The 72,089-nt window shown below is 39.2% G+C and overlaps 1 protein-coding gene and 2 long non-coding RNA genes across 3 annotated transcripts; 2 read left to right on the forward strand and 1 right to left on the reverse strand.

The window, feature by feature from the left end:
- Positions 1-4,075: 4,075 nt before the first annotated feature.
- On the forward strand, positions 4,076-6,259 carry LOC114477160 (uncharacterized). The gene is made up of 3 exons (XR_003675673.1): positions 4,076-4,470; positions 5,200-5,510; positions 5,640-6,259. It is a non-coding gene; the product is annotated as an uncharacterized LOC114477160 (long non-coding RNA).
- A 537-nt stretch (positions 6,260-6,796) lies between these two features.
- On the forward strand, positions 6,797-10,127 carry LOC114477163 (uncharacterized). Its single transcript, XR_003675674.1, has 4 exons — positions 6,797-6,857; positions 9,317-9,453; positions 9,578-9,667; positions 9,777-10,127. It is a non-coding gene; the product is annotated as an uncharacterized LOC114477163 (long non-coding RNA).
- A 45,330-nt stretch (positions 10,128-55,457) lies between these two features.
- LOC114477035 (E3 ubiquitin-protein ligase TRIM21-like) lies at positions 55,458-59,524 on the reverse strand. The gene is made up of 2 exons (XM_028469082.1): positions 59,344-59,524; positions 55,458-57,656 (listed from the first exon to the last, which is right to left on the reverse strand). Exons 1-2 carry the CDS (start codon positions 59,518-59,520, stop codon positions 56,193-56,195), a joined length of 1,641 nt encoding a protein of 546 aa, XP_028324883.1. The 5' UTR covers positions 59,521-59,524; the 3' UTR covers positions 55,458-56,192.
- Between the last annotated feature and the right edge of the window lie 12,565 nt (positions 59,525-72,089).

Raw genomic sequence — 72,089 nt, forward strand, 5'->3', positions numbered from 1 at the left:
AGAGCGACTCCGTAGAGGTGTGCAAGATGAAATGGGAAAGACTATCTCTGTAGAAAATGTTAAGAAATTCCTATCAACGCAAGATGCATATACTCTACACAAACCCGCCAGAATACATTTTCCTAGAAATTGGGTTTTTGTGTCTCGCCCGCTAAATCAATTTCAGGCTGACCTGTGCGATATGCAGGCCCTGTCTGAGCACAATGATGGGTACAATTATTTATTAACGGTCATAGATGTATTTTCCAAGAAAGCTTACGTGAGGGCTCTGAAAAGAAAAACCGCAAAGGAAGTGGTGAATGCCTTTGAATCCATTTTTGCCGAAAGTCAGGCGCCCAAAAAAATTCAAACCGACGTGGGGAAAGAATTTTTTAATAAAAGTTTTGAGGTTTTGATGAAAAAATACGGAATCGTTCATTTTTCCACAGCCAGCAATCTCAAAGCTTCTGTGGTGGAAAGATTCAATCGTACTTTAAAGGGTAGAATGTGGAGATATTTTACAGCAAACAACACTTTGTGATACCTCAATGTCCTACAAGACTTGGTGAAAGGTTATAATCACAGCTATCACACCAGTATTAAAATGAGGCCTGTGCAGGTGACCTCGGACAACACCGATCAAGTGTTTCAAAACTTGTACGGTACACCTCAAACACATCTTCCAAAGATGAATTTTAAGAAGGGTGACATAGTCAGGATCTCAAAGTTGAGGGGAGTGTTTGATAAAAAATATGAACAGAGTTTTACGGATGAAATGTTTACAATATCACACTGTATACCCCGCAGACCACCTGTGTACAAACTAACAGATTATGACGGAGAAGCCATCCAAGGTTTATTTTACGAGGCAGAGTTGCAAAAAGTAACGATGGACAAAGACAAAGTCTATCATGTAGAGAAGATTCTGAATCGACGCACCTTGAAGGGTGAAAAACAGGTTTTTGTACAGTGGAAAAATTGGCCTGAGAAATTTAACAGTTGGATCAAGGAATCTGATTTGAAAAATGTATAAAAGATCTACACAAGATGGCAAAAATCATCATTTCGCCATGTACGGCCCAAAGGATGAAGGGTTTTTCATCACTCTTCCCTCCAACGCCAGCCTCAACGTTTTTAAAGACAACAAGAGTTCCAGTTACCGGGTGGATTTACCTCAACATATAAATTTAGACGGACGCTGGGAGGTAGCCATGACGCAAATTTCATATCCGCACACCTTCTTTACCATAGCGCAGAGTGACGCCTATTTTTATTGGAGGGAAAAACCCAAAGAACCAGCGAAAGAAAGCGTCGTACATCAGCAGAGATTTAGAGGAGGCTATTACAATACCATAGGAACCTTTATGAATGAGCTGAATAGTTTTTTTAGAAAAATCAATTCCGATATTTATCTCGTCTATAGCGGTATTCAAAAAAAGATGGAATTCCAAGCCGGAGGTCGAACTCACGTACTCTTTGACGCACCAGCGGCTTACCTGCTGGGACTAAAACCGGGGGAATGGTTTGTGTTTGACCAAAAGTTTGCACACTACCCAGCCGATATACGCGCAGGGTTTTACCACATGTATTGTTACTGCGACATTGTAAGTCCGCAGATGGTTGGTGATGTATATGCACCGCTTTTGAGAACGTTCGATATTAAAGGAACGTACAGTGACATTATCACGCAATATTTCAATCCCTCTTATTACTTACCGGTAGCCAAACATCACATTGAAAACATTAAAATTGGGATCAAATCAGATCAAAACAAACCGGTAGATTTTACCTACGGTAAGACTATCGTAACGCTTCACTTTAGACCCAAAGCATGAAGCCGTCAGCTTATATAAACCATCCGTCTAAGACAATGTCATTCAGTGTCGAGACGTTGAGCTAAGGTAACTACCCGTGAGTCTAAGGGGGTTTCCTTTCGCGAACATCGTACGATAAGGTACATTGTTTTTTTTGGTACATCCAAAAGAACAAAAAAAAAAAATTAAAAATGGTTAGGGCCATCAACTTATAAACTTGTGATTCAAAGCCTTTTGTTTTTTAAAGACTTTTTTTAAACATTGACCACGAACTCATTAACTTAAAGTGAGCCTTGAGATCATTCCAGACTTTAACACCATAAACAGAAACATACCTTTATCATTTGTTCTAAATTCACTTTGTATTAAGTACTTTAACTGATTGCTTTTGAATTTCTTCAAATCAAACATGCAAATAAAGACAAGTTACATGTAACCAACACATTTTCACGTTAACAGTTACGCTACATTAAAGGAAATGTTTTAGTTTATGACATAGATCATGGATCACCAACCTTTCTAAACCGCGAGCTACTTCAAAGGGCTACCAGTTTAATACACGCTGCTTCAATTTTCCAGTTTTACTTTAATTAGAGGGAAAGATAATTAAGGAAGACTTTGTTTCATTTTTGAAAATAAACAGGGAGTCATCGTGTTCCCACTATAACAGCCATCAACTGCTCTTTACCATGTTTTTGGATTGTAACAATTATGTAAGATTTATAAACTCCACCTTCTTATTTAATTTTATTGCCTTAAACACCAAATCTGCAGCATCTTTAATGAAATCCTATCTGTGGTCTGTCTCAGCAGTGTTTCAGTGAAAATAAACCTTGAAAAGTGGTTTATTTGTTTATGTAATGCTTATCGTGTCCGATTTAACTCTAACTTAAATTAAATGTAGATCAAATGCAATTATTGTGCAACCTGCAGCTATCTGGCTGAAATATTTATAATTTCACTAAACCATGATTCGTTTTTATCTAAGCGAGTTTTTACCAGAACAAGTGGATGTTGTCATTATTTCTGTTCACATCTATTGTTTTTACGCAAATTATGTTCAGGCATCGCTGCGGGCTGCTAAAGGGTCTTGACAGTGGACCAAACGGGTAACGGAACATTTTTGTACACCCTGTAGTATTTGGTGACTGATGTAAAGTTTAATAGGTAATGCGTTGATGAAGAAGAAGTGAGTTTGGCTCAATGCGAACATGTTTAACTAGTTGTTTGTCTGTAATAAACCTCACGGGTAAAGCATCATTTATCTGTTTAATAGATGTTTATCACCAGAACTGACGCTGACGTGTCACTTTCGATTAGTCTCAATATTAACTTAAGTTTTCTGCATTATTATTAACACTATCATAATTTACCATTCTAATGCTTAAAATACTCCAAGAACACGCAAATATAAAATTAATTTTGCTTAAGTAAATACCGCTCGATCTGTACACGTCACACTGGTCCGGTCCGGGATTAGTAGCAGAATCTAAACACACGGACCTCCGCGCGGGCACATGGCTATTAGAAAATGAACAGACTTAACCGAAAGGCCATCATCAAACCCCCTGAATGTTTGTTGTGTGTTGTTGTAATATACGTAAACCGGATAAAGCAAAACAATCCAGCGCTCCCACACACACATTGCATTTACACACACATACCGTCCCCCTTGGAACCTCAGCAGCTGCAAAGGATGAGAAAATAACAGCGGCAGCCACAAGGCAAAACTGTGGTCGGCGGTACAAAACCGGGTCCGTCTTAAAAACAATGTTATTCGTGAATAAATCATGATATTATCAAAACATATTTATCATCATATTAGGTACGTATTCTTCGTAAAAGTATACTCTAAAAAGCTCATTCTTCTTACAAACATCCCTTGAATTCTCTTATGTTTTGGACATGCAAGTGCCTGGAGCATTATTGGCTATCTGTTCTGGACATCATCACAAATGTAGTGGGGAAGCAGACCCCAACCAACCCCAGATTGATATAGCTGGGGGACTGCTAAGTTTTGTCACATAACCTATACTCATTTTGTCAGACTAGCCCTTATAGCGGCTAATAAATGCATAGGCATTTGCTGGAAAAGTGTGTGTGTGTGTGTGTGTGTGTGTGTGTGTGTGTGTGTGTGTGTGTGTGTGTGTGTGTGTGTGCGTGCGTGCGTGCGTGTGTGAGAGAATTTTTTTTTTTTTTTTTTTTTTTGGCGGGTGCTATAAGGCGGGACTTCCGGTTTGGGAAGGCGGGACTTCTGGTTAGGGGCGGGACAAAGGGCGTGACGTCACACCTGTCAAAAGTTTGACGAGTTGTGGTTCCTTTCTCTCTCTCCCGTTACTGTACTACCGGTACTTGCCGTTCGTGCCCCTCCTCCCCCCAGGGTGTAGCTCTTCCCTGAGCCGGTCTGTCCGTAGCAGAGCACCGTAGCGTTGAACCCGTCCACCACGGACTGAACCAGTGGCTTAACGCAAGCGCAGTACACGTCGCGGTGCGTCGCCATTGGACCAAACACGTTGTCGAAGTTGAAAAGTCGATTAATACCGAGCAGCACCTGCTGGGTCCCCAGGACCACGCGCACACACTCAGGAGCTCCGCGGGAAGCAGGGGCTGCTCCGAGCAAAGTGTTGCAGCCAGTTATCGACTGGGCACATCAACTGTGTCTGCAATAGTTTCAGAGGTGAGTCATGGAAAAATCTTTCACTCATTTGTCGGTTTCCCCTATATCCTACTGAATGAAATGATTGATCACAACAAAGTGATTATGAATAACCTGTTATTTGTCCCCCTATACTTATAAATATGTGAGAAATAATCAGCAACTATTTTCTTTATGGCAATTGTATAAATAAAGGTCAAACCGACCATGACAAAAGTGAATCACTTGAACAATAAATCATAACATGTTGACATATGACAATCTGAGGCACATGAGAAGAAACTTAAGTAATTCTTGAATATGTTTTATTTCCCTTGATTTATTCAATTCAGTATTGCTTTATTTATCAAATGTTGGGGAAATTTTAAAATAAGCTTTTGTTGCATGTAATTTGTTTATATTAGTTTCTATATTTCTGTTTGCTGAATTTGTTAGTTTGTTTATTGTCAATTGTTAACACTTATATACATATGTGGATGTATATGTGTTCTAAGTGAAATCATGAATATTATTTTTATAAAACCTTTCCTAATTTCCTAAAGTATTTCCTACCACAGGTGTGCCAAGCAATATGGAGCCTGTATTTGTGGCTCTCCCCTCTGTACATCAGTCATTGCTCGTGACTTTGGGATTATCCTAACCTTTTAGGATTGTTATTTGTTTAGTTATAACTATGTATACATATCTTGCATTAACCAAGATTTTTTTTTCATCCATCACTTGCTAACAATTTGATCTAATATCTACCAGGTTCCTTGGATGGGAAACATCCAAATACGTTGCCCTCCAGGATGTGGGAGTGATTTCTTCAACTATAAGGGGTATCACTCCCTAGTCCTCATGTGAGAGCCTATGGACGCCAGAGTGATGGTGGTGTCTTTGGTTGCAAACTCATGAATGGCACACTGGACGAACCACCACCTCAGGATCTGCTTGGAACAAACACCACCAGTTCACATGTGTTTGTAGGGGATGGTGCCTAACCCACACCGATCACCATCGGCGGTACATCCCAACAAACTACGCTGATACCATTTCGCCATCAGGAGTAATCATGCCAGGTCAGCACACACACACAAAGTAAAATTAGTATATGGCCTAAGTTCTACGGTATAATTGGTTAAAGAATTATAAGATTCTAAATAGAATTCCTGTTCTCGTTTCCTATCCCTGCATGTGAATGGAGACAGACAGCTGGAGCAGACGTCCTCTTTGTCCCTGCGACCAGGAGATCCGGAGTTACCAGGGGTGCTGGCAGAAGAGCATATGCTGTTCAGAACAATCTGCGAAACTTCTTTTCTTTCCCTGAGGGTCTTGTGCTGTGGCAAACTGCCATCATTATGCATACCTGTCAAGTATCCCGTTTTACCCGGGAAACTCCCGTATTTTACCTCTCTTTCCCGCCATAGTCCCGTATTAGTCTTTTCCCGTAAATATCCCGTATTTTAATATAATAAAAAAATAAAAGATGCCTTATTAAACTTAACGCTGTCGCTATCCTCACGAGAACTGCCACCTGAAATGGCCTGGGTGGCAGCTCTCGTGAGATTAGTGCTGACAGCGGCAACAAACCCGGGATACAACTCAGAAGAGAGATGATGAATGAAGACGTGCCGGTGAAAAAAACAAAGTACTAGTGTAAATATGTTGTGAAATGTGAAATAGAGTTTACCTTCTTAAAGAGCAGCAAGATGGGACACAGTTACACATTCTGTAAGATTTGTAACTGAGATTTTAGCGTCTACCACGGGGGAAGGAACCACGTAAGTCACTATGAAAAATCAGCCAATCACACGCGCCACAAATATACACTGCTTTAAAAAAGTGTTAAAGGATGTAAAGTCTGTAATAAATGTGTATAAAAAGTCATTAGTGAATACCAGATAACCACGAGTGAGTATGAGAAATTATAAGAAAACATGTAATAAAATAAAATGTTAATTTATTAACAAAACTTGTCTATCTTAAGGACAAGCAACGTGAAATTGACAGTAAATATATAATTTGTTGACATGTATATGAACTGTAAGTATATTAAATAAACACGTGCTTCATATACACATTTATGTTTTCATTTAGGCGGTTTTATAATTTAGGAATTAGGGCTGGGCGATATTTCGAGATTCAAGATGTATGCTGCTTTTACTTCTCAGAACAGCATGTAAAGCTCAGTTAGATGGATTATTGAATGCACATATTGTGCAGCTGTTTGTTAATAAATGAGCCTCCATCCATCCATTTTCTTCCGCAGAGGCAGCAGTCTCAGCAGAGATGCCCAGACCTCCTGATCCACGCACACCTCCTATCAAGATTTATATCGTATATCACCATTTTGAGATGATATGGAGTTTTGGTTCATATCACCCAGCCCTAGTAGGAATGTTCACAGCATTTCAATGTTAATAAAGGTCAGTCTACCAGATTCTAATCACATAATTGTATTTAGTAAGTGGTTGACAAGTGTCTATTTTAGATTTCTTGTACACATATTAAAATATAAGGGATACTGGAGCTTGGTTGGGCGAGTGGGACGGCACGTAGTGGGCGCCAGAAAATGTCCCTTATTTTCAAATCCAAAACTTGACGTACAAAAAATCTAAAATACCCACTTGTCAACCACTTACTAAATATAATGATGTGATAAGAATTTGGTGTGTGTTTGTGTGGGTGCTTGTGTGTGTGTGTGACTGTTCGTTACCTCACACACACATGCACTAACGGGCATCAGCCACGCTTATGATTGTTGGGAGACCTGGAAGTAGCACAAAAAATAAACTTTTTGCAACACCAAAGTTGCAACTCCATCTCTAAACGGCCCTGTGTGCGTTCAGCATGTACATCCTGGCACTCTCACATGCACGCGCATCAGCCGTACGTGTGTGTGTTTACATTGTAGCTGCTAGCTACAAAACATAAGAAGAAACATCACCCTTGTGCAGAACAGACAATAATCATAGTGGAGCCGTGTTGTGGACCCATCTGCTCACACATCTGTGTGCGTGCGCGTGCGTGCATGTGTGTGAATCTCCTCCGTGGGTTATCTCTCACACACACATGCACGCGCGTCAGCTGGGCGCATGCACATAATCCGTCACAGGTTGTTGAGAAATAAAAGGTGGTCATGGTCTGAGTTCACATCGTACTTAGATTGTATATGCATGTGTGTGCAGAGGCGCACTACTGAAAATTGAATTTTTGCTAATAAAAATAATTCATTTTTGTTTATTTTGTTTTCAATGTGTGTGTTTCACCACAGCCTCCGCTCCGGAGAAAGTATTGCGGAGAAAGGAAGTGAACTCTGTGACCGCCGATTTAAAGGATGTTTGGATCACGGGAATAATTTTAAATAACCATGAATAATTAAATAACCATGAATCATTAACTGAAATAACTTTTAGCAGTACAGAAAAGTTTTTAATATTTAAACCCAAACAAACTGCGACACAGTGACGTCATGACTCGGTGACCGAGAACTTAAAGTTGTGCGCTTCATACCGCGCTCATTACCGAGAGTGCCGTATACTTAAAATGAACATTTTGCAACACCAAATCTATCTCTGCAAAAGAAGGTCTGTGGTATTTGGAAGTTTCAGGTCGAACTCATACCACGTTGGGGAGATATTCGCTCCACACACACACCCACACACACTCACGCACGCAGACCTTCTTTACATTATAGATAGATGTTACACATATTCTGACTGGAGGAGGGACCAGGGACTTCCGCTGATGCCACTTTCGGCCACGATCCTTGCACTTTTAAAAACCAATGGAAGCAGCTCAGCAGCAGTTTGGAAGCAAGTGCAGTCCCCTCGCTTTCACACAGGTGAACCCTGGTGCACGAAAACTCCGACTACCTCCAGAGGGCAGAATTCAGACTCTACTTGGGAATGATGCACTTTTATAAAACCGATGAGAGAGGCAGTATCAAAGTGACAGACTGTCTTTGCTTTAAACTTGCGATTGTTATGTATTTTTTCTGTATTTACCTTTATTATTGTCAGTCTATTATTTTTTTTGTGTAATTGTTTGAACAACTGTAAAGTGTCTGAGTTTTTCAAAAGCGCTTATAAATAAAATGTATCATTATTATTGATGGGACAAGCAGGATTTCCCAGTGTAAAAAGGACATTTTGATAAAGGAAAATCATTAAATATATATTTTATTGTCTTATTACATTAATAGCTGTTGTAGTATTATTAGGGTGGCTTGTTAAACATTTCACATGATTTACAGAGGGGAGTAAACAACCAAGACAGTGAAGTAATACATTTAATTGTTTAAATGAGTTTTGCACTGCTCTCGATCCTCAGCCCTTTGGCTCAGCAGACGGACTCTATTGAAGAAAACGGTTGTGTAGTATGTGCTCTATGTTACAGTGAGTGTCTTTCTAACTTCATTGACGACAGCATCCGTCTTTTTACAGTACGCACACTAATGTGTATATTATCTGTAATAGTAAGGCATAATGCTATTTCAGTGTCAGACCTTCATTGAAAAGAAACCTATGCGGTGATCTATTTGCTCCTGCTCCTCTGACATTGTTACACTGACTGATGTTTCCTGCAATGATTTATTTTACTACACTATTGTTTTGTTTATTATCCCCTTATCTCAGCAAAACAAATTAAATTAACTCATTATCATGGGAAACAGAGGTATAAAATGTATGAAAGCATGGCCCATTAGGGCTTCCGTACTGCTGCTATGCTGCTCATACAGCACAGAACCCCCCACCCATCCCTTACTAACATGGGACATTAAGTGAGCTACTGCAAGTGCAACCTTTGATTTCCATGATTTTCAAAATCCCAAAAATGGCCCTAAAGAAAATCTCACCCTTGTGTTTTGCATTTCTGCCAATAGCTGCACTTCATGTGGTCGGATTCATTGTTACTGGGCAAAACCACCACAGATCAACTTCATCCTGCGTGGAGAGAACCCTTTTCAATGCTTTAGCTGAACTTTATTTGTTGTATAAAGAATCTTGGATGCAAAGGCAGGTAAAAATAATGTTTAATCAACTTTTGTTTTGAGTGTCAATGCTCTAACGTATTGCAACGCGTCCTCGTGATTAGAGTATCAACACTCTTTAACCTTGACTTATTTTGTCATCTCCTGATACAGCAGATCTTTGCTCCTGTTTGGACTCTAAATAAAACAGGATGAAGGCAGTGACAAGCCAACAGCCACAGTGTCAGCACTCTCAAACAGTGAGTAAGTGTTACAAGGACAAACTAGTTATTTTGATCTAAATCTTTCAACAACACACACTGGACGACTTACTGTATACATATATATGTGTGTGTGTGTGTGTGTGTACCAGCTGACTGCAACATCAGGAAGGAGGAACATGAGGAAGAGGAAAAGTATCAAGGGCTCAAATAACAACTGGGGCAGATGTGAAAGGTCAAAGGTCCTCGTGGTAGTAAGAGCTAGTAGCTAGTGGGAGCTGGCAGTGACCCCCAAACTGGGATTACTGGTGGCTCTAACAGATTCCAGGAACAACATCTGAAGCCTCAGTCCAGAAGTGTGCAATAGGAACAGCTCAGCTACTACACTCACTTTTCTTGTATACCGTATTTTTCGGACTATAAGGCGCACCGGACTATAAGGCGCACCGGTTTGTTATTATTAATTTTATTATTATTAAGACGCATTAAGCGAAATAAAATAGTCAGATAAGTCAAAGTTTATTCAATTCATTAACAATAACTCTCAACATTGTTCAGGTTTAACGCATAAAATACAGAACAATACACTCACTTTTTCAGTTCAGTACATTGAAGCACAGTAGTTAATTTCATACATAACGCGCACCTGATTATAAGGCGCACTGTCGATTTTTGAGAAAATTAAAGGATTTTAAGTGCACCTTATAGTCCAAAAAATACGGTACACATTTTCCACGGTAATTCCACGGTAATTCTCTCGAGTCGATACCATATGTTCACTTGTTATTTTGTTGTTGTTTTGGTAGGATTCAAACTTAATAGTATAGTAACTTTGTAGTAGTGGAAATTTGCAAAACAAATGCAATGTGGCAATACAAACAATTAGATGTTGTTTTGATTTGTTAAAATGCATATAATGAGAAATAAAATATGTTAAATTGAAATGTTTTGTTATTTCATCATTAAACAAATTACTATTTATCATCACATAAGTACTGATATGGATTCCCATGTACTGTATTGGTTCAAATGTGAAAGGTACTGATCCATAACTGAAACACATGGAACATATAGGGAACATGCAGAACTCTGCTGAACATCAAACCAAACATATGTGCAGGGAACCTCATGGTACAATATTATCATTGTTTTAATTGTGTCAGGCCTGCTTTATTAGTTTGTTGTTTAAAACGTTGAGAACACAGCAACAACATCCAAAAGACAGGATGAGAAAACATGAAATAAATAAATAAATATATACTTATAAATGTATACTTGTTTATTTAAGAAACCAATAAAACAGTGAAAATATATTATAGAATGTTGTCTTGTATTAGAGCTAGGCAATATATCGTGATTCAAGATATATTGAGTTTTCTATTTTGGCAATATAGAAAATGACAATATCACCTACATCTATTTTTTTATACAATCACACAGTACAAATCACATCATACAATAATGTATTATTATTCATACAGTCAAAAAGATTTGTTCTTCTTTGACAATTTTAACATATTTCTGAGATATATATTTTTATAACATAATTTGTATAAAAATACTCGTTTTAGGAGTTGCTGCTTTTGTTACTTCTCAGAACAGCATGAAAAGCACAGTTAGATGGATCACTGTGTGCATCCTAACCCAGACCTTCCCCTAAACAAGCCACAGCCCAGAACTCACTCACACGTGCTGTCCCTTAGAGGAGAAAATGACTAAAGTGGCACATGTTGTGTTGCTGTTTGTTAACAAATGTGCTTGTGTGGCATTTTTAATCAGCAAATTTAACCCAGAATGGCCTTTCTGGTCAGACTTTATTGAGAGATAAGTGTATCGCCATTTTGAGACAAAAATATCGAGATATGCGTTTTGGTCCATATCGCCCAGCTCTATCTTGTATGCGGAAACGTATAAGCAAGGTGAGCCGGACGCTCTGTCCTCAGATCAATGCATAAAGTTACACAGAGTTCGCAAGAGAGCACCAGAAGTGGAATCCTCGTTTTCAAAATAAGAGCATCAAACTGTACATAAGTATCGCGCAAATGCCGACAGCTAATGTGTATTGTTAATTTCCCCCAAAAGCATGTGTTGCATTGAAAGGATTTTTCGTCCCCGTGTGTTTTTAGACAGTTTAAGCATTGTAGATGAAACACATGGAGAATGAACGAAAACGCTTGTAAAGGGTTAGTTTAGGGCGCGTCATGGTGGTCAGTGAAAGGGGACGGACTCTGTCCACTTTTCCTCCTACAAAAACCTCCAGAGGTGACGGGACTCAGGCTCCACTGGGACCGACTGCGTTTAGCTCGTCTGAGGTAAAAGGTATGACATTCTTACAATTCCTTAACTTACGGAGTGTTTGTCGGCTCCGGTGCCGCAGTAGGACCGACCGGTGTCCGGTGACCGGCACTGACCGAAGCCCGTGAGAGTGACCCACAGCCGACCTCTGTGTGTCAGTCCCAGGACAGCTGTGTGTGTGTGTGTGTGTGTGTGTGTGTGTGTGTGTGTGTGTGTGTGTGTGTGTGTAACTACAGTAACTACATTCTGTCTGTTCCTGCTGTTGTTAACCAGGTTCACTTATTCAAAGCTGGACACATTTAGCACCAAACATCATTGAGAAATCAGCGCGTTATCATGTTATATAACATTCAGGACTCATGTCCACCCTATTCCATAAACACATTAAACTACATTTCATCTTTTTTTTTTTTTTTATTTTAAATGCGGCATTCGTCTGACATCGAAATAACGTGTAACTATATCGTAAAACAACTTTAGAAATCACTTCTCTTGGTTTCCGCGCTGCTCACATCTGCAACAGAAGACTTCAGAGCTTTAAGGCCTGTCAAGTGAAAAAAGGAAATATTTTACTGCTTTGGGAGTTTCTTTCTAATTTATCTACTTTCCGAATTCTCAAGAAAAGTTATGAAGATGGTTCTTATAGTCCCATAGTATGGAAGCCCGTTTCCGCCACTAAAAAAAAAAAAAAATCACCAAGGAAAGTCATAATTATGAGATAGAAAGTCATAATTATGAGACAGAAAGTCATAATTATGAGAAAAAAGTCATAATTATGAGAAATAAAGTCATAATTATGAGATAGAAAGTCATAATTATGAGTTAGTAAAGTCATAATTATGAGATAGTAAAGTCATAATTATGAGATAGAAAGTCATAATTATGAGAAAAAAAGTCATATTTATGAGTAACTTAAACACATTTACAGCAGCTTGTTCATGTGGTGAGCTGACACTAAGAGATGGCTGATAAGACTATGGAAGACTACTTTAGACGGGGCTTTACAAATGATGAAATGCTTTGTTTGCAAATTCACATAGAAATATGCATAATTATGACTTTCTTTCTCATAATTATGACTTTCCTTGGTGATTTTTTATTTTTTTTAGTGGCTGAAACAGGCTTCCATACCACCTTAGTGTACAACTTATAAATATAATTAAAACTGTCTTTAGGCGGACGTTTTAAATGGAGTTCCTAATGAGTTTATTTTGACAGGTGTGTGGTTTTTTTCTCTCTACAACGGTTGTCGTAGGTTAACACTATAAAAAGTAATATTTGTTTGATGTCCGTTTTGTTCTAGCAAAAAACAAACAATAATATGTTCATTATTTTTGCTGTGCAGTTGGGTTTGTACAAGTGTTTCTACTAAGGGTGTGAGGAACAAAATCGATTCGACGATATATTGCAATATTCCACCTTGCGCTTATTGTATGTGTTGATCCAAAAACTGTCTGAATCGATTTCTTTAATGATGTTTTGTCATTAAAAAACAAAGAAACATTTAAATGCGGTAACAAACGCCAGGTCACTAGGTGTCAGTGAACCAAATCAGACCTTGTTAAACTACTTCACTCCTCAATGCATTTTAGTTGGAACTTAATTGCACTTTATTTTCATAAAACACATTGGTCACTTTTATAGATGTATGTGGTTACTTAGAAAATAATAATAATAGTAATAATAAGAAATTAACAGAATATGTTGTAGAAGCAAAAGTTAAACTTTTTAGAAAAATGTAATTTGACATTTGGATAAACATACAACTTGTTTTTTGTATCTGTACTTGAATTTCAGTTAGTTATCATTTATTTGTTCTTTTTTTAATAAATAAATTGTTTTAAAGTATTGATATTGTGGTGTATATCGTATTGGTTAGTATCGAAATATATTGTATCGTAACAAACATTGTATTGTATTGTCAGATTCATGGCAATGCACACCCCTAGTTAATACTATAACCAGTTTACTAAGAGGTGATACAGAAAATAGGCACATATGCCCTTCAATGGAGGGTTTTCACCTATGTCACGTTCTGGGCAGCAATCCGGATGAACGGCCATATTGGAGGCACTCTGAGATAAAATCACTGCGAAGGATAAATGTCTGAAACCACAGAAAAGCTCCTCAAAATGAGTTATGGATGGAAAGGCATACAGGGAAGGACTTGGTCTGGAAGAAAGGGCACAATATTTGGAAAAGTTACAGTTTATTGGTGGTGCAGATCTATACGAGTCGGTTTCCTCATCTTGGATCAATGATGACCTGGTGAGTCTTCCATCTATTGCGTATCCTGATCTCGTCAACTACCTGGTTTTAACCCTATCCCAATCGTTTTGATAAAGTTCAGACCTTTTACCTGGAATACAATGAGAATACAGCATATTATAGCTCTACATTTTAACAACGAGGTTGCTACTGTAGCAGGCTATTGAATTATAGTAGGTCAATAATGCCAGATGCAGTAGCTTGATATGAATTATATTATCATAATCACACTAGAAAATCAACTATTCACTTACCTGACAAGAAATGGGCTGAACAAATTTTGCCTCGTAGATCCTGGTTTAACTTTGCTAACCACAAGCGCCTACTTTCCTCTGATAACTTTTGACATTGTTCTCCCTGATTTGTTATAACTTTTGGCAGTTTATAAAACTTTAAATGTTTTTCACGGTCTGATTGATTCTAACAGCCAAAAACACGGCAAAAATTCACCATTTCCTTTCGTTCAACGTTCGGGATCTGCGCTATGTTTACCTGCTGAGTACCTCCAATATGGTGATTTCTGGTTTGATTACGCGCCATGAAAACCCACTATAGAATCTTAATAATCTAAATGATAAATTTTCCTGGTTAACGCTTGGGTTTTTCATGCATAAATTCCCTGCTGACACTTTTACTATAGCTTAAAACTAACTTGATCACATTCATTTGATGTAATAATTGAGTTTTACTCCATGTTTACCTTGTCTTCTGTGTTGTGCTGTCAGATCTTACATTCAGCAGTCAGATCAAATCTATCACAAAAACATCTTCTACCACCTAAAGAACATCTCCAGAGTGAAAGGTTTAATGGCTCAGAAAGATCAGGAGAAACTGGTCCATGCTTTTATCTCCAGCAGACTGGACTATTGTAATGGTCTTCATCAAACAGCTACAGCTGGTTCAGAACGCTGCAGCTCGGGTCTTAACCAGAACAAAGAGGTCAGAGCACATTACTCCAGTTTTAAAGTCTTTACACTGGCTCCCAGTCAGCCTCAGAATAGACTGTAAAGTTCTGCTGCTGGTGTATAAATCTGTGAATGGGTTTGGTCCAGAATACATCAGTGACATGATAGTCAGGTATGAACCCAGCAGGTCTCTCAGATCTATGGACACAGGTCAGATAGTGGAGCCCAGAGCTCACAGTAAACATGGTGATGCTGCTTTTAGTTGTTATGCTGCAAAGAAGTGGAACAAACTGCCAGCAGAGCTGAAGTCAGCATCACATGTGAACATTTTTAAATCAAAGTTAAAGGCACTTTTTTTCTCTACTGCATATGATTGAGAGAGAGATTTTTTTGTCATATTGTTGATGTAATGATGATTTTACTGATGATTTTAATTGATTTTACTGATGATTTTAATTGATTTTACTGATGATTTTAAATGTTCTTATTGGATTTAAACAATTGAATGTTTTATCATGTAAAGCACATTGAGTTGCCTTGAGTATGAAATGCGCTATACAAATAAATTTGCCTTGCCTTGCCTTGTATGGACTACAATAAGCATTTGCAGTTGTTATTTTGAGTAGGGATTACATTGAAGCCCCCCAGCCTCACAGTCTCCTATCTAACCTCCCATGAGGATTGCAGAGCTTTGGTTCCCAAAAGAAAGTGCCCGAGGAAAATCATATACTGTTAAGCCTCGCTGCATATAGGCTAATAAAATCCATCAGTGTTTGTTAGTGGGAGACTCTCTGACAATATGATAACTTAATCTCTAATCTTTAATTGATCTGAATGCAGTTTGTGTTGTGGAGTTTTGTGTGTAAGAAAGTTGAGTTGTTTGTGTTGATCCAGGCCTCTCTGCTCTTTGTGTTTGAGGAGGGGTCTCCGGCCTCATTAGGGCTGACCTCAAGGTTGTCATGGAGATAGTCGGAGCCACTTCCTGAATTCCCTGTGTGTCCGGCAATACATTAGCGCACAGGAGATCCAGAGTCTAATTCACAGAGAAGAGTTAAACAATAACAGTTTTTCATTATTACTGTGTAAAGAATGGACAGTATCTATAGGTTAAACAAGTAAATACAATGAGTGTTAGATAATAGGATAAGGTGTGTCTTATTTACTCATTGCATTGTTCCATATGATTTAGTGGAATATTGTATTTTGAACTGTAGTTCAAATATATTTGCTATCTTTTAGGTAAAGCTAAAGTTAAAGCAATATTGTTTTAATCAGATAAGAAGTGTAAAAATAAATCCAAGATTATTTGCGCAAAAAAAATGTGTGAAAGGTTCCGTGTGCCACTCGAGAGTTCATTTTGATCTCCACTTTAAACAGTCTTGTTGACAGCACAAAGTTTTGTGCATTGCATTGCGGGATGTGGAGTCACTGAGATGGATGCATAAAACTGTTTTTAAGCCATTCTTCATTTGGCGTTATATCGATAAAGTTTAATTCTTACCGTGATTCATTGTGCTTGCCAAATTGACTTCCAAACACATTTCTGGTGTTTTCACTGAAACTTGCAGAAAAACAATGGAGGATGTTTATTTTGGATTTTACATGGAAAGTCGAAAGCGAATGTCTTAACGAGTGAGGTGATAACACTGGGAACAAACTAGAACAAAAATGGTGCCAAGCCAATCACTGTCCTCTTCAGTCTGGTGAAGAAACACAAGAAATCACAAAAAGAATGAAAGAAAAATACGCTTATTTTAATCCGTCTACAGGACTCCACATCCCACAATGCAATGCACAAAACTCTCTCCGACAATGTTAATCAACCAAGTGTTAACAATAGAGATCAAAATATAGTTTAGAGCGGTAATTTCAACCTTTTACATATTTTTTCCCATCAGTAAGGCCTACACTGATAATATGTGCAGATGAAATGAGACAAATTAAGTTCTGAAACAAAAAAGTAAGCCGTATGATGAGAGGAGATATATTTGTGTGTGATGAGATAACTAAGATAACTTGGACTTACTTAAATCATAATTAAGGGGAAATTCAGATATCCATACAGTGCCTATCATAAGTATTCACCCCCTTGGATGATTTACGCAATTAATGCTTTATTAAATAAATCAAGGTCAAATAAAAATAAAAAAATCACACAAAAATGTATTGCTGTAACTGTTTATTTTCAAAACAGGAACATGCTTCTACAAATTAATGTTAAAGCTATATGGAACAGTGGTAATGAGAAAGCCACTGTTGAAGAAAACTCTTATTAGATCTCGACTAGAGTTGACCAAAAGGCCTGTAGAAGACTCCATGGCCAAATGGAAGAAGGTTCTTTGGTCTGATGAGACCAAGATTTAGCTTTTTGGCCATCAGACAAGACGTTATGTTTGGCGGAAACCAAATGCTGCACATCACCAAAGACACACCACCCTCATTGTGAAGCATGGCGGTGGCAGCATCATGCTGTAGGGATGTTTCTTAGCCGCTGGCCTTGGAAGGCTCATAAAGGTAGATGAAAAAATTAATGAGCCAAAATACACTGAAATCCTGGAGGAAAATCTTATTCAGTCTTCAAGAGAACTACATCTTGGGAAACAATTTATTTTTCAGCGAGACAATGATCAGAAGCATACTGCAAAAACTACACAGGAATGGCTAAAAACAACTAGGTAAATGTTATGGAGTGGCCGAGTCGAAGGTCAGACCTCAATCCTATAGAGAACTGTGGCTGGACTTGAAAAGGGCTGTTCATGCCCGATACTTTCGCAACCTGACTTTACTTGAGCAGTGTAGTAAAGAGTAAAGAAAAATTACAGTGTGCAGATATGCAAGACTGATTGATTCCCATCCACACAGACTCAGTGCTGTGATCACAGCCAAAGGTGCTTCTACTAAATACTGACTTCTAGGGGTTGAAGCATTTTGCAAACAATTATTTTTCTTTAAATATTTTTGTTTAGTTAACATTACTTTGTAGAAGCCTGTTTCCATTTTGACATTAAACAGTTATTTCCAATACAATTTTTTGTGAAAAAAGCAAATTTTTAAAAATGAATTTGATTTATTTATTAATGCAATAAAAGGGTAAATCATCCAAGGGGGTGAATATTTATGAGAGGCACTGTATACAACCAATCTCTCACTGGAAGTATTGAAATATTACGGTTTGTGCTAGAGTTGCACAAAGATGAAGTACATTCATTCATAGTTTATTCAATATGATTAATCCTTGTGTTTGAGATTAAAAAAAAAAAAGATTAAATCTTGATATTTCTTAATAGATTAGCCTATTCTTAAGGGTTGTGTCACCCAACATGAGACTTTTCTTCTTTGTGCTGTTGGCCAATTTCATGCGTGTGTGTGTTAGTCTGAATAAAGCTGCAGAAATACTGGAAAGAATAAACACACACACACACACACACAGAGGCAACACTGCAGTGCGTAGCCGATCTTGGGTTTGTTATCAACTTTTCCGACTTCATTGTGAAACAGAGGGGCCTTTTAACACTTAGTACACCGCACCTGAGGGTGTTGAGGAACATTAACCCGCTGTACTTGTCCTTTCGCAGTTTATGGTGTTAATAATCAGCTGTAGTTTCACGGCCCACCAGCTTGGTTGGTATTCAGGCCCCTGAACGGAACATCATCCACTTCGCTAAACTGCTGACAGAGACTGATGCACAAGGTCACATTTAAGTAGAAGGAAGGAGGGGGAGTAAGGAAAGGGAAAACTACAGTCTATTAGATAGGGGAGGAGTCCGGTAAGTCCTTTTGCACATCATGGGGTCATTAATGAGGATAAGAAATGAAACTGTGATTATTGAACTTCTCTTGATTCGCTGCTTTTTAGCCATCAGAAATCAACTCCACCCACACGTTTCATCTCAGTCCTAAAACTTGTATGAAGTAAAGGTACAGTAATGCAAAAAAAAATGACTGATAAAAGTATTGAAGTTGTTCCCTTACTTGAGTAAAACAACTGTCCCTTCAATGATAGGGCAAGCTCAATTAAATAGTACTCAAAGTATAAGTTACTAGATACTTTCACCCCCTACATTTATGTTTGTTAATAGATCTTACCACGGTTCCCTTGCGTACAGTAAACATCTCATGTATGAACTTGAAAAGAAGAGAACAAATCTTGCACATTTTGAACTAAATTTATTTTCCACAAAGGCATCTGTATAAAATAAAACACTTGTCAAAATGTGTTTTTAAATAAAAGACCACCAATTAAATGTATGAACTCTAAAAAAGTGCCTTGCCAAATGTACCATGTGGGTAACAACATACTGTAATACAGTGGCGTGCCGTGCATTTCACACCTAGGCCTTCAGTGATGTCCTACACTGAATGAATCTACCTCTTAATACCATCATTATGACATCATGTCTCTCGAAACCATACATTTATACAGAAACAAACATAATCGAGTACAACTACTTTATTTCCGGAGCATATAAAATCAATACATCCGTATTAACAATTAAGAGTAGTAAAGTAAAAGTTATATGATCGCTTGGATACTGTCACAACTTAAAAATAAAGGGCAATTAGTCACAAAAGTCCACTAAACAGCACATTGTCGCACCCGTAAAGCAGTTTCATTCATTCATTTCCGACAGTGGTGAAATGGTGTGGCCTACTCCTTGAACGTCCACTTTGATATAGATTAAAGCGAAACAATTCAGTTCCTTCACTGAAGTCACAGGTGCGCCAGGTACCGGCACATTATGGGCTCTGTCTCGACGGTAAAACGCAGGCTGTGCCCGGCGCGGCATGGCGCAGACCACTCCGCCAGACCGTCAAGACAGGGCTTACGAAATAAAATCACAAAAATATAGAAAAAAAAGAAGAAGAAAAAGCTTTGTACTCACCAAAACGACTATCCCCGCTTATTTAAACACAAAATCCATCCTCCTTTGTTTCCTCAAGACGACTTCAATGTCTGTTGTACAGTTTATCTGTCTGTCTCAGTTCCACCAATAAGTCCTTTTCTATCGACATGGAGGCTAGTGCTGAAAGCTGAGTCTCTCTGAACCTGTGAACCAGGGATACCGCTCATAGTTGCTGCTTTGAAAGTGGCGCACAAACCCTTTTCCTGGCTGGGACAGGTTAGCTAGCGCGGGGGTTGGACGACCTATCCTCACAATATCAAGTTTTTCTTGAAATGTCCGTCTTGAAAATGGCGTTACATGTATATCAGCGACCAGGTCAATTTCTTCTCCTTTAGCCATTGTGGGTTGAAAAAAACAGCGAAATTAACGTTTTAGCTCGTTCGAGTCGCTAACGGGACACCAGCTTCCATTTGGTTAGGCACTCTACTTTGCATAGCGCTGCCTCTCACAGGGGTCTGCAACCTGTGGCTCTGGAGCCTCATGTGGCTCTTTAACTCTTTTGCAATGGCTCCCTATAGCTTTAAAAAATAAATAAATAAATAAATTATTTATTGGTATTTCTTACAGAGGGTATTGATGATTAATGCCATTAACTTAAAATAAAAATCTGATAAAACAGTTGTTTAACCTAAAAATAAATGACATCCACTACAGACCATCAACTTTCATTGCCCATGTGGCTAACCTCGGTTTTAAATTCCTTTTAAGATAACTAAACTAACAAAAAGACTATTCTGAAAGAAAATAGAGATTGTATTTGTGTGGGGAAAGATTTATTTCATTGCCAACATGCCAGCTTATTATGTATGCTTGATATGCTGCAAGAAATTAGCAATTAGCATGTGTTGACGGACATGATCAAGTTTTTTTTTTGTAGCTCTTCAAATCCATTAACTCTAAAAATTATTCGATATTATTTTAACTGCATAGCATTTTATACACTATTGTTTTCGGCTCCGGAAGGACTTCAATCCTGGCGAGATTAGGCAAAATGGCTCCTTTGAGAGTACAGGTTGCAGACCCCTGCACTAGTACGTATCCAATCAGAGGACGTGAACGTCAGAACGTGTCATGTTCAACGTGATACCTGCTAGCTGGCCCTGATGTCGCCAACTCGAAATCTGATTGGTTATCACAATCTGTCTGTTTCAGTTCATTTAAGTGTACAGGCACCCCCTCGGGAAGATTTCGTGGAGCCTGGCAACACGTGACAGCTCAAATATGATTGGATGAAATCTATAAGATAAATATACAATCCTGGAAGGAGCGCAACCAAGAGGAAAGCTATGAAATGAAGAGAAAAGACTATGAGGAATAATTTAATACATATTTATGAAAAAAATATATTAAAATGAATTTATTTTCTGATTATGTTTAGGCCAGCAGAGAAGGCCTTGCTGGCCCTGACGGCCCACCACTGCTGTAATAGGTAGAAACCACAGCCTGAACCATAGAAAGTGGCACAACTAAGAACATATGAATTATGTTCAATGTGTTTCATAAAGAAGGTGAATCTATAAAACGGAAATAGAAAAACAATCACAAAAAACAATCATTCACTCAGTAACGGTTGGGTTTAGAAATGTAATGAATTACTTACTTATTTTAAAACATACTTAAGTACAAGTAAAATAACTGATTTAGAAATATAATTAAAAATGTACCCATACAAGCTATTCACATACAGTAACATGAAATTTTCCTGACTTTGTGAGCAATTTTTAATTAATTTGGGAAATTTTTGTGAAATAATTTGAGGAAAATTGCAGGACTTTGGAACAACCCAGAGTTCTTTCAACAATTTGTGATTAGAAATGACTGCCATCATGTGATATAAGTACGGGGGAGAGAGAGAGAGAGAGAGAGAGAGAGAGGGGGAGGGAGGGAGGGAGGGAGGGAGGGGGAGAGAGAGAGAGAGAGAGAGAGAGAGAGAGAGAGAGAGCGAGAGAAAGACTAGCCACTAAATCAGTGTTTTTCAAACTTGGGATCGGGACCCCATGTGGGGGTTGCCTGGAGTTTAAATGGGGTCGTCTGAAATTTCTGAAAAATTTAAATACATTTTTTACATTTTTAAATTATTATTCTTTTTTCTTTTTATTAAAGGGCTAATAGCATGCTAAATCATTTTTTGAGCTTTTAACCTTGCTAAAAGTTAATTTCTTATCAAAAACACCCCCTAAGTATTATTGGGCTTCCTTCCTGCATCTCTGAGCAATCCTCACTAATCCTACTCTCTGAGCTGCTGCTCTGTCCTTTTCTGAAAAACGAGCGGAAAATCTTCAGTGACATCACAGAACCTCCACAGTGAACATACACGCCCACTCTCTCAAAGCTAAAGGCATTTTAGCTACATACACGAAATGCATATAATCCCTCCCTGAGGAGCAGCGGGCAGCAACGGTGCAGAACCAAGGGAGCAGTTCCATTTTTATTATCTGTTATATCGCTTTGTATCGCCTTTGACTTGATCTGACGTATTTGTGACACAATGCAACACAGCTGTTGGACAAAACAAATGTTTATCACCTTAAATGCACTATTCCTGTAGTTAATAGAGATAAGGAGGAGAAGAAAGTGACTTACCAGCTTAACACTCCGGTGTTTGAAGCAGCTGATCTCTGATGTATGGAATCAGAACAGTATCATAATGTATCTATAATTTCACTTTGTGAAATATAAATCTAGTTCAACTAAAATGCAGTAAAAAAAACATGATCAAAAACTAATCGGAGAAAAAATGGGGTCACGATCCAAAAAAGGATGGGAACCACTACACTAAAAACTGTTTCTTTCCACTTATTTACAAAACTAGATTCCATCATTATGCTCTATAGTTATTTATAATAGTTTTCTAGGCAAAATTTCAGACAAAGGGGGTACTTGGATTCAGAAATAAGAAAAATGGGGTACTTGAGCCAAAACAGTTTGAGAACCATTGCTCTAAAAGGCCGGATTTGGCCCCCTGGCCTTGGGTTAGGCAATTATGGTCTATATAATTATAATAACTCTATTTGTATTGCATTTTTCAATATGAATAACAATGTGCTTTAAGGCATAAAAGATATATCTATGTGGGTTAATGATTGACTGGCAGCTTGTCTAGGCCAGAACGTACCTCGCCTTGTTCCTCAGGTTTTAGAGATTTAGATTTCCCTGGTTTTCATGAGGATCATTGGAATTAGTTGGGAGGGAAAATGCATAATGTATGAGCTCCTCATAGTGTTTATTATGGTGGTTGGCAAAAATAAAGTAATCATGCTAAGCAGTAACCAGCTCAGTTAATGTCTGTTGATAACCCACAACTCCAGTATTAGAGTCTGGATTGTTAGCTGGGTTTTGACGCAGTGAAACAACGTTTTTATGTCCAGAGCCTAGATTTCAATTCAATCTCAATACCTTCAGTTTGTCCAAAAAAGCTACTTAATTTCCTTCTTGAAGGAGGGAAACCTGCAGCATAAACAGTTAGTGACAGTTGTGGGAATAAATAGCTCGACTAAACAATTCAGGACGACCACGATAAAGGCACAAAATATACATTAGCCATTTAACATTTCATTCATCCTGACTTGAGTGAAATGACTCTTAACAGTGTAAGTGTTCAGAGGAAGTCTCTCCATGTTGCACTTTAAACTTGACTTTTTACAGACCCAGAACTTGAAAACAAAGTTTAGTAAGCAAGTTCTTGACTCTATAGTACTTGCTTCAGCTTGTATATGACGGGCACCACGAGGCTGTCTAGCAGTAGTTGGGTCACAAACCAAATACTTATTTTTGTTAAAAGAGTTTTTGTCAAACAATGTGTTTGAAATCTAAAACCTTCTATAATCAAGGTGTAAATGAGCGTGACTTAAAACTCTAGTTGTACATTAATTACTGACAAAGATAGTGACTACATTACTTATTACTGCTAAGTTACTAGGTACGTTACTTACTAACACTGGTTATCAGGCTGATGGGGTCTATGGGGCTGCCCATTGTCAGCCCAAATACATAAGTTACAAATGCAAGCTGAAAGCCTTTATGTTCTTTCTCAAAAGCATGTTTAAAAAATTACATTGAACATAATGGCAATGGAAAGGAGAAATAATAAGACCCTGTTTTTAGCTTCAGAAAACATTTTCACACACATGCCAGTCAAGAGACCTGCGACAATAATCCCACAAACAGGAACCAGTGGCGTACATTACATCATAAGCTCTCAGCATGGGAGTGCTGCTTCACTTCAAAGGTTTACTTTGGCACATAGCACAGCTGGAGGTCATGTGATGTTGACATACTGTACCTTTTAATAGGATGTGACCTTGCACACTGAGGCGGACTCATTGTGTTAATGTATGGAGGTGGAGGACTTCTGGAGTGGATCAGCCAACATTTGGGCCCAGTGCTAGCTGTACTGTGAAGACATTTTTAAACATTCATGAATCACGCCTGAGCTCACTCTCTCCTCAGTATATCATTGTTTAAAAATGTGACCATGACGGATGCTCCAGTGCATTGGACCTCTGCAAAGATAAGCACTGGAAAGTTCATAAAAAAACCTTCTCTAGAGCCTGTTCTCGTACTTCCTGTCACAATATTCATGCCAAGTGAGGAAGTCCTTTTTCCCTTGACTAACCCTAATGCACTGTTTAGTAAAAAGTAGTTCTAGATTGAGAGAAAGTTCGTGTTTGGAGATGAGTTTTGGAGTTTTTCTGTTTGTGGACTTCCTTAGACCTCTGCCACAAAGCTGAATAAACATACCCCAATATCTACATTTGTGGTAACAAAGCTGGTTATCAATGGCCACGTTTACATGGGAGCTTTAATTCCTCTTTAAAGCGGAATAAAAGTTAATTCCTCTTTAACCTAACCTTGTAAACACTTAATTCCTAATGCTAATTTCATTTATAATTAAACTTAATTCCAAATTAAGTGGCTGGTTTATCCCGTTTTTAATTCTGAATTAAATAATTCCTCTTTCTTGTAAACGGTTAAAAACACTTAAATCCGCTATAAGGTAATTCCTGTCGCTTTGTGCATGCGCGACTTGCGGCGGTGACGCGTTTGATGATGACATAATTCAACATGGTTGCCCGGACTAGAGCCGACATAATAATAATAAGAGCCTTAAAAGACATGGATCTATTGAAAAGTGTGGATGGACGGAGGCATAAAAGTGCAAAAATTAACACGGACACGTGGACTTAATAAACACGCAAGGAGATAAGCAAATGGAGCTGGCTTCACCTGACGGGTGATACTAAAACCCGGAGATGGAGTGAATGCGTCCCCATACTGCTGCACAGGCTGTAATATCACCAGGTTTATCATTGTAACAGTTGTTAGAGCTACTGTCTTTACCAGGGAGCAACTATTTATTCCTAGTTATTGTTTTCCGGATTTTTACTGGGCTTTATTTACTGGGCAGTGAGTAGGTCCTATTTCTCTTCCGCTTCGTGAACCGTGTGTTTTTGTTGAGCTGCTGCTTCAAAACTACAATCAAAATAAAGGTAAAAATAAAAGGTTTGTTGTGTGTTTTTCCTGATAGACGTGAATATGTCACGTTCTCCCACTATCCAATCAGAGCCTTCCCAACCCCCAGACCTGAAGCCGAAATGACTAAAGCCGAATAAACCGGTTTTCAATGTAAACCTCAGTTTGGGAATTACTCTTTCCATGTAAACACGAAGCAGAACACTTTAATTCCAAATGATTTCATTCAGATGAATTAATTCCGAAATTAAAAAATGTGTTTGGATCCCAGACAAGCCCCCAAACGTCCACCACTTCATTACGTACTGATAGACGACTTTTGATCTTAAAGTACGTTCACACTAAAATCGATTTCAGCGACTTTGGCAACTAGAATACTTTCAAAATTAATTTAAATCACGTGACGTGAAGCAACGTGACTCAATCACAAGATCTGTGTCTAAAAGTGTAGACTTTAAAAGCCACTTTGAGTGACGCTAACTAATCTGCAATTACTTTCTCCCTCCATCACTTCCCCCGTCGTCATGACAATGAAGAAACATGGAGGTAAGAGTCATCGTGGCTGTATGTGGCCCTCCCGTCTTGTACGACACCTATTCTCCTTTTTGAAAGTGATTGTGGATTTTGTACAAGTAGTGTCGCAATCGTGGTAAATCAGCTATGTTTTATGTGAAAATGAAAACTGAGCCGTCAACGGGCTTTGAAATTGGCGAAGTCGATAAAGTGATGAAGCGAGCAAAAGGGACTCATCGTGGCTGATTTTGGCAACTGTAGTCACTGAAGTCACATTTGGTGTGAACGCACCTTTACACTTGAGTCTAAAAGGAACATCCTTATGGACAATAATCTAATTGTGATTGCCCCCCCCCCATCAATGTTGTGTAGTGTGTGTTCTTTCTTATAGGTTTGGCTGCTGTTAAAATAAATGCAAATAAAGCATGGTTTATATTAGAGCTGCACGATTACAATGTAATATATATTCTTTAAACGTAGATAAAAACCCTTCAAACACTAAAATCAAGTATGTTCATTAATGCAAAAATCTAAAAAATGTAATAAAAAAAAAACATGTTATTTGAATAAGCGGATTCGGCATCTCGCTGCGCGCAAAGCATGCTGGTCCGGGTCAAAGGTCAAGACTACCCAGCTACCGCCTAGCTCGTATCATAAAACGTAAACATGGCCGAGTCTGACAAAGATATTGAATATTTTGAGCTTTGTAAAGTGGATGTTTTAAAAGAATATTGTAAGAGACGTGGACACGTTGTTACTGGGAAGAGGAAGAAAGAACTGGTGGCCCTCGCTTGGGCATTGTCATTTCAAAAAGCGCCTATAGTTTTGACAAAACAGCAGGAACGAGAGGCTGTCAACCTTGATTATAAATCTCTGCTCGAGATCGATAATGACAGTTGATCCTGGGGGGATCGGGCATATTGTGGCGAGAAAGAAAAGGACGCCAACAAACCCCCGAAACCTGCTGGGTGAGAGACACCTCTCTAACATGTACACCACAATATAATATTTATATACTAGTTTACTAGTTAGCTTTAATGTAGTACAGTATATGTCAAACTTACTGATTTAATCCATTCGGCACGACGTTCTGGATCTTTTCTTTCAGTAGGAAATAGGATGAGTACGTATGGCGGGTCGCATATACATCGTGAGGTTCCTTTATTGCACTCGTGAACGGGGCAAAACTCTTTCATCCACGTATTAAGCCCACGTGTACCGTTGGAACAGCCACGCACTGAACAATGGGACCCTGGCATATTGCCTTAAAATGACCTTAAGCAAAGTAAATGCCTAAAAGTCCGTATAAGTAGCCGGTTGTTCCGCTAGACAGGGGCTTTGTTGACACGCTGGGTAGTCGTGAACTCTGACCCGGATATATTGACCCGAGAATCGCGCATGCGTACTGATAATGCTGATTTGGCTTATTGAAAGCTCAACTCCACTTCCTTGCAAGTCATGTGACCAGTCAAATCGCAACCTTTCAGGTTAGAAAATCTTATTTTATCATATTGTGATATTACATATTTATATATATATGTGTGTGTGTATATATATATATATATATATATATATATATATATATATATATATATATATATACAAGAGCAGTCAGAGAGTGCAAACCTCTGCTAAGTGCTAAATACCTCCTTGGCAGATATTGGCAGTGATCTGGATTAGTGATCCTGATCATTCACACTATAAAAGCACAAAGTCACCAGCAGGAGGTCCTGTAGAAGCAGCTCAAAGAGCTGAACACTCACAATCAGTATATTAATCCAGATCCTCTCCAAAATCTTCTGTGGCCTAAGATCCATTTTTGGTTAAAATTTTGCCAGAATCCATTCTTTGCTTTTGACGTAAACCTGCTAACAGACGGGTGAATAAATAAACATCAAAATGCCAGTGGAAACATTACCCAATTCCAAATTTGCATTGACAGTACTGCATAAAGAAAAATACCCTTCAAAATAAAAGGCACTTTGGTCCCCACAAAGGCCTCTACACCCCAAGTTGACAAATTCTGATATAGCGAAAGGGAAGAGGTACCTGAATTTATTTAAAAAAAATTGAATGTTTATACATTACCAGACTGCATGTGCAAATATGAATACATTTTAGTGTTGCAAAATGAAAAAAACAACAAATAGAAACATATTTTTATGCATAAGTCTGTTGTGTAAGACAAGGGACAAGCTTGTTTACACCTGCCATTTTCTTTTGGTCCTGACTTCTCCTAGCTTCTGCTCTCATTTCCTCTCTCTCTCTTTTTCTCTCTCTCTCTCTCTCTCTCTCTCTCTCTCCCCTCACATTGTGTTTTTGCAGGTTGCCAAGAGCTAAGAATTTGGTTGCCAAGAGCTAAGAATCTTGGGAATGCAGGATTGTAGACTTCTGATAAAGTTTCCTTTGTTCCCCCATACGACTCCTCCGATGTTCACACCCAGATAAATAGATGGATACATGAGTGCATTGTTATTGTTTTACTCTTAAGACATTGTGTTGGACAGCTTTATAAAATGCTCTGCTGCTTATACACTTTTTTTTTTTTTACATGAATCCTATTTGTCCTCTAAAATAGGGACATTTTTCAGCCACTTCATTCAGTAACAGCCCTCAGATTGTTTAACTTGGAATTTGCAGCGCAATTAAAATGAACTGAATGATGATAATTCTAAGTTAATTGTTAGTTAAGTGAAAAATGAAGAATGAGGCATTTTTTTGTCATTTTCTCTGCACAGGATTCTTCTTCTGACTGACTTGCGAGGCCCATACTTTCCTTATAAATGAGAGGAACAACTGATTGAGAGAAAGAAACAGGAAGCAAGCGTTTGAGTGGAGGGAGGAGGGTCATACAGGGCGCCATGGGAGTCCTCCACATTCATTATCGTGTGAAGAAGTAATTAGATTTATGTGTGTATGTGAGGACTGTGGGAGTGTGTATAAAGGCTCAACGGAAAGGCTGAGTTCAGTGTTTACATGGTAAACATGTGTGTGTGTGGGTTCTGGAATGTCACATGCTGATAGAATGCTTACTGGACAACAAAGGAAGGGAAAGACGCCATAGTGGAAACCATTCACTTTTCAGGTCACTGTAAAACAGAGTAATGGATGCAGGCTGAACTGGTTGTTAGGTCAGCTATTATCAGGTGGCTTTAACATTTGTGTAACTCAACATATGTTTTCTTTACTGCTATCAGCACAGTTATGATTAATTACTGTTATTGTGATTTAAAATACAGTAAATTCTAAAACCAAACATGGATACTTTCAAAGACAGTTTTAAGTGTTTGGGGATTCAGCACCATTGTTTTCAGAACTCTGGCACACCGTGTTAAGGCCTCATTCACACGGAGATGGGTTTTAATGTAAACGGTTAAGTTTTTTATCGTTAAAGCCTTGCGTCCACACGGCAACAAGAATTTTGAAGTCGAATACGATAAGTTCTGAAAGCGCTTCCCAGAGTGGGAAAGTCTGAGAACGCCACCCACTGGGGCGCCGTGCGACGGCGTATACGCATACTCTTCAAACAATGACGCCATCGTCTTTGACGGCGCATGCGCGACCCCCCACAACAACAGTAACAATGGCAACAAAGCAGCAGAAACTCTACTTTGTTGTCGGTCCACAAGCAAATCTCCTGTCATGTCTTTGTCTCCATCGCCTTCCTCTCTTCTTTTGTTAATCCCGTTTTTTAGTCACACAAGTTTAAATGCGCATCCTCTGTCTTCTTCTTCTTTTTTCTTCTGTATTAATGGCAGAAAGGATTCTACAAGGAATATTACTGCCCTCCACTGGTCTTTTTTTTAACGACTAGATCCTCCCGCTCCAGTGTCATGCAGGAACTGCAGCACAGCCTTAAATATAATCTGGTGCTTCTCATTGTGAAAGAAAAAATTGAATAAACCTCCAGTCCTAATCCAGACATGCTTGCAAATAGATGCTGCCTTTTTCTCAGTGTTTTCTTCCCTGTGTTGGTGTGTTTCTGTGGCAGCGTTACAGTGCCACATAGAGGCCTGGTATGTTTACTACAGCATTTTCTGTCTTTTTGTGTGGACGCACACATAATTACCCATTTTAGGGGAAAGCATTTTAGTTTTGTCCTTGTGTGGACAGGGCCTAAGTATTCATAATAGCAAAGAGCGACGCACAATATTGTCGTCATGTTATTGGTTATGGTTATTGGCTGATAACGGCTTTTAGATTAAGTATCGGACATCGGCCATTCAGGCAATGTTAACCAGGTTAAAAAAGTTGCTTCCTTGACCAACCCATAGACTTAATATACATAGACATCGTCTCCCGTTGTTGCTGCCAGCCTTGCTGCCCTGTTGGGGGCGGGGCGGCGCCTGGGTGGACAGAAGTAGCTCTTGCACACACATCGTGCCTTGGGCAGTGGGATAAGCTCATATTGGGCAGAGTCCGCGCACAACCGACTCCGCACTCCTCAGAGCTTACATAATCGCCACATAGTAGTTTCCTTTCAAATCCTACATTTACCACAATTCATAGCGCTTCTCTGTAGCCTTTGAACTCCTGGGGAGTGTTTTAAAGGTTCGTAGCTCGTATGCCAGTCTCTCCTCTGTTTCACCAGGTGGTGAAATGCAGGTCGGTGTTACATTTAATGTGGGTTGTCTACTCTTCCCTACCCCTTCTATTGTCCTACCCTGACTCCTTCTTCCTTGTTCCCTTCCCCCTCACCTAGGTGTAACACTGCCCTCTCTTTTTATATTCCCACTTTAATTTAAGTGTTTCTTACCTGTCCTTAGGAAGGGCTGGTGATGGTCACAATTATGCAATAAAATAAATGAATTTATTTGATTGAAATAATAAAACATGCATTGCTGTCACTAAAAGATTGAACTACATGTAGAGTTGACCTCCGACAGCATGTGCAGACGTGTTTCCTCCTGGGAATCACTATAATGTCCTCTCTGTTTCCTCTGCTGGGAAGTCTGATGTTGCTCCTGTCTCACAGAGCAATCTACAGTGTTTTAAAAACAGCTTCAGATGTTAAAAGTACCTTTAACATGCTTCCTTATTTTGTCTGTAGCAAATAAAAAAAGCAGATATTAAAGAAAAAGCAAGTCATTGTAAATAAAGAGCAAAAACAAAGAAATAAAGTATGAACTAATGCAAAACACGGCTCTAGAAACATTTCATTTTGTTGTTTTGTTATTATTGATTGTTGGGCAGTGTTAACATAAGCTCCCACTTTCCTTCTTCTCCACATTTTCTTTATTCTTCGTGTATTACTACAGACAACACAAAATGTGTGAAAGCTCTCTTCTTTTTGTTTGTGTTCTGATCAGAATAAATCCACAGGATACAGTACCTGTGTGTACATCCAGCCCAGTCTCATAGGGATTGTGAAATTGTCACAAAAATGAATTGATGTAATTTTTCATGGTACGAGCAAAATGATTTCCTCATATTTTTTTGGGCTGCATAACACAGTTTATTTTTGTGCTGTGCAGCACAAATTTATGTCGAGCTGCTTGGAACAAATTGCAAACCCATGTATATCAAAGCAATTTATCACCTTCAGGGTTCTCGCCAGCACTGGTGAACGTAGGGGCCCCTGACGTTTTAATTTTGCTCCCCTACGGAGCGATGGCGCCCCCTACGCTCAGTTTTTGGCCACGTACGATGATTTTCTGTTGTTTTCTGTTTTTTTTTTTCTTTTTTAATCTATACCGTCATAATAATTGTTGCACACTTGAGGGGACTTCAGGCATGCACGGGTTGTTTTATCTTCATAACCAAGAAACACATTCATCAGCCACACCATCTATTTAATATTTGCTCGGATTCTCCCTGTGTTTACCTGAGGACCCCTGCAGCCCTTTAGCTGCCCCCGATGCTGCCTGTCTGATCCTCTGCTTACGTTTCTGTAATGGCCGTCCACGTATGTAAGCTCCGAAGAGTGCGGACAGTCCAGACTCTGTTGTGCTTGAACTCTATGCGGACTGTAGTCGTACTCCTGGGACGTGTTTTAAAGGTGCCGGTACTTTCGTAGCTCCACGCTTAGTCCACACGGTCGTAAAATCTGAGCTTTGAATTTAATTGGCCTGGCCGACTGCATCCATATACTGCGGGTATAAAATATATATACTGTATATAATACAATGTTATTTCTTGTCGATACAGTGTCTGTGAGTATTTATTAGTGGAGTACCTAAACCAGGCATGAGTAACTCTAACTGCATTCATCCTGATGCTTCACCAATTGATTTGATTTGATTTAATTTTATTTTGAACATGAACACATGAACATGAACGTTTACCACAATGAAAATGATAACAATAATAATATGAGTAATTAAAAAAATAATAATTTAACTACGTGAAGTGAGAATAAATGGTTACAAAATCCTGCACGCAAAGCCTGTACATGTTTGAAAAAGAGTAGGAGGAAGTATAAACTTATATGATCTTACCCCTTGCAATAACAAATAACTTTTGGCTTTAAAGTAAGGCAGTAACAAAGATAAAAAAAAAAAAAAGAACTTTAGCTTTACGAACTAAGCTTGGCTCCCAAAGAGTTACACATTTCTAAATTTTCCGCCCAAATGGCGCTCGCTAGCACGCCACGCAATCCCCCCATTCTGTGAAAAATCCCTGGTGAGAACCCTGACTTTAACCATAACCCCTTACCCTGACCCGAATAAATTGTTCTAACAACTTGCAATTGCACAAAATAACTTTCAATTGAAATGCATGATTTTGAAAGTTGTGCCCAGCAGCACAAATAAAATTCAAATATGGTGTTGCATGCACGGAAATAGAAACATTCATCCCCCGTCTGCTGCTTATTATTATTGTTATTAATATTCCTGTGTAAAATGATGGTTTGAGTGCTTAGTTACGTGTGTCTGTGTGTTTTCTAGGTGCTCCACACTCCCCTGGATGCTTGGCAGTCAGGGCTACTGTAAACATCCTTGACTGGAAGCTGGTGTTCGGTTCTGGGGCTTTCAGTCGGATGTTTGCAGCAGCCGACTGCTAGTACCATCTCTGCACTGCACCTGCTGTTCGCTCTCACATCTGGACTGCACAAGAGCATCATCATCCTCACAGGCTCCGCCCATTCCATCAGAATCACTGCAGAGTGAAGATAAACATGCTGCAGGTGAAGGGTTTTAGTAGAAAGAGTTCAAATGGAAAAAGAAGGAGAGCAGGAGAGACCGAAAAGCATAATTGGGCGGTCTGGCTGAAAAATGCCCATCACAGCACAAAATATTAGTTTGATGAGCAAAGATAGCTTCTGTATGAGAATATAGTGAGTCTGAGATAATAACGACAGTTTTTGTTTTTTTAAATCCCAGATATGGGAAGGATAGAAATTTGGGATGCATCATCAGTAGTGCTCCTTTGAGTCAGGGGGTGTTTCAGTAATTTTAACACTAGACTCCCTCATCAAAGGTGGCCAGCTACAGGGTGATCAAAGCTGAGCTTACATCCGTTAACTTTTTCCCACTGTCAATCAATGCTCACTGAGGGCTGTGAGAGGAGCAAACCTAGTCCCTCTTCCCATCTTTTATAGGAGGGGTGGGGCCAACAGTGACAGTAAGTGATGTCACCGATTTAATCTCAGCAATAGCAAAATTAAATTGCAATAGCAGGCCTTCAACCCATAGAGGGCAGTCACTCTGACATTTTACAAATAAAAACGCTAAATTTAAATACTTTGACTAAAATGTGAAGAGTGTGACTAGGACCAATAAACTACATTACTTCACTTCTAATCATGTATTAAGTCGAAAAAAGTGGTGTAAGTACTTTTTCCCTTTTGCAAACTAAATGGACTGAACCCAACAGCATGTCAGTTATATCTCTGTATCACACAAGATGTGTCTTTGACACACACACACAAATCCACAAAATGTACCTTAGTCCTCCTTTAGGAAGTGGATGTGAGCAGATTATGTGTGATTCAGCTCTAACTATTAAATAAGGGATATCTAAAGAGCTAAAGTAGCACTTAAGTTGAGTTGTCTCAATATCAAGGTTTTTATTATTGAACCTTTACTTTGCTTTATTAATTGCATGAAAAAAGATATATTTGAGCCACCTTTTTAAAGCTGCAGTTTGTAAGTTTTTTTTGGCATCATTTGGTCAAAAATCCATAATCATTTTTGGATTGCAAAATGCTCAAAGTGTTCTGAGTGGGCAGTGAATCTATTCTCCTTCTCCTGGTCCTGAAAATGAGCTTTAGAAATCCAGGAGCATGATGCTGGCTTCAGCCAATCAGAGATCTTTCTACAAACACTTGTGCTCCATGAGCTGTTTTGGGCATTACTATTGGCTGCTCGACTGAAGTCAGACACGTTCACGTACCATCGGTAGTAAAAGTGTAATGACGGACGTTCCAACAGAAGTCTCCATCGCGCCAAAGCAAGTGGAAAAAGTAAGAGCGAGGTAGTGAAGCAACGGTCTAAAACCTCAAACATGTTCGGGAGGATTGGACTTCGTGTAGGTCCCTCTGACTCGGCGTGTGCGACGGACTACTCGCGACCCACTTTCAGTCAGTCTGTCATACATACCGAGTCAGAGAAAGATAGTGATAACAGACGGGATAAATAACTTGAAAAGTAAGATAAACATTATCCAGGGTGGAAAGAACAGACAATAACTTTACAGTGTGGATGTGGAGTGTCTGTCTGCTTTGATCAGCTGGGTTCAGGAAGCTGAGGAGCAGCTGCTTGTGTGTGAGGAGTTACTGTGGCTCTGAGCCTTTTACTGTCATCACAGCAGCGAGTGATACGTGCTTTCATGTCTCTAAAACATCAGAAAACTCTCCAATAGCACAAGTTGAAGTACCTACATTTGTTACTAGTCTCAAACAGTTCCAATGTGTGCACGTTCCTGCAAGAATACCGGTAAGGGAGTTTTAAGTGTTGTTCAGTAGGGGAGGGGGGAACGTGGAGTGTCTCACGATTCTACATACTGCAGCTTTAAACTTGGCACAGTTTAGAATGATGTGTAGTGATTACACACATTACTGTATGATTAATTATTTCCAACCTGGTGAAGTATTCCTTTTGACTGCTGTTTGCTATTTATTTATTTACTAGTATCCATACTGCTACAACTCCATAGATCACATTGGAATATCCTACTTTGGACTTAAGAGTTTATGGAAGTGTAAACATCCTACACTCTCGGCGTCTGCCTCCTAGTGGCCGGGAGTGGGACTGTTTGCACTGCCTGGCTCAGAAACTCTGCTCGCTCAGATTTTCTACCTGTGATCTGTCCTGGGTTTATTATTTGATGCTTGTAAAATAACAACAAATAAACAAACAACTGGACTGCTTTCAGCACTATTGTGAAATGTACATGTTTTTTTTTTTACATTGTGTTAAAGGGGCAGTATTATGAAAAAAGACACTTTATAATGGTTTTGCAACAGTGATGTACATCCCTTTAGCGTCATTCAGAGGGCCAAAGTGGAAAAAGTTATGTTTCCTCCTTCTTTTGTTATTCCACATTTTGTAAAAAGTCAGCTCCAAATGGTCGAGTTGGGTTTTCCCCCCAATATTATGTCATAAGGGGGAAATTCCTCCTCCTGACAATCCTGGCTCCTCCTACCCTATAAGAATGTGAGCTCCGCCCTCTCAAACTACCTCACAGGCAAAACAAACATAGCAAAGGCAGTTATTACAGTTAATATCAGTTAATATTTTTACATCAGTACATAGATAATCCAGTATATAGATAAACTGAAGAGCGCTCACAATCAGTTTCACTTTTAATAGCTGTTATACCACCTTGTATTGGACAAAACAATGGACTAGTTCTGTGGTCAGTAGAGGTGAGGAGGAGAAGGAAAACTGTTAATAATTTACTGCTGCTGTGATAAAAGCACTCAGTGTGTGTGTTCACGCCTACTCATGCATATGCACGAAGGCCCAAAAAACAGCCTGTTTTTAGGAGCGCTCTGAAAGTGACTTTTCAGAGGGCTAAAACTCCAGAAAACAGTTTGGGAAAATAAACCTCAAATTCTATGTTGTTGGTGTTTGTAGAACCCCCAACAACATAGTATGTACTTTCTCCCGTCTTAATGTAACTTGGTCGAGCTCTACTGTACAATGTGCCTAAATAAAGAGCTTTCTTCTAACAACATCAGTCAGACTGACATCTGGGACAGGAAACTGGGAGCGGCTGGTCACTGATTGGCTGTTTTCCCCTGACCCAGCGACCCAGTCCAGGGTGTTCCCACTGGGACTCACACACACACACACACACACACACACTGTGACACATTCAAAGGGAATTACTAATTCTAATTGGATATTTAGTATTTAGGAACTTGACATTACTGTATTAGATATAATCCCAATAAAGACTTTGCCTTACTTTACATCAGGCAGTGAAAGGAAACACGTAGTGAGGAAGTTTATTCAGAGGGTGGTGTTAGCCTGTACTACCAACATTGTATCCTATGTCTATAAATACATCACACAACACATACACATACAGTATAACCCACAGCTGAGAAAACGCTAACAAACAGGCTATGTGTGATAAACAGGAACAAGCTTAGATGAGTACACAGTCTGTTTCCATTCACATGTCATAGGATGTATGTTTCCCTATCAGAGGAGGGATTTTGGTTTATAAACACAACAGGAATAGTAACTCTACATATTGTACTGGTTTATAAGAGCTAAGCTTTCATACTGACATTTTCTATAGATCTTTCTATGGTGTTCTTTGATCGATAGATATTTTTAACCTGCAGAATGAACTATTATGTTTTTTCTAGTGGTTCTCAAACTTTTTAGGCTCTAGTACCCCTTTTTCTTACTTATGAAACCATGTACCCCGTTATGTCCGTCTCCTGCATTTCATTGAGAATTCTGTGAAAAACCTACTATAGCATAATGATGGAATGAATAAGTAATATTTTCCTCTTATTTTGTGTGTTTTTGGTGTCATTTTGTGTGTTTTGTCATTGTTTGTCTGTTGTTTTTATTATTCAGTATATTTTACTCTTATTTTGTGTTTTTCTTGTTGTCTTGTGAGTTGCTGGTAATATTTAGTATGACTGAAAGCATATTTTTAATGCTTTCATTTGTTAATTTCTCTCTCCCTCTCCGAGTGAGTGGGGGGAGTGAGACGCTGAGCGACTGGGCTTACTAGTGTGATTTAATTTAATATGGTTTATTGGTTGTAATTTCAGTTGGGATCAATGCGTAATAATGTTGGTTTCTGTACTTTAAATAACATAATTACACCAGCATGGATCGCATTTATAACAAAATTTAATTCAGTGATAGGAATTATTAAACTATATTTTTAGATGAAATGATGAAATATCATTTTTCACATTAACCAAAAGGATAATGTGAGAAAACCTATTAGGGTAGAACAGGGATTTGTTTTTGTGTAAAACATCTTAATCATTCCAGATGCAGTATCTTCGTGGGGAGAAATTATGTTTGTAGATCAGTGACCAAAAGCATTCGTTTGTGGAATTTGGATAGTTTGGAAGGGATTTTTTTCAAAATTATAATTACATAATAGAAGAAAGTTTAAACCTCCTAATTTAGAGAAAACACATTTTGGAAAAAAAATTCCAAATCAAAGATTGATTCTTGATTAATTGTTTCAGCCAATTTATTTTTGAATGTATTATTTAAGCTGTAAAACTCCATCATTTCTGAGTCTTTGAAGCACTGAGAGACATTTGAGGAATACTGCATGCAATTCTCTTCAGGACAACGTTCTGAATGTGATTTAGGAACACTACAGAATTTAATCACACATTTCAGCCTTAATGAAGGAAAAAGTCAAAAGTGTCTCAAAATGCTGATATTGTGCCGTTAGGGCTTAATAAAAGGGTCTCTGTGGCATTTTATCCACTGACTTTGACCCATCATTGTTTTTCTTGTACAACTATGTTGAAAAAAATAGTTTATATATCGCCATTTTGAGGAAAAATATTGAGATATGAATATTGATCCATATTATCCAGGCCTAATGTAACCAAAGCAGTAACATTTTATCTTGTAAAGGATATGATTCTCCAAACTGTGTGAAATGAGGGGTAAAAAAAGACTTCTTAGAGTAGGATTTTATTAACATGAGTGTGTTACCTGAAAAACAAATGGAAATCACTAGACTGATATACTGCCTTGTTATGTAGCTAATGCTACACCACTTTAGTCAAACAAAGTAAAAAGACTGTATGACTGAAAGAACAAGTCAGCATTTTTATTTGGTGTTAATTGTACTTGGAACCAGTTAGGTAAATTGTTTTTTTTTTTTTTTTTAAATTGAAAATGACCCTGACTTTAATGACTTTTCCATTGAGGGTGATGGTTTTAAGTAGGTGAATTGGTTTGTTTCACTGATAAATAACTAAATAGTCTAAATGATCTGAATGAAAAAAATTGTGATAAAATCGTTATTTTACAAAGAAAACATTGTGATATGATATGTATGTAGCCTATTGTGAATTTAATGGTGAATTAGTGGCAAATCCTGACTCCTTGTGGTTATTTCTATGCAATGTTTGTTCATATTAGGGCTGTGTTTTTAGTCGATGTGTTGTGTGTGTTGAATTATATGTTCATACGGACGTGTGTTTACTTAGGTAGGCTTGTGAACGTATATGAGCGAGCCTTGTGTTTACCACAGAATGTTGTGGAGCGGGCATATGTGCGCATGTGTGTGCGTCGTGGCCTCGCGGGTGTTGCAGTAAAAAGTAAACTGTAACCAGCATGGGGAACCCTTAATCTCAGAGCACCCTCACCGAAAAGTTGAGCAACCCCATAGCACCTAACCTTGCCTGCAAGATGGGTTCTCCTGGTGTTCACGAACACCAGAATCCATCTTGTGCTGCTCCCACCTTTGCCTTTCAAACGTAAACCGAACCGGTTCGAACCAATCATGAGGCAGCGTTGTGGTTTAGGGCGGGATATCCGGGTGTGACAAAAGCACCGAAGCAAAACTGGAACTGGAGCAGTTGCGTGGAGAGAACTAGCTGGGCTACCGCTATTAGCATAGCTCCGAATCAAAATAGAAAGATGTCGACACCTGAGGATGAACGTGTGGAAGCTGCTATAAACTAGTTTAAGAAGAATTCAGCATTTTCTTTTTGAAATAGTAACAGCGAGAGGTGCTTTGTGCATTTTTGGATGGTAAAGACAGCAAAGCGGAGCTTTTTCATGGATGGTTTAATGAGGTTGTGTTTGAAGGCGGGACATTTTGTGTTTTCATATGTTTTGGCATTTAGCAAGGACACTAGGGAGTTGAACCCCATTTATTCTAATTCCAGTTTGTTGTCCTCTTGGATCTGGATCTCCTCAGACTGGAACAGACTTGGTCCGGACTCGTTTAGTGTCATTAATCCACAACAGTCAGTTTATATGCACACGGAATTTGTAAAGCATTTATGAAATTCATTGCTTTTATAGAGAAATAATATATTAACGGTATCATTGCAGTCCAAACAAATCCGACGTCTCACACAATTGAACCAAGCAGCCATGCGCACGTTCCGCAAGCAGCAGTCACTGTTGATGTAGGACTGATGACATCATCACTGTAGAGCTAGGACTGATGACATCATCACTGTAGAGCTAGGACTGATGACATCATCACTGTTGAGCGAGGACTGATGACATCATCACTGTTGAGCGAGGACTGATGACATCATCACTGTTGAGCGAGGACTGATGACATCATCACTGTAGAGCTAGGACTGATGACATCATCACTGTAGAGCTAGGACTGATGACATCATCACTGTTGAGCGAGGACTGATGACATCATCACTGTTGAGCGAGGACTGATGACATCATCACTGTTGAGCGAGGACTGATGACATCATCACTGTAGAGCTAGGACTGATGACATCATCACTGTAGAGCTAGGACTGATGACATCATCACTGTTGAGCGAGGACTGATGTCACTATAGAGCTAGGACTGATGACATCATCAAACTAGGACTGATGACATCATCACTGAGTCCCTCGACTAAGGAGGTGGGGCGTCCAAACAAATCCAACATTGCACACCATAGACATTATATACGTATCTCATGAACTAACGCTGCCTATTTGAGCTGACGATCCGCGCAACCTCCATCTTGGACAGGTCTCTAATGCACCCGGCCTGCATTTATTTCTACTGAGGAAGGTGTATCCCCAAACACAAAAATCATCATAACTCCCCAAATATTTACCCAATTTTCACACGGTTTCAGTTTATTACAAACGGCAGAGATTTAGTTATGATACAGGACGCTGTCAACATTAAAAAATATGTGCTTTCATGCTAAAAGACTTTGTATTATGCTCTAACAAAGACATGTGGTAGGCTATGGCATATTGATAAATGTATAAATTCATTAATTTGACATTTCATTAAAGAAACAAGTTGGATTGTTCATTTGAATTTAACACACACACACACTCAAAATGTATTATAGATTTAATATTTTTTCTTAATAATAATATACTTCTATATTATATAAAAATGATAAAATTATATAATATAAAAATACAGATAGACAGATAAATAGATATATTATTTAAAAGGTTACCTCCTTCAGATGTATGTATATATTCATAACAGGAACTTTATGCACAATAATAAATAATTATAAACTTGTAAATATGCAGTAGGAACTACTCGCTGGTAAATAAAGCTCAATAAAACTCCGTAAAAACAATAACCAGGAATAAATTAATTCTTGTTCTATTCTAATTCGTACTTTGGTTTTAAGATTTTTTGTTACTGACTAGTAAAACTAAACAGGAAAGTAGAAACTTCTGTTTTGAATTGTTTCTGGATTTTGCGCCATTGTTGTTGTTCCCTCAGGACATTTGCGCTATACCTAGAGGTCTTGTATTATTGTAATTCTCAAAATTGTTTTTTTTTTTTTTTTCAATTGTTTCAAATGCATTGTTTTGTCTTAATATTTAAAATAAATTATAATGTACACACTGTGTACTGTAGACTTAATATATATATATATATATATATATATTTATTTATTCATTTATTATTTGGGGGGTGGCACCAAATGACCTAAAGCCGGGCCTGCTCAGAGTGTGGCTTTCAAATGAATTTCGGTTACGTTTGGACTGATTTACAGACAGTTTTCAAACCAAATTGTCTTTGGACTGTTTGGTAATATCGAAAATCCCTAAATGGCCACAAGAGGGCACAACAGTGTCGAATATAGTATGTCCCCTAGAGTGTGTGTGTGTGTGTGCGTGTGTGTGCGTGTGTGTGCGTGTGTGTGCGTGTGTGTGCGTGTGTGTGTGTGTGCGTGTGTGTGCGTGTGTGTGTGCGTGTGTGTGCGTGTGTGTGTGTGTGTGTGTGTGTGTGTGTGTGTGTGTGTGTGTGTGTGTGTGTCCTCAGATAAAGGAAGTGCTACTGCTCTGGTTTTTAGAACCTGGAAATTCCCTGAAACCAAAACGCTGCAACACTGCTGAGAACCTGCATACTGAGCAGATCAAGGAGAACTCTGACTGACTCTAACTCTATCCAATGTTTAGATTTGTGTTCTGGAAATGTTTACTGATTATTGTGCAGTAGTTGTGTAGAGAAGAATAAAACGAAAACTTTTCTAGAATGAGTGCCTGAGGTGTTTTATTTATTTTGTTCACTTTCACTGTTTCTGTTGTAAACACTGCAGGATCATATTTAGGTCGACACGGACTGATGTGCAGGGTTGAGAGGGTTACTTTAAAAAAGTAGTACGGTACAATTACAAGTTACCTGTTAAAAAATGGAATCATCACTATATTAAAGTAATGTAACAGATTAGTTACTTTTTGGATTACTTCAATGCCAAACATACAAATAAAGACACAAGAGGATAGAATATGTGTAACCTGCTCACTATTATTTCAGACACACATAAAATCACATTTTACAGTTTCACTACATTAAAGGAAATGTTGTAGTTTAACACAGACTGAGAGAATTAAAAAAATAAGGTGTTGAAAATTCAGTTTACTCATTAGTGATGAACAAATCAGTTGAATAATTAACCTAGATCACAGACCATACAATAATGATTATTGTATAGTATATATTTATTGCTATTGTTACAGTTTTGTAATTTATGTAAAACAAAAAAGCACCACCAGAAAGTAGTCTATAGTTCCGTAGTTATAGTTACAAAGGTTACACACACAACATAGTAACAGTTGTCAGTAAATGTTTTAGTTATTAATGTGCTCCAATGTTAACTATAAGTCATTTTGTCTACACTGGTGTCAGCCTGTCTTTCATGTGTCATGTAATGTACAGGTGCTGACTTTAATTCAATGTGTCCCATTACTATTTGCTGAAAATGATTTCCTGGGTTAACAAATGTCTGCATTCTGCAGCTTTCTGGCAGAAATGTTTATATTTCAATAAAACATGATTTGTTTTTGTCTTTAAACCTCCTTAAGAAGAGCTTTTAAAAGACTGGATGGTTATAACTTACAAACACAGAGCAGATCTTAAGCAGATAATAGAGTATAAGACACAGCAAACACATTTACAGCTGTTATGTTATTGCATACTATGATCCAAATTAGTTGTTACCATAGTAGCTGTACATTGTAACAGCTCTGCTGTTTGTTGGATGTGTTCGTTGTCGATGTTCCTAATTCCTACAGCTTTGGCTGTCATTGAAGGCAACTCAAGGATGCACAGTGGGGGTGTATTCCAGAGAGGAGGTTCAACAAACTCTGAGTCTATCATAAACTCTGGGTCAACATACCCCGCAATGGGAAACCCTGATTATTCGATTCCATTACAGCTGGTATGAAGCGGGTCAATAAACCCTGAGTATGTAAACCTTGGGTTACAATAAAAGCCATCATCAATGGAACAAAGATTACATGAGCTACCATGGCAACCACCAGGAAGGGAGCAATTTATTCACCCTAAGCCGGTGTTTGTGGAATATGAGCCTGTTCTAAAGGTGCGTTAACACAGAACGCCACTTCAGCGACTGTTGTCGCTTAATCGTCCATGATTAATCGCGCTTTTTGGTCATTTCATCGAACCAGTGACGTGACAACCGGGGAATAATATGAATAAAATGTGTCTGTGGAGCCGGGGCAGCATCGCTGGGAGGGCTGATCGCTTCTTCTACAGCCATAGTTTTACAGCACTTTTCATAAATGGCTCCACTTGTACTTATGGTTTAAATGCTCAACTTACAGTTACTAAAGGATGAGTTCACTCAAAATTTAATTAGAATTTAAAAGGTGTATACAGGGAGTATTCAACTTTAATTTAGCCCCATTTATTTGAGGAAGTGTACAGCCCTCCCACTATAGTGATTATAAAGTCGCCAGAGTTGTCTGGACGTCCAAAAAAGACGTCATAAAAAAATTACTGTGCTTGAATTTGTACCCCGACCCATGCTCCCAAGTGCGCTACCTTAACCCGCTGCACCACCGTAACTTTCTAACAGTGTTGTCTAGACGTCCAGCAATGTAATACATTGTTACAGTATGAAACAATGTAACGTTAATTTCGAGCCTCAAATGTGTATTAATTTAAATAGACATTTCTCCTTTACATTTTCCACAGGTTTGTACTCAGGGAACTTTACAAAAGACATCAGTAGGCGTTTTAATGCAGATCAACCTTACAGTGTCTTTCCCTAAATGATCTGCATTCACAATGTTATAAAGAAAATTACTGTTTGCAAAAAAAAAAACTAAAGCGGCACAGCATTTACATTATAATGATGTGAGCACATCTGTGGTGTGTAATTTTAAATGTGTGGTCAGATAAGAGTGTCAAGGTACATGAAAGTGTTCCTTGAGAAGTGGTGTTCAGGTGGGCGGAGCCAGGTAGAAACTTAGGGTTTTTTTAGACAAAACCTCCCAGCGAGCAGGTTAAGTTCACGGAGAATGTTACCATGGTGACATACTCAGAGAAGAACATACCTCGCCTTCAGGAATGGGATACTCAAGAGTTTCCCTCATTTGAGCCTTAACATACTCAGAGTTTGAACATAACCTTTGGAACACCCCTCGGAGGTGTTTGAGTGTGTGTGTGTGTAGAGAGTTTGTTAACATTGGGGGGACTTCCAGTGTTGTCGATGTAGGAGAAAGTCGTGTGAAGGAGGTCTCCCGACGAAACTGTAAATATGTCCCTTTAAACACCAAGTTCTGATTTGGAGCCGTATTTTGAACGACGGATTACAGCTAAGGTTTAAACTCTGCTGTGAAAGGACTGGTTCTACACCCAAAACAAGCAACACTCAAAGCTGTCCAGTTACGTGTGTGGAGCTGCTTCTGTAGCCAGCAAACTTGTTAAGATTGGGTCGGCGGCTCCAGACGTAGCCTCGAAAACTCTATCAATCAGCCAGCCGGTGTCGGGATTGGAGAAACAACGGGCCTCATTCTGGGAAGACATGGCGGCATTAATCCTGGACTTAGTAAAACCCTTACAGACCTCAGTGGACGCACTCCACGAAACTGTGAATAGTTCAGTCATACGTTCAATTTAATGTTGTTAATGTTAAATTCAGCTTTTGCCCAATTATCTATTCTTCCTTTTATACATTTCTTTTCTCTTCCCCTCCCCAGGTTTGCACTAACTGTGTGTGTGTGTGTGTGTGTGTGCGTGTGTGTGCGTGTGCGTGTGCGTGTGTGTGAGAGAGAGAGAGACAGTGATTACACTACTTGCCTACAGCACTGAATTCTTTTTTATTGAGTGGAATGGTTTTCTATTTGTGGTTAAAAATGGAGGTGAATATGCTGACTGCCTGTATCTTTACATTAAATGATCAGTTGTTCTTTTTGGAGCTGTGGTGTGTTTTTATATTGTGGAACCGAGTGACTTTTAGAACAAGAGAAGGTTATGGACATAGAAAGTGGGATCCTGTTGGGATTGATGATGGGTTTGGTTGGGTTTGTATTAGAGAGTGGGGTGTGGGAGGAATGTAGAGAGATTGTTATGGCGTTCCTTTTGTATGTCTTTTGTTTTTATCTGTTTTTAGTTTGTTTTTCACCTCTTTTGCTTTGGCTCAGGAACCGCATCAGTACCAAGAGGCCACTGCTTTCGGTCTTTCAATGTGTGGGTAAGAATCTTAGCTTTATCTCCTGGAACTTGAAGGGTGTTAACCAGTCTGTTTAACTTAACAAGGTAATGACACATTTAAAGCAGCTCAAAGGACATATTTTCTTTCTTCAAGAAACTCACATCCTCTCCTCAGAGGTCACCTGGGTATAGGGGATGTATTTCTTTCAAATTTTTCAGCAAGGGCAAGAGGCATGGCTTTTTCTCCTCCTAAAGTTGACATATTTAATTATTGGCAGCGATTTCAATTTAATTCAAGACCTCTCCCTGGACAGGTCTTCATCTAACCCTCAGGCACTATCCAAGTCAGCAAAAGCTCTGGATGCATGTAAATTTAAAACTGGACAAGTGTTGTATTTTTTTTCACTCGTTTACCACTCATATTCCTGGATAGATTTTTTTCTTTTAGATAAATATTTTTTGTCAGATATGAATTCATGTGAATATCATAGTATTGTCATCTCAGACCACGCCCCCGTATCTGTCCACATTAAAGGCACACTGTGTAACTTTTGGCCACGAGAGGCGCTAGACCGGTAACTTTCACACAAGCGCCACAGCACTGTGGCAAAAATGAACAGTCAGTCGGGCCAGCCTCCCTTCGTCTTTTGATTGTGTATGCATGAGTAGTTGACCTCGGTGGCGCTCCCCCCACTCCCTGGCCTCGCCGCTGTCGTTGGCCCCCTTCATTGAGGATTGGCACGGCAGCCGGGGTAGGGGCGGATGGCCGACCCTGCTTACGCCGGGGGAAGCGCCACTGACGCGGCAAGGCGGGCCGAGCACTAGGCCTCCAGCGGTGGGGATCGAAGGGCGGCAGTAACAGCTGCTCCTGCAGCCCATACTCCAGCCCATAGACTGTAGACACGGTGCGAGCCCAGCCCCGCTTTGCACCACAGCTCTTACAGTCCCTTACTAAAGAATCCACATTTAACTGAACTATCGCAGTGATTAGTGTACCATTAACCCAACACAAAACAACCATATTGTGCTCTTTTGGCTGTGAACAGAGGCTAAACTTGTTTCAGCTGCCCACAGCAATGGCGCCGGGTCGGGAAATGGCTCAGGAAAGTTATATCTGTATTTAGATAATCATAATAAATATTATATTTAGATAATGATGATGTGTGAAATGGTTTCGTTCATCTGTGTCTGATTGGTGATGTGTTTCCTCCTTGGGGTGCACTAATCTCCACTCTCGTTCAAAGTTGTACATTCACAGTAAATACGCTTCAATACGAGTCAACGGAGAGACCCTGGGCAAAGTTTACCACCTGCGCCCAGGTAAATATATATATATATATATATATGTAGTTATGCTTAGCAGACCTAACTAACTACAAACATTGAACGTGTGCATTCATTTTGCAAACCATTACATGTGTGCAGATGTCTACGTCAGACCCACTGGGAGAACACTGGGAACAATTAGATTGTAAATGATCAATAAATCAACATGAACCCTGACAAAACCCTGGTGTAAAAATAATAATAATAATAATAAATAATAATAGTCATAATAATACATTGGCAATTTATTGATAGAAATTGAATCAAGTTAAGCTAAAGAATAATTTCTAAAGAATAAATTCTTTAAAGAAAATTGAGGTTGGAATGTATAATTTATACTGTTAAATCACTCTGCTTTCAATACTAGAACCTTATATTAAGCTAATATTTTGTTGTCAGAAAAGGAAAAGTCTGTCTAAATGCCATATTCCATAAATCATTTTCTCCATGTGTGAGGTGTGTCCCATCCCAGTGATGAAGATGAGCTCAGATTCTAATGGAAAGTGAGTTGAATGTTCAATAGTTTTTTGTATAAAGTTTAAATCAAAGCAGTCTGTGTTAACACTGCAGCGTTGGTGTCTCATTCTCTGTGGTGGTGACGAACATCTGGAACTGTCTGATTCTTCTCTGAAGCAAAACTCTGCTTTCAAACACATGACAATTCAGACATTAGTATAAAAGTCATCATTATTTTTACATTAATCGTGTGTTCAGATTTTTTCTGTGTAAATGAGGATTTACTTACACTGATTGTTGGTGAATAGAAGTATTTTTGTCCTGCTGATGTTTCCTCCTCAGGATGCTGTGGATGCTGGTGCTCCAATCCTCCATCTTCATCCTCCTCCTCATCCATCAGTGGATGTTGCACTCCTTTCTGACATTTTACAGGCATTGGTACAAAGTTATCTCTATTTTTACATTAAACATGTGTTCAGTATTTTCACTTGCATTGATTTGGTTGATAAAGAAGTTTTCCTTGGTCTCTGTCCTCTGCTGATGTCTCCTCCTGTCCTCACTTGCTGGGATTAAAAAGGTTATCTCTAAATGAAGTCCTGGTAAATGGTAAATGGAATTGATTTATTTAGCGCTTTATCACCACACTGAAGCAGTCTCAAAGCGCTTTACACATCAGCTCATTCACCCAATCACTCTCACATTCACACACCAGTGGGACAGGACTGCCATTCAAGGCGCTAGTCGACCACTGGGAGCAGCTTAGGGTTCAGTGTCTTGCCCAAGGACACTTCGACACACAGTCAGGTACTGGGATCGAACCCCCAACCTCTCGATCAGAAGACGACCCACTACCACCTGAGCCACTGGTCTGGTTCTGGTCCTGTTCCTGTAGAAGCTTTTCTGTGGGTCTGCTAAACCTTCTCTCTGCTTTCTCTGCTCAAATCTCACAGTCTCCGACTATGCAAGGGAGAGGAAGTTGGGGGGGCAGTTCAGCAGCCAGTGCATCAGCAATCAATGTGCATGTAAGAGCTGCTATTTTAAACCACCCTGGACCCACCCTGGACCCACAAGACCAGCAGGTAGGTAGACCCCGACCCCCTCCTAGAAACCAGATGTCCCAAAGAGAGGTACCACCCATTATCCTAGCACATTCTTGCGAGCCCACGGATACCAAACACACCCAGCCACCTCCTTGCACTGCACAAGTACGGCAACCCACCAGATGTTGCAATCGCCGTGCGTGATCGCCGTGCGTGATCGCCATGCGTGACTGACAGCCTTCCCCACTAAAGAAACCCACAAGGTGGCCAACAGAACCAACCCCCAATGGCAGCCAGATTTGCCGCCCGAGTCCAACCCTCTGCAAAGACATTAAGACATGTGGCCAGTACCGAGCTGCACCAGAAGAGAAAAGGCCCCTCCACAAACCGCAAAAACAAAACAGACCAACATCGCAATACCAGTCCCCATCCGCCACCCCCAATGCAACCCCAAAGGCTCGCCACCCCACTGTGCCCACCTGCTCCTTCCTCTACATGGCCCACTCCCCACCCTATTATGGGTTAGGGTTAAGCACAAATAAGTAATATTTAAAATAACATAATTTAGTGAAAGGGATCAGGATTTAAATGCAACTTCACAAAGATCATTAAAGAAAAACAAGAAAAAGCTTTGCTGTTTCTGTATGTAGAGTGAGACTGTAGAACAGTTTAAATATACAACAATAGGAATGTCCAAATATGTTTCAGATCAAAAAGAGTTTCAAAGATTTGACATTCATTATGTGATGAAATGAAGATGTTTTAAAATCCTATTTTACTAACTATTTTTCCCTCTCCATCATTTCTCTGCTTTTTTGTCTTGTTTTGTCTTGTTCAAATCTAACAGGAGCATCGATCAGTATCCCGATCCTGAATCTAATCATGGAACTGACTATCTGGTCTTTCTTCGCTTTTGGTCAAATCTCTCTACTAGAAGGACGGGCAATGGGAGAGTTCGCAAGTCCTGAGGACGTGGAAGACATCCACCATCAGATTGGAATTTATATCGGGTTTTCTGCTGATTGGATCTGACATTTTCTTGATCTATCCCAAAATTGGATTAAGTTGGCAGCACTATTGGAAGCCGCAGTTAACGACGAAAGGAACCAAACTCTCCGAACTCTCTCAGATGGATTCCACCGTGGAACTTTAAGAGGAGGATAGTTTGTCTCACAAAAAATGGCCACACTATTATATTACTTATCTAACTGACCAGGAACAGAACAGTAGGGCTGGCAGCCATGTTATGGCGAGCCGGTCTCAAAACACCTTCTTTATTCTCATTCGGCCTCCCCTGAATGAATAGTCTGCGGCCTGTTTTCTTCTCTCCAAACTCTCCAAAAATGGAATGTTGATAAGTCGCTTTGACCTTACTCTCACTTTTCATGTACACCTGGACCCAGCTCTGCCAACGAACTCTCGTGGTCATCTCTATGTAAGAGTCAGCAGTAGAGTCTGAGTAAACAGGCTTATCTCAACGAACACTTTCACCTCTCCTACATCACTACATATCCTGTCTTTGTCACCATCTCCTCTGGCTCCACCCCTCCTCCTTCCCAGCGGTTTACAGTAGGAGGCGTGCCATAAGGGCAGCGCCACACTTTGGCTGACCTGCGAGCTACCCATCCTAAAGATCCATTCCTTGTGCTAATGTGCTGTTGAATTGAATTGTATGTTGTGTTTGTTGTGTTTTCGTTGCAATGTTTGCTGAAGAGTTTTTTCATGATCCCAAACTCCGCCCCTCTCTACAAGGGCCTAGTTTGATTTTTGCATTTTTTACCTCTTCTTCCTACCCATTGCTCATATTTCTCATCTAAGAAACGGAGCGCTGCTCTTGCTGGCTGCTCCCCAGTACTCCCGTACCTGTCCCCCATGTGATATGTTATTGTCCTTCATGTTTCTTGGTCGGGATGTAACTGAAACTGAATTTCCCCTCTGGGATTAATAAAGTACAATCAATCAGTCAATCAATCAATTCTTTATTCATTCAATTACTTATTTATTTTGGGGGTTTTTCCCGGTCCCGGGCTGGGCAGGACTTCTGGGTTTTGTCTCGGGCTGGGTCGAACCTCTGGGTTTTGTCCCAGCCTGGTACGCAACTCCAGAAGCAGCAGAAGACCAGGAAGAACCAAAAGACACAGAAGCACCTGAAGACCCAGAAGGCCCTGAGGAGGACGTTCCTGTGTTTTACATTTTACGAGATGACTCCTGGCTAGGAGACCCCTGAGGAATTTGTTTCCTAAGCCTTCAAGGACTCTGAGGATGAAGGTGAGTATTCCCAGGAGTCACCACGCAGTGTCTCCAGGAAGAGGTGTTACTGTAGTAATTTCACTGTCAGGTCCGTAGACAGTTCTGAGGAACCTGTATCGTCCAACTCTGACTGTCAGTGTGAGCCTGGGACGAAGGGGCCGAGTTGGGACGACAGTTCTGCTGAGGCGAGTGCTGTGGGCTGAACTAATACTATATTGATATTTTGATTATTTATTTTAATTATAATATAATTATAAAGTATTTATTTTTCAATTTCCAATAGCCTGCAGTACCTATAAGTTTGAAAGTGTCAGTATTTTGTGCTCTTCATAGCCTAAATCGTTAAACATCGCTATTTCCTAACCACTGTAAGACAGGAGGAGGCCACACCTATTCTCAAAGGCACGTTGCTGCTCTGCCTCTGTTCCCATAGTGTGTTTTTATGTGTTTGCGCATGCGCAGTCAGTTCCCCAAGATGACAACAATTTACGTAAAAAGGCAGCGTAGAAAGCTGCCTTTGGACGTAACCATGCTTTGCTAAATGCTATACGTACATTCACAGTGCATTAGTGAATTTATATCACGTGACCGCTGCTGCTACGATCTCTTGCTAGTGGGAGGGATAACACTACAGTCAGGATGACAGTGTGAGAGACGATAGAGAAACTTTGTTTTGAGGAAAAACGACAGCTTTTAAAAGATGGGAGACCAACACCTGAGTTACCAGACCTTCAGCAAAGGTAAGGTCAGAACATTGTGCGTATTTTCTACAGTGAATGGTACAAAAGGAAAGATTGGCTTTGTGGATGCTCCTCACATAGGCTGTTCTGAGTTGTTGTTGTTGTTGTTGTCATTTTCTCTGTGTTTCTGTTTCCAACACAAACAACGGATGTGCTGCCATGTCATGAGCTATATCTTGTTGGGAGAGTATGGAGGCTATATTAAATAATTGTTTATGTATCTTTAATGGTGTTTCGTGACATTGATTTTGTTTGATGGCTAAATGCTTGTTCATGTGGATCTTGTTGGGTTTTTTCTTTATTATGAATTTTATATTTTGATAAGCCCATTGAGATAACTTTGTTGTAAATTGTGCTATACAAATAAAGTTGAATTGAATTGAATTAACACTTGCCAGCAGAAACATATGAAACTGTCATTGGTGGTGACATTGGCTCGATTTAGAACGCCCTACCCTACCTTACCCTAGTGCTCATGGCACGTCACTGTTTTTACATGATACCCCCCTTTAAGATGCAGATTTAAAACTATTTACAAAATTCAACAAACAACTTGTTACTTTTATACATGTATGTAATGTATTGTACCAAACATTAGACCAGACCAAAGCCAGTCGAGTATGTCACAATGCATCTCTCCAGGTTGAAGAAGAAAGCCAACTGTAATGTCTACTGCACCTGGGGGGCAGTCCTCATCACTATCGCTGCTTCCTCCTGGCCACACAACATGACGAAGGATTGCCTAACAAACAAGTGAATCATTTAAAAACACTTAACATTTCTGTCTATGTTATGGTACCGATGGGCATACAGCAGCCATAATTACCTTAAAAATAACACTTTTATAACCACTGTTTGTGCAGCTGACATCAGTGCAAAACAGCTTTGTACAATCCTTAAATACATTGCATACAAAAACATGTCATGACACTAACTTCAAGTTGACCTTTTATCCATAATATACATTTCTGTGCACAACGTGAATCTGATACTTGGACCAATTGTTTTAGTCCTGATCACGTCTTACAGCCTGTTAGTGTACTTCAGGTTTTAGAAATTCATCTTTTTCAGATTTCTCAGATTTTTGAAAATAACAGATAAAAAAATAAATGAAATACTGTGTTGTATCTTAAAGGCACACTGCTGTAAAGAAACTTACACCAAATGACACCAAAAAAAAAATAATAATCATAAAAAAAATTATGAGAGAAATTATCTTGACTAGAACATTAGGGTCAGTCGGTCTCACATCAGGAGGGAGTGACTGAAAATGATAAACATAACGTGTCCGCACGAAAAATCCTCAAAATATTAACAGTCACGAAAAATAATTGACATTCCACTTCCTTTCCTTCTTTAAAATCAGTCCACAACAAGGTTTTTTCAAAATCCTCAAAAACGCTGTTTTTTCACCAAGAATTGTCTGACTGGAACATTTTCATCATTACCTAGAATCCCCATATTAGTACCAATGTTTTGATGCATGAATTGTTGCTGGGTTATGAATTCAGATTTACATCTACATAAAATATCGGAGTCCAAAAATAGAGACTTTTTTTTTAATGCAATTTTTCCGCCAAAAATTATCAGATCGGAAATGTTTTTGCACTAATCTAAAGCCCTGAGTGAATGTCACCTTATAGCAAGGTATCAATGGCCCACCTCCTTTCCTTCATTTCAAAATCCTCAAAAACGCTGTTTTTTTTGCCAAAAATCGACCGACCTGGAATTTTTTTTCATTACCTGGAATCCCCCCATTAGTACCACTGTTTTGGTGTGAGAATGGTAGGTGGGTATTGCATTAAAATACCTACACCACTTTACACATACAAACAGACAGAAAGACGGACAGACAACAAACTGATGACAATAAAACGAATCTATTTAGGAGGCACTAAATACTGTTTCATTCCACTTATTTACAAAATGAGATTCTTTAAAATGTATGTTATCACTCATATTTTTTCACAGAATTCTGTGTAAAATGTTGTAGTGAGACATAAGGGGGGGAGTACTTGAACCAAAAATGTTTGAGAACCACCGTTGTACAGGATAATACTAGTGAAGAAGATGAATGAGTGAATGGGTTCAACTTCAGCATTCAAAATGATGTCTGCAGAGAGTCAGACAGGAAAATACTTAAAATAGGTTGTATTTCTGTGCACTGAACAATCACCTTCAAAGAATATGTTAAGGAAATGTTTCATGACTGTTGGGTTAACGTGTTGTATTATCAGTGCTTGGAATCGCCCTCCGAGAGTGTAAAAAAGAAACGAAAATGGGCAATTTCTCTTTAAAGGCCGTGGCCTTTAAAGGCCCTTTAAAGGCTTTAAGGCCCACAGCAGGGAGGAAGTGGAGGATAACATTGTTGGGAGGAAGGGAGGATAACATGGTGATGCCATCTGGCCATGCAAGAGTGCAGAAGAGGAAAGAACCAATCTGTGGAACACACCTACACACAATGCAAACAACACATAGCGTGTGTGTGTGTGTGTGTGTGTGCAAGCGTGCGTGCGTGCGCGTGTGTGTGGTGTAATTACTTGACAAATAATAACAGGCGAACTTCTCAGTGAATTGCCGATAACTGCTGATAATCAAGTGGAATTATCAGGCATTGTCGTGGACCAAGTAGCCAAGGAACAGGAAACAGGTTTGCAGTTGAACAATTTGGGTTTTATTTTACCCAAGAAGGAACTTCCACAGCATGGTGTTAACACAACCCACACAACCCCCAACTAACACACAAGGGGAGACTTATATATGAGTTGGATATTCCATCAGACACACACAGGGGAGAACATGATATATACTAACTTAAATCTAACATAAACAACTCCCAATCCCCCTATGAGTTCAATGACTTGGTCTGGTCCGGTGGGCGTGGGTCTCAGCATAAAAGTCAGCTCCGCCTTCTCCACTATCTTTTGCCAGACCAGGAAGACATTCCTCAGGTAACTCAAAAACAAAGAAAATCAGGATTAACAGACAGTGCATTAAATGAAACCCAAAGAAGCAATGATAACTGTGTAACTTAACTTTAATGTGTGGCCGTGGCCATCACAGGCATTCACAGGGTCGATAATTTTGGTTTTCATGCAGTGTCTTTTTCCAGGTCTCCTTTTCTTCTTGTTGCACAGCAGCGCACAGACAGGACGTCACAGCTATTCAGGTACAGAGGCTAGGAATGGTGGCGGTGTATTTGATTGCCCATATTCAGCACACCCAGGCAAGTTGTTCACAGTGTCACAAATTTCCAGCAGCGTCAGGCGATCGTGCACAAGCACAGATGACACATTGTGCATGACAGCCAAGATAAACATATAAACCAGCAGCAAGTTTAGCAGACCAGGACGGCGCACCAAACATAGCGGCGCCATCTTGTCCTACCTTGGGTCCAATAATTGTTTTCACTTCGGACAATTTTGACTCCAATCAACCTTAGAGTCATGTTTTTGGATTGTAGGAGGAAGCCGGGGTACCCGGAGAAAACCCACACAAGTACAGAGAGAACATGCAAACTCCACACAGAAAGGACTGAAATTTCCACCCGAAGGTCTGAATCCATGTGTCCTTACTGTGAGGCAGACGTGCTAACCACTATGCCTCCATGCTCCTCTATGTTGTCTTTTTGCATTTATAGTATTGTATACCTATATTATTTTCTTTGTTTTTACCTTTATGTTAAATGATCTTCATGTCGGAAGTAAACTTTTAACTAATGATAACTTCTCCACATTAACTATAAGATTTCTTTTCCAGAGTAAACACTATTTTCACAGTTAACAAGGTCTTGTTCAATCTTTTCCTAATTAATAATATATTTTCATAATAATATTGTACTTTTTCAGTTATTTTCCTTAAGAAAATACAAGTGAGGATGCAGGTGCTGGCCGCTGCATTAGGTTAGCATTAGCATTAGCCTAATGTTAGCAATTGCGTTAGCATTAGCCTAGTGTTAGTATTAGCCTGAGATTAAAATTAGTCTAGCGTTAGCATGATCTTAGCATTAGGGTTAACCTAGCATTAGCATTAGCCTAGCATTAGCATTAGCCTTGGCAAAGTCGGATTTGTTTTGACTGCAATGATACCGTTCATAAATTGTTTCATAAAATTGTCCACCGGGAGCTTTTCAGAACAGCTCAATGTTGACAGGTAGTCATAGTAACATGTGGTCATTAAGCAATGAAAACACCCTGAAAAACAGTATCTGAGTTTAACTGAAACTCAGTAACACAATAAGAATGCTTCTGTTTCCCAGTTGTTACACAGCAACCGGTCATCATGCTGCTGCTATGGTCATCACAATAACTCTTCATGTAATAGTTCTTCAGCTCCCACAACATAAACACAACCTTTGCGTGTTATATACGAACCAAAGGTGGCAGGCAGTGGAAACCCTGACCAAAAACTGGACATCTCACTCTGTAATCAGTACCTTAGACTCACACACTAACCCAGCTGGAGAAACACCCTGTAACAGTACCTCAGACTCCTCTGAGACCCAATACCACATTGGGGCTACTTCTGTCACAGATATTTAACTCCTACTACTACTACTGCCGCTACAGTTATCTTGTCCAGGTAAGCACGCCATTGCACCCGTCTTATACCTGTACCACACAGGCTCCTCCCCCTGCTGTAATCACTGCCCAATGTTGGAACCACTCATTTTGTGTGGATTTTAAGGCAAAATCCCAAATTACACTCTAGATTTACAGTAAAAAAAAAAATACAAATCATATCAGAAATTTAGATCCTTCATGCTTGACTGTTTCACATCTTTGGTTTTTTGGGGGGAAAAAAAATTTAATTTTCCCACCACAAATTCAGATTTTAATGAGTTCTTTATTTAGTCATTTAACAGGCAAGGCACAGATTTCCATCTGAAATGTTAATAAGGAAACTTCTGCACTTACCTCTTTATCTGATGTATTTCGATTCCAGACGAGCCCCCAACTGTTGTGGTGGTTTTGAATGAAACGAGACGCAGTCAAGTTGAAGGGTTGCTGGTCAAATGTGGACACAGGGTTTACTTGGTCAAAGGGTTTTGAGGCAGATCGGTCTGGGATTCAGAGGTTTCAGTGTGAGCCTCCCATGAATCTGTAGCTGTTCTGTGCTCTCAGGGTTTTATAGCTGCTGACAGCACTAGCCAATACAATGGCGGAGCCTCTGAGGAAAAGGCCTTGGTGTTATCAATACGATAGTATCAGCCTGCTTAGGGCAGTTTGACCAGAACTGACCAGGAGAGATTGTGTAATGTCATATCAGAATCAGTGTGAGGATCACGAGGAAGTCCTCAGTAAATGTTCTCCCTGAAAAGGATCCTGGAGCCCAAAAGTGGGAGAACTCATAGAGAACCATTGAATCCATTGTTGATGAGGCTTCATCATAACACTTCATCACTTTGACTGACAGGACAGATGATCAGAGGTGCTGCATTGTTATCGTTTTTTAAACAGGGACTAAAGAATGGGCGAAGTTTGTAAGTGAAACTGCAGTTAGTGAAGGAGTAGATCAGAGCTGCAGCACCTACATCATAAAAGGAGATTACACCCCCCTCATAGTCCACAAACACACCCACCTTCTTAGGAACACACTTCAGATGAAGAATAATTGACGGATTTTCACATGCTACATACTTATTTCCTTCTCTGAGTACCACAATCCAGCAACCATTCTTAGGACTCAGAGTGACATTTCCCTTCCTTTTGATGGATTTTTTAACCACTCCTAAAGTCCAGTCAGTTTTTCCTTCAACCAGAACCTCATAGTAAAATTTGCCTGAACTGAAACTCTGTTTTCCTAAAACATTGGCACAAGGATAAAATCTCTCTGGATTATCTGGAACATTATTCTTCACATCACTCATGTGAACTTGTTTTCTATCATCAGACAGGTTGAGTTTGTTATAAGCTGTAAGAGGATCAAAAGTCACATCTACTGCAAACTGCTTCATCCTCTTCATCTTCAACTTGTCTCTGATTTGGTCCTTCATCTGAGCCGCAACTGTCAGCGCAGTCTCCTCATATGATGATAGATGGACAATGACCTCTGTATAGTCCTTGGTGGCTGGAAGAGGAGATTGGACGTGCTGGAAGAGTTGGAATCGGTCTTCAGGGCGGAAGAGCTGCTCCGCCTCATACTTTCTCTTCATCAGCTCAAAGTATTCATCCACCAGCTCTTTGATCACAGCGTCAGCCTCTCCCTTTTTTGATATCTGTTGTTCCTTCACAGTCTCTGTCAACATTGTCAAGCATCTCTGAACAAGCTCATTCACAGCAGTGGACAGCTCCACACCTTCACCTTTCTGACTGTCTGCAGTATTCATTAACTTCATGATCTCCTTCTTATACTCTTGTCTCTCCTGGATCATCTGCTGAAGCTCCTCCACCCTTTCCCCAGACTCTTTTTCCAGACTGACAAACACGTGATCACTGTGCTCTGAATCACAACACGTCGAGCAGACACATGTCTGATCGGTCTTACAGAACATATCCAGAGGTTCGCTGTGCTTTAGACACATCTTGGTTTCCAGGTTCTGCACAGGTTCTGTCAGGTAAGTCTCAATGTCCTGGCAGGACCTCACGGCCTTCACTTTGGAAACTTCTTCTGGTGCTGCTAATTCACGTCTCAACACAGAAACCATCTGAGAGACTAAATTGTTGACGGCTATTGGAGGTCTTGTTGTAAACTCCTTCTTACACACGGGACATGTGTAGCTGACACTGGTGTCCCAGTGTGTGCTGATGCACGATTTGCAGAAGTTGTGTCCACATGGTGTGGAGACTGGATCAGTCATCATCTTCTGACAGATGGAGCACAGGGAGTAATGTTCAGACATCCCCACACACTGAGGGACAGAGACAAGCAACACATTAACAACACTTGACTAAAGGGAGAATATAAAAAAGGGAGGGCACTGTTACACCTAGGTGAGGGGGAAGGGAACAGGGAAGAGGGAGTCGTCATTTCATAATTACAATATTTCAAACAGTCTTAAACTTCACTTAAGCCACTTTTTAAAACACTGTTTTGTAATATCATTGAACTGTATTTATAGATAACGTGCTATACACATATACACCAGACACTATATATAGCACTGTAGTTATTTATTTATTTTTTTGCAAAATGTACATACTTCCCATGACTGTTCACTTTACCTCCTTTTTTGTACTACTTATGTCCTATGTTTATATTGTACATATTGTTTATTTCTTACACTGTTTTGCACTGTTGCTGGAGTTGGCTTTTTTTTTTTTATCTCATCGTACATGTGTACATTGACAATAAAGGCATTCTATTCTATTCTATTCTTACGACAGAGCTCCTGGGACGTGATGTTTCAAGGTAAACCAACCATGATTCGACGTTTGTTAAATATTTTTAATAGTACACATTTAAATATGTCACTATTTTGTGGTGTTTTTAATTGTTAATTTAAAAAAACACACACACACACTATAGACAACATTGAGAATCAAAAACCAAACAGAAAAAAAGATAAAAACCAAAATAAATCGGAATTCACTCAAAACATACATTTCTAATTATTTTTAAATTGCAGGGTTTCAACCTTTTAAATAGTACACGAACTGCAGTAAAATAGGCCGTACCTACGGTGGCTGGGAAGTGTCAGGTGAATGCATTTACAGAAACGAAAATGAATGCAAACAGGTCACAACACGAATGGAAACCGGCCACAACGAAAGTGTTTCCGACGGACCGGTATTACAGTCGGACGGGTATTATGATATGATAGCCCGATATGCAAAATATAAGAGTATCCTAATCAACTTTACTTTCATACGCGTTTCGATGTCTTCTTCTTGTTCTTCTCTGTTCTGGTGGGTCAAAAACATCCGCCAGAAACGTGTTCGTCTGTAATACCGCAACGGAAGTGTTTCCGACAGACCGGTATTACAGACAGACACGTTTCAGGCGGATGTTTTTAACCCACCAGAACAGAGAAGAATTTGTATTCGTGTTGTGACCTGTTTGCATTTGTGTTCGTTTCTGTAAATGCATTCACCTGACACTTCCCAGCCACCGTACTACCCCAACGGATGGAGACGCGTTTTGCACATGCGTTGAAAGGATCTGAAACAATCAGGCCTGTGAAAGGATTGGGCACTGACAGTTATACTAAAACCCAAAAACATCCGGAAGCGTTTCAGAGACATACCAGAAAAAATACGCCCCTGTACTGCTGCACAGGCTATAATATCACCAAGTTTATCATTGTACCAGTTGTTAGAGCTACTATCTTCACCAGGTAGAACATATTTATTCCTGGTTATTGTTTTCCAGAGTTTAATTGGGCTTTGTTTTCCGGAGATTAGTTCCTACTGCTCGGAAACACATGAAAACCAGTTGTATTTTTATTTATTTTTTAAATTATTATTATTTAAAAGGTTACCCCATTCAGATGTAGAACTACTTGAAAAAATCAACCGGTATTTAAAGTTTTGTTCATCACTTAATTCTCGACCCTGATGAAGAAAAAGGTCTTAAATTTAAATGAGAGCTGAACTCACCTGCTTCTTCTTCTCCTGCTTCTTCTTCTTCTCCTTCTTCGGCTTCTGTTTCTTCTGCTTCTCCTTCTTCGGCTTCTCCTTCATCTGCTTCTCCTTCTTCGGCTTCTCCTTTTTCTGTGTAATTTTACGCCAGAAGGCAACAAATGAACTAAGCATTTTTTGTTGGAACCCATTCATGATTGTCGACAGACTGTCAAAGAAGTTCTAAATCAGCGGCCTTTTATACTCTGGTATGATGTCATAACTAATTTGGAATGTTTCCAAATTTCCAAATACGGGTGGGGATATATAAACGTAAACATGCTTGTTCACTCTGTTGATATTTCCAAACTAACAGCATTTGTAATGTTATTCCAGATATCGTTAGTGTTTTAATAGTGTTTATATTATTAATACCAGACAATTTCCGCGGAAATCGTGGGAGGGGCTCTAGGGCGGTTGGACGCTGATGCATTAGAATTTTTATTAGCAATAGCATTATCCTAGCAGTAGCATTAACCTAGAGTGTACAGTGCAGTACATCTATAGAGGAATGATGTGCTTACACAAATAAAGTTATTGATATTTTTATAATCATATTCTCATATCTTATATTGTAGCTACTGGTATTCTCATTTTATTATTATTCATTTTGTATTTTCCCTTCAGAGATTAATAAAGTATTCCAAATTCAAAATATATTGTCATTGCTGTTATTATTGATGCTATATCATTAGTAAGGAACAACACATACCACTGCGTTTATTTGAATCGGCAAGAAACGATGTGATAAGTCATTGTTGCCAGATTGGGGTGTTTTTCTGCCAATAACTTTTTGTGTGTTTAGATTTCAAAACAGAATGTATATCTGGCAACACTGCTGGTTGCACTAATCCTACCATTCCCATGAACACTATGTTGTGACGTGTCATGCAACAATAGGCTTAAAGTGAAGCCTGTCGAGAAACAGGTTAGTTTTACCCTACTGATGATGTGTTGCTGCAATAGTAATCCTGCTCTGAACGTTTGAGATAAGTGGGCGTTGATGGCTTTCTGAAGAAGACCATGATTACGAACACTGAGTGAAGTATGGATTACCTATTTAAAATATATAGTTTAAATGAATTTCCTAAAACATTTTTTTTTTGAAAAAAATCAAGTGCATTAAAATAATTTAAAGTACTGTGAGATTTGGCAGAAGGAGAATTAAAAGACAAGCAATTATGCATTGCATATAATATCAAGTTAAAAAAAAAAAGACTAAACACTGTCATAAAGAAGTGTATGTTATAATTATATAGCCCAAAGTTGCAATTATAATGGGAGTTATTATGCATTGCTGACACTTTCCTATTTCTAGTGCTTCAATCCCTCACATCCTCCATCACTTACCAGGTGACATCAGACCAGTCCTCCAAATTAGCTGCTCTGGGCCTGAGTTTAACTGACTCTGTGGTTTTAAAGCATCCTTGTTGTGATGCTTGTTCTCCTTCACTGAGTTCTAATCACTGCTGGTCACATGGAAAGTTTATAATCTATTGAAATGGTCCAACCTCTGTAACTAGCACTTCTATACTGTAGCTCTACCCCCACCTCCTGGCTGTTTATAGATACTGCACTTACAATATTTTAACTGATAATATAAACTGCTTTGCTAAAATTATTAATTCTTAAACTATAATTGCTTTACATACTAAAAGACTTGCTAGACGCTGAATCATTTGATTCTAAGCTCATTTATAACAATAGGTCCCACTTGTCATTACAAGGTCATTTATTGACAGCAACAAGCAGGAACTCCTTTAAAGGAAACAAACCACCTAGTAATATCCTGAACACATGAATGACAAATACTCCTGCAGTAATGACAAGAGAAAACACAAAGCACAGAATGGAGTAATAAGCTTATAAACAATTTTTCATTTAAAAAAAAAAAAGAGTAAAAAAATAAGGTATTTTAAGTACCTGAAATAATGAACATGCTTTAACTTGAACATTTTATTACAACCAATCCCTGAAGATATATTTATACATAAAGGGATGCATAGATTATTAATACAAAAAAGGAAAAAATGTATAACTCTGAAATACAACTTGTCACCGCAAATTTCCGGCTGACCTCATTTGGAGACATGATTTATGCTCTGGTTGAATGATGATGTCCAGTCAAAGCATGGTGATTTTATAAAAAAGGATGTATTATAAACTAAATGAAAAAGAGTACAAGAAAAGTGTCCCATCCTGTTGGAAGGAAAGGCGGCCAGCAATCAACTGGGAAAGTTCCACAGTTTAAGATTTATACAAATAGAATAGAAAGTTCCAACCTGCTGAGAGAAAAAAGGAGGGGGTCAGATGCTCCCACAGTAAAGACGTTGGAGAACGATGAAGAGGTGGATGTATTGAGGAAGGCTGGCACCACTGATATCTGTCTTGATACTGTCTGTTGCTATGTGTTTGTGATGTGAATGTGAGTGAGTTCGGCCTTGAAGGTTCAGGCTGGTGTCTTATCTGTGTGCTAACATGACTCAGCTGTTCAAAAGTGCAAAGAGTAATGCAGTCATCATGTATTAAAACATGACAAATTGTACACACAAACACACATTTGATAATATATGATGATTAATATAATAATTGACAAACAAACTGATTAAAGGTCCACTCTACACTGAAAAATCTTTGGAGCAAAGTATTATGAATGTATGTATGTGCGAGGGCTCATTTTGAAGGGAGAAATTGGTCTTCAGGGCGGTGGAGGTTCCTTTATTATCTCTGTAAAAACAGGTAGGTATCAGTCAACTTGTATCAAATCCATTTCAACTCTACTGTCAGTCTAAATGCACTGCTGAACCTTCCTTACTTTTTGTTTTTTAAAGTTTCTTCTTCTGCCTGGATCATCTTCTTTCTGGTGGTCCGGTTGGCATCCACAGCTTCACTGTTCTGTTGTGGTTGGCACAAAAAAGTGAATAAATGCCATGCAATAGTTTGACATATATGTATAATGTGTCAGTATGACAATTGTGATATATGTGAGGAATGTAAATCTCAATCTGGCATTTGTTTTTACCTGAGTCGTGTGTAGGTAGGCTGTGGAGACTTTCTTCCCGAATTCTGATCCTCTGAGACTTCAATGTAGCTTGGGGTTGTCATGAATCAAATCAATCAATATGATATTCACCAGCCAGCATGTCTTGTTGTAGCCGTTAGGCACAAATGGAGCTACGGCCGTTACCGGATCTACACAGTCAGCCAGCTATGGAATCAGAACAGTGTCATAATGAATAAATTCTTGCAGAGTTTTTCACGAATGCACATGCTTTGTTTCACAGTTGTATTTCAAATTCACAAATGTACACGATCTGTTTCGCAAATGCACACACACTGGTTCACAAATATATATTTGTTTCGCAGTTGTATTTCAAATTCACAAATGCACACGAACTGTTTCACAAAAATATATTTTATGCAAACTTGTAATATAAATTCTGAAATGCACACGCTCTACTTCGCAAATATAATTTTGAGGCACACATGTAATATAAATCCACAGATAATGCAAAATGCTGAGTGTGTATTTACAAACTGCTTCTGTGCTGTGAAACCTCTGTGCATTTGTGAGAGAAATGTGTGCGGTGAATTTTGAGACAGTCCTGACGTCGCGGGTCAATGAACGTCACCATTGGCTGATAAAACTGATTGACAGATTCATCAGACAATCAGGTGTGTTTGCTTTCAGCCAATCATATGGCTTCTTACATTTTCTCCACACTCTTGCTTGAACACTGCGTATGCGCTCACATATCAGTCGCTCTGTAATTGGTTTAAAAGTGTGGAGAAGCGCTCCTGCAGTACACAGCAACGCCACCACCAACCTTTGCTGCCATGTCTGCGCAGGTGCTGTAAGATGCCCGCCTGCAATGATCGAACACAGTGTAACCCTCCAGGACAAAGTCCAAGGATACGGGGGACCCTGACAGATGGGTCTCGGTGAGACACAAAACATATGCCAACCTAAGCTTGTGATGTACCCTCAAGTCCACCTCCGTGTGGTGCAATAGAGGAGTGACGCTCTTGAAACTGGCACTGCGCATCTGTTGCAAAGCTGACGTGATGGCGGGGTTGGCGCAGATCTTTTTCTCGTCAAAATCGATGGACAGACCTTGAAGAGAAGTCGTGCGGCTGAGAGGCGAGAATTTAGACAGATGACAAGACTGCTCTCAGTTCGTTGAGTGTATTGCCTTGGCCCTGGTACGGCAGCTCCAGTGACCTGGGGAGCTTGAGGACAGAGTGTAACGTTTTGTCCTCGATGTTGAAGGCTGCCGTGCCCGTGAAGGCTGTCAGCAGCACGGCGGGCTGGGACATGTCGGCTATGTCTCGGAATCTGGGGCTCTCCCACAGAATCCCTGTCGCTTCCTCATAAATGCACTTGATGAAGTGGGCTTAGCCGCATCCAGCTCCGCCAGAAACAAAGTAGTGGAACGGTTCTGGATCCTGGCCCCACACGCGCCAAAGGCACCATTGCCTTGCGGTGTAGAAGATGCACGACTAGGTCTTGTTCAGATTCTGAAACATCTTGTGGACAAAGTCGGGACTCAACCGAGGAGCCTCGATTTGGGGAACTGATTCTCTACCATCCAAGATAACAAAGTCAGGTACTTCATCTCCCTGCTCCTCTTGGATATCTTCACAGAGCTCGAGACACTCGTAGCAGTCCACCTCGACCTCGGGTGCGAACGTGTTCCAAGCGTTGACGACCGAATTACGCTCTGCGTTTTTAAATGCCTTGTCCATTCCTGCGCCGCGCCCTTCGTACCGCTTCCTGTTCCAGGTGACAATACGTTGGACTACACGCACACCTTTGTAGAATTCTTCGTACGTGGTGTGATTGTCGTCCTTGAGTTCGTCGTCAGATATGTGCAGGAGGTACAGCATATCGGATGACTGCAGGTTTTCCAGCTGTCCTCTTCGCGATAAAACCTTTGTCGTCCAGAAGGGCGATGGCTCTTTCTCGATGTACTTGCTGACCGTAGACTACTCTGTATTCCGATGCAAACTCAGCCAAGCACATATGCTCAAATTCCGAAGTATTAGGTCTGTACAAGTACTTGTCGGGTACCCCCAGCATCCTGATCTCATCAGACTGGGAAGCCATCTCCTTCAGTCAACTCATGGGAAGACTCATCTTCAGGGCATCTCCGTCGGTGTTAAGGACCGCCAGCAATCACTTTTTCAGCTGCAAGCTGCACGTGCGAGCCACGGCCTCCTGGGCACTTACTTCTCTGTGCTTTGCGTAGGCTCGCGTGATTTTCTTGATTTCGTCAGACTGGTTGATGTCCAATTCCCTTGTCGCCTTAATCACAGAGTCCAAGAATTCAGTCATCTCATGCTCCGGCTTTCTTGATGTACAACATCATGTACTGGGCGCAGCAATAGTCATCGAGGATGTACTGGATGTCCATGTTGGCTTTCCAAGCGCAGAGTAGATCTGGGTTATAGGCATTGACCCAACAGTCGTTCGGATGCCGCTTCAGCATGACCACGCTCCCGCTTGTTAAATTTTCTGCGCAACTCATGTACTCGTCATGCTCAAAGTTACAAAGGCGGAGGAAATCTGAAAAGGTGTCGAACGAGGCCTTTGGATCTGAGAGGAGGTTCCTCACATGTTTGAGCTGGTCCTTGGCTTCTTTTTGATCGATAAAATTGCACACCATCTCGTCACAAACCTCGCCGTAGACGGGAGCATCCTTGACCCACACGAGCATGTGAATGTGTGGGCATGCTTGGGCCTGGAATTCCACTCGATAAAAGTAATCCTTCACCTGAAAAGTCTCCAAGCGTTTCACCTTGCTGAGCTTTGATGGCCTCAATGACTTCAGGCCATCTCATCTCAGTTGCAGAAAAAGTCAAGAAAAACGTTGGTTTGCCTAATTGCTTCAGCATGCCATGCAGGTCTTTCAAGCTCTTGTGCCAATAGGCGGGCATGCCTCTAAGAGGTTACATGAATCGTGTGGCCTCTTTGGTTTGAATGATCCTCTCCACCTCCTCTTTGTCCTGGAGCATGGAGTTTTTGATGACACGCCCGTCTTTAGTGTGGGTCTTCCCTTTTCGCATTTGAATGGACATGCTACCTCTCGCGATGTTGGTCTTCGTTACAAACTGCGCAAAGAAAAGATAGCTTTGGTCCTCGGCAAACCGTGTGTCTGCTCCAAAAAGCCTGACATTGAAATACCGGCAGGGAGAAAGTTTGATGGGTCGATCTTCGTCCAGCGTGTTCTCTCAGGTGGGGAACTGAACGGGGAAAGCCATGGCTTCCAGTTTGGGAATGGCGAAATATCCAATGGGTTTTTTGCCTTGGGCGGGTGCAACGCTGAAAGCGCCGTCACCGTAGGAAAGTATTTCTTGTGCAATATCTGGCGGTTGCATGCAGGTGTCCAGAGCAAGACGAAGTCTTAGATCCTCCTGCTGTTGGGCATCTTTTCCGGCCTGCTGTAGTTCATTGGACCTGTCACAAGCTTGTAGCAGCACCTTGTCCAGGATGTCCTCTCCCCACTGTGCAGCATCCACAATGTTTTGCTGCAAGTCTCCGTTGTGGGCAGACTGGTCGAGGACCGTTTGGGCTCAGCGTAGCTGTCAGTATAGCTGCCTGCCGCTTCCAGCATTTCCTGGTCAAGCATGCCATCTTCTCCCCCACTGTGCAGCATCTGCGTGGTCATCTTGGTCACGTCGGCGTACTTGAGGTTGCCAACACATTCTTCATGTTGACGTTGTAGAAGTGCTGGTAGCCTTTGAAACAAATGTGACGCCACAATTTCGCTGAGTGGACGTGGAAGACTGTTGACGATGCTTTCCACCTCTGATGGAATGCACACGACGGCTCCGTGGACTGCTTGCTGTTGTCCTTTTGGCAATGCAATAATCTTGGCGAATGGGAGAATTTTTGCAATGAGTTGTCTTTCCTGCACGTTGAGTTGTGCCAACTCTGGAGGAATGGGTGCTGACTCCAAATTGATTGCTACTGTGTGTGTGGGGATCCTCCCACTGTTGAGGTGGCTGTCGCAGTTGTGGCCGATTCATTCCTGAAAGTCTCTTGGGTGGAGGAGAACAGGGGGAGGAGCACTCAGCATGACAGATGTGCACGTAGCTTCTGGTCAAGCAAGCTTCTGCCAGGTTCACACACTCTATCTTGGATCTCAATTTCCGTAGGATTATGAGGATGTTCAGTGGGGTTGTCAGTGTGAAAAGAAACAGCGACAAACTCGTAACTAGCAGAGTCGCCACGATCTCTGAAGAGTGCGTGAAAGTGGTCAGCCAGGTCACTGAGTTCCGCAAAAGTCAAGACGATCGCCTTTCCTTGATAAGTGGGTAAGCCTCTTTGGTCTCTGGAGTGGGGATCGAACACTTCGTACCTACCAGACGTGTCACGGAAATTAGCGATACACTCCAGTGTGATGATGATTAAAGCCTGGCTGACATCTACTGAGAGACACTCTAGCTGGCACTGCCATCTATCAGGGCTCGACGCTTTGGTTTTCAGGGAGCCACAGCTGATGTCACCCATGCTGACATTATACAAATGCCTGTCTGTGAGGACTTGCTTTGGCATCTCTTCGACTGCAAGGTGATTGCTCCGGAAGGTGTTGTCATGAATTAGCTGCTGTTTGACCCCGACATTCAGTGAATCTCCCTGAGCCAGGACTCTATCGAGTGCAGTACTGGTGAACACACAATCCTCACTCTGGTATGCCAGGAATGTCAGTACATTACAGGCGCACTGATGGTTGAGAGAGAAGTCCTTGTACCTTTTGTTGTTTTGTGAATGACTAGCACGTACTGACTCCACACGGCGAGCCCCGTTCCTGGTTTTATCCTGAAATAATGTTAAAAATTGAGCTTTAATTACTTTTTCAAAGGGCTTTATTTTTCTGTATTAACGTATTTTGTTTGTTAAATTATTGCCTTTTAAGTTTCAATTATTTTTCCATTAATACTAGTAATTGTATTATTCAGAGATTTAGTATTTAAAAAAAATATTGTATGTAGTTTCAATTTTGACTTAAAATTACATAATTTATATAAACTATATATTTAAAAATAATATAACAAATAATTATAATATTTAATATACAGTACATATGCATGATTTTAATATAAAATTAAATATGTACTATATATATATGTCATATTAAATATATATTTTGTATATAATTAAATCATTAATTTATATTTTATTTACAATGTAAGTATATTTAATACTTCAAAAACATTCTATTGTATTAGTCAAAATATAATATTAAATATAAAATTATTTACAATGATAATATATAATTACAGAAATAATTTCCATTGTTTATTATTTTAGATTATTGTTCAAATAATTTATTTCTGGATTAAATAAAATATTTCTGATTCTGAAATGTAGTATTATTTTTATATTTAGGATTAGTGATCACTGCTGTAAAAAACCAAGCATGGGTTCCAAAGTATTCTTGTTTTAATTTATTACTTTTGGCATTAGTGAAAATAGTATTTATGATCATAAATGTTATTACTATTGTTACCAATATTCAATATGAATACTATTTACTTATATTATTTAGCATTATTACCAGCAACTATAAGGGAAACAGAATGCTAATAATTCATTCATATTTATGATAATCATACTAACCCAGTACTCTATATTGAACCATTTTGTCATGAATTTTAAAGGGCACCTCACGATGGTTCTATGTTACATATTATCTCTAAATTGAAATAAATTACACATTGTTATGCTTTCAAATTGAGTAAAAATTTAATTAATAATAATAATAATTAATATACACTATATACATGCAAGGACACACACTACCAGTCAAATGTTTTAGAACACCCTAATATTTCCCGTTATTTTATGCAATTTTAGTCGTGCAAGTCTAATGAATAGCTTGAAATGGTACAAAGGTAAGTACTGAAAGCCAAAACATAAAAAAAAAATAAAAGGTTTGGTTACCCAAAACTTAAAAAATAATCTACATTTCAGAATTATACATATAATCCTTTTTCAGGGAACACAAAGTGTTTTAACAATTTAAAGCTGTTCTGCACAAATAAAGGTTGAATCAGCCTTGAAAGCTGGTGCTACTAATTCCTACAGGTGTTCTAACTTTTCTTGGTTATTTCCAACCCCCTGTGTCTGCATAAAAACAGTGTTGGAACACTGTACATTGATGAGTCAAAAGTTTAATAATACATTTGGGTCTATGAATGGATTCTATGATTTTTTTTTTCAACTCAAATTGCTTATTTGTTCTATGCTTTCATTTCAGAGTGCATTGACACAATAAACAACTGGAAAAAGTGTGGAGTTCTAAATTTTTGACCAGTTGTGTATATATATGATTTTAATAATATAGAATTAAGTATGTAATATATATGTTATATTAAATATATATTGTATATAAAATTACACTAATTTTGATTAATGTTTTATGTGTTTTGGGCTGTGCTTTGCTAAAGATAAACAACTCACTAATTAATTTCGCTTTTTTTGTGTTGGACTTTGTCCAAAAAGAGTGGATTGTTGGGGCAGAATAATTAGTTATGCTTAATAATATAATTACTTATATATTTTAATCCTTAAGCCTTGGGGTGTAACTTTTCATTGTGTGATTTCTCATGTCTTCAACTTTAACTTGTCTTCACTCCAGGTCAGAACAGCCTGTCCAAAGTTCCAAAACAACCACAAGGACAGACACACACACTCACATAGCACACCCCATACACATTCATTCATTCATTCACACAAACACATAGTTCGCACACACCTCCGTTTCCATAGCAATCAGATAACGGGGAGCGAACTGTTTTGACTCGAGGAGTAAACTGTCTCTCTTTCCATCTCCTGCCCTCCCTCCTTCTCCCTGTCTCTATCCCTATCTCTCGGGGGGAGGAGGGAGGGGGGAACTAAGGGGAGATATACGTGGCTTTAATATTGTGTCTCGTCACTCTGTCTTTGGATCGCCTGGCCAGGGGGTCACCATTTTTGTTTCCATCTTGTACCTTTTTTCTTAGTTTAGAATAAACTTTTTTTTATATAAAATCATCAATGCTTCTCCTGGACTCCATCATTCAACCAGAGCAATAAATCATGTCTCCAAATGAGGTCAACCGTAAATTCAGCCGTAACACACTCCAAAGGCAGGGCAATATGGCTGGGGTTGAGTCAACCAACTGATGACAGATGAGAAAAAACATAATAAATTTAAGTGTGACGATGTAGATATTTCAACGTTTCAATGAAGATACTGAGTAAGCTGTCAGTGTGTGTGTGTGTGTGTCAGAACAAGCTTACATTGGGCACTGCAGTTGGGAAGCGGTGTGTAGTGTTGTATTCAAGACCACACTATCCGAGACCAAGACCGATTTAAAAAAATATATAAATAAATAAAATTATGACAAGGTTCAACAGTTAAATAACATTCTCTCTTTAATTTTAGTTTATTTTAAATACATTTGACAGACAAAAAAGGTGCCTGCAAAAAATTTACTAAAATATTAAAACTGCTACTGATAAATTCACAATTATTCTACATATTTGAAAACAAGATTTTTATGTCAGCTGAATGTACAGCAAGTGTTTAAAAGTATTTCTGCCAAGAAATAATGATTCTGTTTCTTTGAGTTGTGCTGGTCAACAGGTCACAGATTTCACAAGATAATTTTTTAGTTTGAAAAAGCCTTTAAACAGGTCATTTTTATTAATTCACTTAGTTGATATAGTTTAATCTGGTTGCTGTAATGTAACTAGAATAATCAATTAAAGGTTTCCAGCTGTAACTGTAAAAGTGAAAACTGAAATAAAACTACAAACAAGTTGTCATCAGTGTAAAAAACATAGAGCTACAGGTAGATGTGAAACTAAATAAAAATAGAAACATCAATTAACCATTAATCAATAAAGTTAAACAAACCACTCTTCAAACAGCTGACAATGAAATTATACCAATATCCAAAACAAAAAAAATCATTAATTCACAGAAAAATGAAGCAACAACTGCATTCATCATATATGGAGAGGAAAGAAAACGTACTGTTTGAGCTGAGGAAGAAGGCCTCAAAGGGGCGTCGTCCTCTGGTCTCCAGGAACGTGGGGCTGGAGGCGTTGTAGCCACCTAACAAAATATCATAGTATAGCATTTTAGATGGTGAAGACATTCTCTGTGAGGACTGTGAATGCGGCAAATAAATGAGCTGCAAATGTGCAGTGTGTCACTTGTACCTTGATCACTGGAGATCGTGGGCTGATCTCTCCTCACTATGACATATGGTTTTCCTTTGTTTTTCATATCCCATGGTTTATGTCAGCATGACCATTTTATTAATTGTATTTTAAAATGTGAAACTAATAAACATGTTTTGAAAAAAAAAAAAAAAAAAACATCTAATGTCTCCACTATGTCAGCATTGCTAAGATTGTTTTTCATATTCACAACAACTTCATAATTAAACTACAGTGAAAAATATCTATAATCTACCATCACTGCTGACTCACACTGAAATAGCTAACAACCAGTTTACAATATGACAGATAAAGGCCTGACAATGGCTACTGAATTAAAGTGCTAAATTGCTTTTTGCTTAAAAGTCATATCAAACATGTTAGCTCATAGAAGTCAGTCATTTAACCACATTCTTTTTATAAGCAAACACTACTAACGAAGCACAGGCAGTATTTTATCAGTCACCATTTTACAAAGAAAATTGTTCAACCTTAATGCTAATTAAAAGTCATAAATCACTTAAAGCTACTTTAGTTTTTTTCACTTCAAAATATATTACATATAAAAGCAATTACAGGCATTTTTCCAGCAAATGTATTTGAAATCATTTAAACTACTGCTTGACATTTGGCAAAAGGACAATTAAAAGAAACAATTCTGCATTGCATATAATTAGTTAAAAAAAGAGAGAGAGAGACTGTAAATACAATCATAAAGAAGTCAAACTAATACTAAGGTCCAAATACAAATAGATAGGGTTAACATTGAAAGAGTTCATGATAATAAATTCTTTGGTGTTTTAATAGATGAAAAAAATAATTGGAAATCAAACATACAACATATACAAGCCACATTGTCTCAGAGCATTTCAGTATTATTCAAAGCAAAGCAGGTTCTGGATCATCACTCACTCCACATTCTATACTGTTCACTGGTTTTCCCATATTTAGGTTCAGTATGCTTGAAAAGTCCATATCTATGCAAACGTATGGAACCCTTGTCCCATGTAGCTATGCTATATTTACCTAGAGTGTGAAGTACAATGGGACAGGGCCTGAGTTCGTTGTTTGAACTGTTTGATTTTTTTCTATTCTCAGATGATTTAGTCAATTAAAATAAATAAGGACACCACACAACCATACTTTAAATGCAATAATCCACTAACAGATATTTATTTACAAAATAGAAAATAAATCCTTTTAAAGAACTCTCTTTGGAAACAAAATACACACCCCTACAGTGTTCTCTAAAACAAAATAAATACCTTATGAATACCTAAATTCAAAATTAGTATTTCTAAATACTTCTTAAGAAAAAAACATAGATACATAATCTATTAGTGTCTGTCGGCTCATCTAAACTCTTTCCTGTGTCTCGTCCAACATTAACCTTGAATTTAGGCCTTCTTATTCATTCAGTTCTGATTTTTTTGCTCATTTTAGAATTTGAACTTCACCTTTTGGTGTATTTTAAAGAGTTGTGCAACAAATTATGATTGATGATATAAAA

This window comes from Gouania willdenowi, chromosome 15, assembly GCF_900634775.1.
Source record: "Gouania willdenowi chromosome 15, fGouWil2.1, whole genome shotgun sequence".
Classification (NCBI taxonomy): domain Eukaryota; kingdom Metazoa; phylum Chordata; class Actinopteri; order Blenniiformes; family Gobiesocidae; genus Gouania; species Gouania willdenowi.

Coding starts and splice junctions, on each gene's coding strand:
- LOC114477035 (XM_028469082.1), bottom strand. CDS start 59,520: ATGAATGGGTTCCAACAAAAAATGCTTAGTTCATTTGTTGCCTTCTGG. Junction 57,657..59,343: donor AGCAGGAGAAGAAGAAGCAG/GTGAGTTCAGCT, acceptor TCTGTCCCTCAG/TGTGTGGGGATGTCTGAACA.